Source organism: Nyctereutes procyonoides, unplaced genomic scaffold (genome assembly GCF_905146905.1).
Source record: "Nyctereutes procyonoides isolate TBG_1078 unplaced genomic scaffold, NYPRO_anot_genome, whole genome shotgun sequence".
NCBI classification, from domain to species: domain Eukaryota; kingdom Metazoa; phylum Chordata; class Mammalia; order Carnivora; family Canidae; genus Nyctereutes; species Nyctereutes procyonoides.
The window spans coordinates 45,973,324-46,045,014 of NW_026575125.1; the positions used below are offsets into that span (position 1 = coordinate 45,973,324).

General features: G+C 42.0%; 1 protein-coding gene and 2 pseudogenes across 1 annotated transcript; 1 reads left to right on the forward strand and 2 right to left on the reverse strand.

Annotated features, from left to right (window-relative positions):
* The first annotated feature begins 724 nt into the window (after positions 1–724).
* Positions 725–34,353, forward strand: GNL3L (G protein nucleolar 3 like). The gene is made up of 16 exons (XM_055338625.1): positions 725–847; positions 3,067–3,132; positions 10,134–10,174; positions 11,537–11,644; positions 12,439–12,555; positions 13,331–13,414; positions 13,582–13,717; positions 14,618–14,721; positions 16,423–16,567; positions 19,151–19,238; positions 19,772–19,946; positions 20,039–20,181; positions 20,692–20,828; positions 29,258–29,385; positions 32,197–32,416; positions 34,010–34,353. Exons 2-16 carry the CDS (start codon positions 3,114–3,116, stop codon positions 34,090–34,092), a joined length of 1,728 nt encoding a protein of 575 aa, XP_055194600.1. The 5' UTR covers positions 725–847; positions 3,067–3,113; the 3' UTR covers positions 34,093–34,353.
* A 16,750-nt stretch (positions 34,354–51,103) lies between these two features.
* LOC129517923 (mitochondrial fission regulator 1-like) lies at positions 51,104–53,717 on the reverse strand (annotated as a pseudogene).
* A 7,104-nt stretch (positions 53,718–60,821) lies between these two features.
* On the reverse strand, positions 60,822–66,338 carry LOC129517924 (creatine kinase B-type-like; annotated as a pseudogene).
* Between the last annotated feature and the right edge of the window lie 5,353 nt (positions 66,339–71,691).

Consider the following 71,691-nt stretch of genomic DNA (forward strand, 5'->3'; position numbering starts at 1 on the left):
TAATATCAGAAAGAAGACATTTTCAGACTAGCATTTACTGTTTTTAAGGGGAGATCTCACTCTCCGGCTATGTTATGAGCTCAAGATGGTTTCAAAAGAAAACCTTATTTGTCCTCACTTCAGAGATATATACTCATTCCCTTTTTTCATTCGCCGCTCTGGGGCCAAAGGGAAGGAGGGAGAAGGAGGGGAAGAGGACTAACGGGTGGGAGAGGTTTCCAGTTGTTGGGCTCCCGGGCCTGACAATGGATTTGAACTTCCGCAGAAAGAGCTGGGAGTGCCTGCTTCAGGGTTAGTCAGGGGCCCTACAAGCCAGTAAGTTTGTTAGGAACAGCTAACCAAGTCCCTAAAAGTCACCTAAAAGGTGGGGAGCACTCGGCAAGACGTGTGACCCAGGCGGCCATTTTCTCACACCCTGCCTGTCGCCATCTTCCTTTGTAGACAAACGGACTGATCCCCACCCTTGTCTGATGCGGTCATGGTGATTGCTTGGTCTGTAAGATTCGGGAACACGCATATTTGGCCCCAGGTAGAGGCCAGCGACAAGATCTTGGCTTACAAGTAGGTTATATAGCCACAGTAGAACACGCCGCTCCCAACCTACCGGCTCTCGGCTTCCCTTCCCCTCACCCCGCAGAGAGGAGGCGGGACCAGGGCGCTTGCGGAGTAGGGATGGCGGGCGCGAGCCGTCAATCCGAAGCCCCGCCCCTGCGGGGGACGCAAGGAGGGCGGACCAGCGCTGCCAGGCTGGGATCCGGAAGTCGGAGCGTTAGCGGCGCGAGCGCAGCCTGCAGACCTACCCTGTCTTGGTGCTATTCTCTCCTGTCTGATCCCGCCGGAAGTGGAGGTAAGAGACAACTCTCCTCCTTTCTCATTGTGAGCGCTCATCCAGCCAGCTGCGCGGTAAAAAATCGTGTATTTGAGGCGAAGACTAGGAGTTTCCTCCACCCTGGAATGGAGAGATAGAGAATCGGCTATCATCCAGGGTAGAAGGGCTCCCATGAGGGATCGCTCTGCACGTGTGGATGTGCTCAAATGCGCTCTTGCTGGGTAAAGGAGCAGGGCCCCATCCCATCTAGGCAGGTGTAGACCCCTGGTCACACCACGTAGAACGTCACAGACCCCACTTGTGTGGAGAAGCATCGAGTGCCCTCTTGCCTTCAGGATAGCGAGGCTCCATTCTGCATTCCTCCGGTGTAGACAGGCGTCTCCGCGTGGCGACATCGATCCCATGGTTCTAGAGACAAACAGCCCTCCCCGCCCCCGCCCATCCCCGGGCTGAGCGGCGTGGATCTTTACAGGCGCTAAGGCACACAGATCCACCTCGCCACAACTCTTCGCTTTGGACAGAGGCTCTGATGTATTACCTCCTCTGCAGACATACACTCCTGCCTGCCCTGGCGGGATCGCCAGTACAGAGGAGCTTAAATACGTTTAATATACATTGACAGAAGAGCTGGAGACTTCCCCGCCTCGCCCCCATGTAACTAATTGTGGAAGCCCCGCCCCCGCTACCGCAGAGATATTAGATCACCCCCTTCCAAGTGGTTGGCACCAGCCTTAGCCCATAGAGAACTATGCAGATTTTCCTCTCCTTGCCAAGAGTGAGTCCCCATTGTGGAAATTCAGACCTGACTCCTCACCCTACCCCGTAAGGAGGCTCTGGTTTACTGAATATGTAAAGGCCTTGCCGCAAAAATGCGTGGCAGCAAAGAGAAACAGACCTTAACCCCAGGAATGCTGTCAGATCTGTCCCTAATGAGGCCCCCGTTGGTAGAGGGGCTCAGATTTGTTCTCCTTTTGAAGTAAACAGATCATCCCTCCCATCCTCCTCCCTCAAAGATTTCGAATCACCAAATGTAGCAAAAGAGACCCCCCCAAGGGAGCAGAGGGGTGCAGCTCCCCCTCCTGGCAGTGATGTCACTGATCACCCTACATTTTGTGCATGTGGGCCCTCCCCTTTCCCAAGGTAGAGGAGCTCAAATCTCTTGCTCTCCAACCAGGATTATCGCCCCCTTGCAAAGTGTAAGGGCTGATCCACTGAATTTATAGCTCTGTTCCTACTCCTACCACCATGCAAAGAACCAGAAGTCTTATTCACTTCAGTGTTAGCACAGTGCTGACTTCAACCCATATAAAAGGTAAACGGATTGTTCTCCATCCCACCTCCATGGAAGGGTCCTGAATAACCCACTACAGGCAAGGTGCAGACCCCATTCATGCAAAACTGCATAATCCCCCCCTTTGTTAGTGTGGCAACTAATATCACCTTGTAGTGGAGACAGGCATATCATCTTCCCCTCACCCTAGCCCTCCCCAGGGTAAAGAGACCCAAGATTCCTCTCCCGCCTCCAACTTAGAGATGTACAGACCTGCATTTCTTCCATGCAGCAGAGATGCATGCAGCCAATGGGCTGGTTTTCCCAGTTCCTCTACACCCCAGAGTAGAGCAACAGAAGGCATCTCCTTACTCCCATTCACCAAGGAACGGACCCCAACCACACATGCAGGAATACATCCCCTCCACACAAAATTTTGCACTCATTCCTAGCCTCAGTTTAACAAACACAGATTAAAAGCACTCTGAGGTCCCTTTTCCCTAGGGTAGACCCCTGGTATCTGTCTTTCCCCCTGCTTCCAGGGTAGATCAGACATAGAACTCCCTACTTGGGAAAAGAGGTACTATTAATATGTAGAAACAGGCCATCCTTGTATGCCTTCTCCCCTCAGCATAGAGAGGTTTAGTGCTAGGGTATATAACACTACAGGGTAGAGGATTGAGGACCATGGACTCAATCTGATACATTGAGGCACTGACTGCACCCAGGAAGAGAGATTTAGACCTAGCTTCCTTTTGGGTAGTGTGATGCTGCTTTCCCTGTGTAGATAGCTGCACCAGGCCCCAACTCCGTTATAGCCTCTTCTCCTAGTTCCTCCAGTTGTTAGGGCTTCCTTATCAAGTTCTTTCACATTTCATTTTGCCTTTAGGGGGCTCAGAAGGGGGCTTGTGGCCCCCCTTCTGTGGTTCCTGCCTCTGTTTTCACATTGGTTCTTCCATTCTGACAGGAAGAAAGCCTGTGGATTTGAACCTACCTGCTTTCAAGCTAGTCATCATGATGAAACATAGACACAGTGAGTTCCTTTTACCACCCTCTCTTAATGCTAAGGTTTTTTTAAAAGATTTTATATATTTATTACACAGTGAATGAGATAAAGAGAGCACAAGCAGGTGGAGCAGCAGGCAGAGAAGGAGGGAGAAGCAGATTCTTCGCTAAGCAGAGAGCCGGATGTGGGGCTTGATCACAGGACCCTGGGATCATGACCTGAGCCAAAAGCAGGTGCTTAACCGACTGAGTCATCCAGGTGCCCCCCAATGCTAAGCTTTATATTTGTAGTATTTCATGGCAACTTCTTTTTTTTAAGATTTTATTTATTTATTCATGAGAGACACAGAGAGGGAGAGAGGCAGAGACATAGGCAGAGGGAGAAGCAGGCTCCCGCGGGGAGCCCAATATGGGACTTGATCTGGGACTCCAGGATCATACCCTGGGCCAAAGGCAGACCTCAACCGCTGAGCCACTCATGCATCCCGGCAACTTGTTTTTTTTTTAATATTTTATTTATTTATTCATAGAGACACAGAGATAGAGAGAGAGGCAGAGACACAGGCAGAGGAAGAAGCAGGCTCCATGCAGAGAGCCCGACATGGGACTTGATCCAGGGTCTCCAGGATCACGCCCTGGGCTGCAGGCGGCGCTAAACCACTGCGCCACCGGGGCTGCCCTCGGCAAGAATTTTAATTCCAGTATAGTTAACATGCAATGTTATATTAGTTTCAAGTGTACAATATAGTGATTCAGCACTTTCATACATCCCAGTGCTCATTATGACAAGTGCACTCCTTAATCCCTATCACCTATTTCTCTCATCCTCCTCACCTACCTCCCCTCTGGTAACCATCAGTTTGTTCTCAGTAGTTGAGAGTCTGTTTCTTGGTTTGTCTTTCTCTTTTTAACTTTGTTCATTTTTTTTGTTTCTTAAAATTCCATATATGAGTGAAATCATGTGGTATTTGTCTTTCTTTGACTTATTTTGCTTAGCATTATATGCTCTAGCTCCATCCATATCATTGCAAATGGCAATATTTCATTCTTTTTTATGGCTGAGTAATATTCTGTATATATATATATATATATATATATATACCACATCTTAATCATTCATCAGTTGGTGGACACTTGGGCTGTTTCTGTAATTTGGTTATTGTAGATAATGCTGCTATAAACATTGAGGTATGTGCATCCTTTTGAATTAGTGTTTTTGTATTTTTTGGGTAAATATCCAGTAGTATGATCATTGGTTCATAGTGTAGTTCTATTTTTAAAAATTGCTTAATATGGCATGGGGGGGATGGGAAAAGTAGGTGAAGGGGAGTGAGAGATATAAGCTTTCAGTTATGGAATGGATAAATGGATTAAAAGATAAAATATAGGGAATATAGTCAATGGTATTCTAGTAGCATTGTGTGGTGACAGATGGTGGCTACACTTGTGAGCAGAGCATAATGCATAGACTTAGACTTGTCTTGTGGAATCACTATGTTATACACCTGAAACTAGTGTAACATTGTCAGCTATATTATTTACTCTGTCTTCTACTAGTATCATTATTGTCTTCCCAACTTCCTTGAAGGTGATGTTCCCCTTATCCCCCATTCCCATTTTACATTTGAGGAAACTGAGACTCAGCAAGGTTAAGTGACCTGATCTGAGGTGAATAGCAGTAAATAACAGACATTGGGGACAAACTGCTGTTCTTTCTGCCTTTGAAATACTTTTCTTCTCTTCTCCCTCATTCTTCAACTGGATAAATTGCTTGTTTTTCAGATTTCAACTTACACATCACTTCCTGTAGGACTCTCTCCCATTAAACTTCTCCCTTGATTTTCACAGTCTGTACCCATAGGAACTGGGGCTATTGACACCCTATGATTGGGTCTGCCTCCTCTACTGCACTGTTAACTTCTCACCCACATCTGGTTTATCTTTTTGTCCCATGGGCCTAGCATGACCAGACATAGCTATTTGGTATTTACTGTGTGCCAGTCACTAGAGTATCTCAGTAATGCTAACTCAATTCCTCCTTCTCCCACTATACTTACAGTCTAGAGAGAGAAGACAAATGTGATACATTGACTCTCCCATATAAGAGGGAAAGCAAGGGCATTGGGCAGGTCTGGTTCTGTGTTTCCTGCGTTTATCTTGCTGTAGTCCACGTAGAAAATGACAATATAGGCTGAACAAGACTTGTGCAACCCAGTGACTTCATACTCTGTGTGAATGGTGGCCCTGCCTATGTGGGCTTGGTGAAAAAAATGTAATACATTTACTTTATTTATATAATCATTGAAAAAATGTCAACGAGAATCAGAGTTTGGTTATGTGAATACCAAAAGCAAATAATCATTTTTTTCAAGTAACCAAAGAAAAGTGAACAAAATTAATTATACTCTACTTAAGAACATCAAATACCAGATGATAATAAAATTGAGGGTGATGAAAAGACAATAATTAGCTAGTTAACTGAAGTAGAGTATATACATACAAAAGAACCCTGGCAGTTTAAAATAAATGGTGAGCTATTATATGAAAAGATTATATAGAAAGACATATGGAAAAACTATTAGATGGAAAGATCTTAAGGATTTGTTAAGTGAAAAAAGCAAGTTGTCAACAGGAGGACATACTGTGTTGTCTTTAATGGGAGAGTGGGGGAAATAAGATTATATATATTTGCATTTGCACTAATAAGTGGCTTCTTATTGTAGTAAGTGAGTGCAGTGGCTAGGGTCAAGTGTGAAAGACCTCTCAAAATACACCTTTTTATTTTGGAACCATATGACTGTTACCTGTTAAAGAACAATTGGATTCATCTACATGAGTGGGAAAAATGGTGACTATTTTTTTAAAGATTTTATTTATTTATTCATTAGAGACACACACAGAGAGAGAGGCAGAGACACAGGCAGAGGGAGAAGCAGGCTCCATTCAGGGAGCCTGATGTGGGAGTTGATCCCAGGACTCCAGGATCACGCCCTGGGCCGAAGGCAGGCGCTAAACCGCTGGGCCACCAAAGGATCCCCAACAATGGTGACTATTAAATAGAAACGTTACGGCAGCCCTGGTGGCTCAGCGGTTTAGCGCCGCCTACAGTTCAGGGCGTGATCCTGGAGACCCAAGATCGAGTCCCACGTCAGGCTCCCTGCATGGAGCCTGCTTCTCCCTCTGCCTGTGTCTCTGCCTCTCTCTCTCTCCTCTCTGTGTATTCTCATGAATAAATAAATAAAATCTTTTTTTAAAAAAAGAAACTTTACATGTGCTCATAAAACACAGGACTGGTAAATTGCAACTAAGTAATGATCAGATTAGCTGGAAGAACCGCAGTGGCTGGTGGGGGGAGGTGCCTCATGGTGCAGCTACCTGAGCTCTCAGCAATACCATGGACCCAGATGGTAATGATAATGGTTAAATCTGGGGAGGTTACTGAGGAGTCCTACAAGGAGTGTTTTCTCCTTCACCAAGTGATGTATTTTCTTTTATTGTGTGCCTGTATCCAGCATAGGCCCTCAGTTTCCAGGGAAGTTAGGTGGACAGAAATTGTTGAGTAAATTGGCCAGTCAGTCCTGGTTCATTCCCAACCTCACTTTCTTTTCATTGCAATATGAGTACTTGGAAGAAAAGTAGACGTGAGGTCTCCTGTTTGTTGTTGTTGTTACAGGGAAATTTGATCGATTCACATTCATTATGGTAACTAATATGTTTGGTCTAATTTCTGCCATCATATTTTATATTTTTTGTTTGTTTCTTCTTAGTCTCTTATTTATCTACTTTTCAAGTTCAAAAAAATGCTCCACCAGTGATTATAAAGTTATTAGTTGCATTCATGTTTATATCAAACATAATTAAACTTGAATTTCTCTGTCACTTTACCAAAGTTAAATAATAACTATTTTTATCCTATCTTTCCAAAGTAAGATCATGCTTTCATGATTTTGCTTTTCCAACCCTTATTGCTTGATTCCAGGATTTGTTGAAAGAATTTGGTATTTTGGTTCTGAGCTATTTGCTTATGATGCTATCTGGTTTTTAAAAATCTTTTCTAAATATGTGTTACAGTTCTTAGCTACATTAGTAACATTTAAAAAGATTTAATGGTACGGGTTTTTTTTTTGTTTTTTATTCAGTGGTAAGTTTTAATAGATTTCCTACCCATAATTATGTGTTTCCTTTATCTTGAGATCTTTATTCTGAGTTTATTTTTATTTTTGTTGGTATACTTCCTCAAGTACAATGGATCCTTGAACAATATGGAGGTTAGGGGCCCTGACCCCTGTGCAGTCAAGAATCTACATATAACTTCTGATTCCCCCCCAAAACTAATATCCTACTATTGACTGGAAGACTTACTAGTAACACAGTCTATTAACACATATTTTGTTAGATTGGTTATGTACCGTATTCTTCCAATGAAGGAAGCTAGAGGAAAGATTATTAAAATCATAAGGAAGAGAAAACACATTTACAGTACTGCACTGCATTTATATAAAAAAATCTGTATGTAAGTGAATCTGTGGAGTTCAAACTCAAATTGTTCAAGGGTCATGTATAGTTTTACCGGAACACAGGTGCTGATCTTTGCACATCTGAAAATGCCTTTTACCTTTGTGTAAGAGTGATCTGTTGGTTAAGTATTGGAATTTAGTGTGGTACACAGTTCCTTGTTTCAGAACTTTGTAATGGTTCCAGGTGCCTGGTGGCACAGTTGATTAAGCCTTTGGCTCTTGGTTTCAGCTCCAGTCACGATCTCAGGGTTGTGAGATTGAGCCCTGTGTCGGGCTCTGAGCTCAGTGTGGAGTGTGCTTCAAATTCTCTCTCCTTCCTCTTACCCTCCTGCTCCTGTGTGCATGTTCTCTCTCTCTCTCTCTCTCTCTCTCTCTCTCTCTCTCTCTCAAATAAGTAAATACATCTTTTCAAAAATAGAACTTTGCAATAGTTATTCTGTCTTAAATGTTAAGATTGATTTGAGAAGGCTGTCTGCTTCTCTTGTCTTTGTTGGAAATTCCTGTTTGGAAGTTTATAAGATTTTCTTTTTATCCTTGGAGTTCAGAATTTTGATCAGGTATGCCTATGGTATGTCTTTTTTAGTTAATCTTGGTGCTCCATGAGCCTTTATAATCTGAAACATCAAGCCTGTTTTGAATTTAAGGAACTTTCATCTATTATTTAAAAAAATAATTGCTTTTCCATTTGCACCATTTTCTCTTTCAGGAATTCCTGTTATTTAGATATTAAGGCCTCCTTGGTCCATTCTCCATTTTCTAGTTTTACTCATAATTTCTATTTCTTTAGATTTTTGTTTTAATCAAGCTCTTCTCTTGATCTTCCAGCTTATTAGTTTGGTTGTTAATGATGTCTATGCTGTTTTTCACTACATCTATTGAATTTTTATTCATTATCAAGTTTTGGGAATTTTTTTCTCACACCGTTCCTTTGAGGTATTTTCTTGAATCTCCTTAAGTATTTGCAATAGTGGGCAGCCCGGGTGGCTCAGTGGTTTAGCCCCGCCTTCAGCCCAGGATGTGATCTTGGAGACCCGGGATCAAGTCCCACGTTGGGCTCCCTGCATGGAGCCTGCTTCTCCCTCTGCCTGTGCCTCTGTCTCTCTCTCTCTCTCTGTGTCTCATGAATAAATAATAAAAAATCTTTAGGGCAGCCCAGGTGGCTCAGTAGTTTAGCGCTGCCTTAAGCCCAGGGTGGGATCCTGGAGACCCGGAATCGAGTCCCACATTGGGCTCCCAGCATGGAGCCTGCTTCTCCCTCTGCTTGTGTCTCTGCCTCTCTCTCTGTGTCTCATGAATAAATAAATAAAATCTTTAAAAAAAAATCTTTAAAAAAAGTATTTGCAATAGTATTTATTTATTTTTTTTTAATTTAAATTCAGTTTGCCAACATATAGTATAACACCCAGTGTCACCCATGTCATCACATCACATGCCCTCCTTAATGCCCAGTTATCCCATCCCTCCATTCACCTCCCCTTCTGTGATACTTTGTTTCCCAGAGTCAGGAGTCTTTCATGGTTTGTGATAGTATTTAAATTCTGTTTCCTATATTGACTGCTTCAGTGTGAACCACCTTATATAATTGGGGAGCCTGTTCTCTGGTAATCTCAAGCTGCTCCGATATTTGTTTGTATATATCCTGACATCTTCCAGAACCTCCCCCTCTAAGAATTACTTTAGCTTCCTTGCAGGTGGCAAGAATTAAGGCAGCCATTCTTCCCCAAGAGGCTAGTTGTGAAGGGGATGACAGATGGGACTTCTCATGAAGGGGGTGAGGCGTCCTAAGTTCTTGGGCTTTGTTTATATGTGATTGAAGAAGATGAGCTCTCTCTTCCTTATATCCAAGGGAATCCACACTTTGGCTAACTAGGGCAAGTCCCCTTGGAGGTAATGGCCTTAGCAGGATCAACAGGAAGGAACAGTTATCTCCCCATGTGCTGAGGGCATCTGCCTTAGCTTAGCCTCCTGGGACTCCTCAGATCAACTTTCCATGCTGTCAGCCTCTAACTTGGAGTGGCAATTATTGAGTTGCCCCCAGCCAGAAGTTAGGGGAGAGAGAGGAATCACGAGCTAACACTCAGGTAACTCTTCACAGGATTCCCATAAGCATTGTTTCAGTCTGCATTGAAATAATGCCTCAAACATTTTATCCAGTACTTCCTCTGACCCTGGTGCTGTCATCTCCATGCCTTTTTTCTTTTTTAAAATTTCATTTATTTATTCATGAGAGACACACAGAGAGAAAGAGAGGCAGAGACACAGGCAGAGGGAGAAGCAGGCTCCATGCAGGGAGCCAGACGTGGGACTTGATCCTGAGTCTCCAGGATCACGCCCTGGGCTGAAGTCAGTGCTAAACTGCTGAGCCATCCGGGCTACCTCCTCCATGTGTTTTTTCTAGGCCTGGACAGACATGGTATCTGAGTCCACCTTAGGTTCCCAGTGTGGCCTGGCTTTGATCAAGGTATCGACAGATATTGGGTAGGTAGATAATGGCTTTTTTTTTTTTTTTTAGAAAATAAAAAACCAGGTAAAGGTTCCAAAGGCTGCAAGAAGGTAAGTTGGCTCCACCCTCAGGTAAGGTAACTCATTGTTGGGGATAAGGTCAGGAATGGGTTCCCTGCCCTAGAAGAGGCCTACAAACTGCAGTAGATGTTGGGTCATTCCAGACAGAGCACTGAATTGGAATCAAAGGATACAGCTTTCCCTCCCTCTCTGGTTGGCTGCAGTAGAGAATCAGTAGCATGTATTAAGTTTCCACCACAAGCCATGTGCTGCTTTGTGCTTGAGTTACCTTGGTGAAAGGATTGCCATCGTCCCATTTTTAAGATGAAGAAACTGAGCCACAGTGAGGAGCTTCCTAGGTCCAAGGTAGCATGGCTGGAACTTGAGTCTATCTGATTCCCAAGTCCCTATTGCTCTTGTTGAGGAGGGAGGCCAAGATATCACCTTTAGCTTCAGCTCCTGGTCCTGCTAGGTGAGGTGGAGGGAGATAAGATGGGCCAGAGTAGTGGTTCTCAAATTTTAATGTGGTTAAATTTCTCAAACTTTAACCAGCCCTCCAGGTAATTACCCAGAATTACCTGGAGGGCTGGTTAAAACCCAGACTGCTGGGCAGCCTGGGTGGCTCAGTGGTTTAGCCACCACCTTCAGCCCAGGGCGTGATCCTGGAGTCCTGGGATCGAGTCCCACATTGGGCTCCCTGCATGGAGCCTGCTTCTCTCTCTGCCTGTGTCTCTGCCTCTCTCTCTCTCTCTCTCTCTCTCTCTGTGTCTCTCATGAATAAATAAATAAGCAAAATCTTTAAAAACAAAACAAACAAACAAAAAAACCAGACTGCTGGGCCTCACCCTCAAGTTTCTCCTTTAAAAAAAAAAAGATTTTATTTATTTATTCATGAGAGACACAGAGAGAGAGAGAGAGAGACAGACACAGGCAGAGGGGGAAGCAGGCTCCATGCAGGGAACCTGACCTGGGACTCGATCCCGGGTCTCCAGGATCACACCCTGGGCCGAAGGCGGTACTAAACCGCTAAGCCACCCGGGATGCCCACCCTCGAGTTTCTGATTCAATAGGTCTGTTGTGGTGTCCCATAATTTATATTTCTAACCAGTTCCCAGGTGATGGTGTTCATGGTCCAAGAGCCACACTTAGCTACTTTAGCATTTCCCTTTGGCCTTTACTTGGGAAACTTTTCCATTTGTCCCCACCTTTCCCGGGGTGCTTCGATCAGTGCCTGCCTAGGAGAGGGAGGGTCTTTCTCTAGCCAGATGGGCAGACCTCTGGGGACAGAGCCCTTCTTTTTGCTTACTCCTCTCTTTTCCCTACAACTACACTTTTGAGCAGCTGTAACCCTCCAGGAAGGGTGATTTCCATGAGTTGATTAGCTCTGATTGTTTCCTTTTGTGTGGTGACCAGCCTGCAAAGCAGAATGGAAAGAAAGCAGCTTCCAAAGTGGTCTCTGCTCCCCAGTTTGTTCACTCCAATGATCATGCCAATCGGGAGGCTGAATTAAAGAAGAAGAGGGTAAGCCCTTGACCTTGGGGGAGAGAGAGGGCCTGGCCTGATGCCAGGTCCACAGAAGTGGTGACTGGAAGGGCAAAGACCAGAGTTGTTGGGGTTGTTGAGGCTGTTTGCAGAAGAGGGAAGAGAAGGTGGTCACTGTGATATTTGATTTAGTGTCTCCGTTTGCTCATCTCCCCCTCACCTCCTGGTCCACTGCTGCCCTTCTGTGTTCCCCCTGCTCCTTTGAAATGACTCCTGTTAGCCTCACCAGTTCATTCTGTGACATCACAACTCATGGATAGTTTCCTTCTGTCATCTCATCCGAATTGTCAGGATTTGAAACCATGCTTTCTTTGAAGCACTCTCACTTTGACTTTCTTGTCATCTCACTCTCGTGGATGTCCTTGTTCCTCTTTCCTAGTCTCTTTTGCTGTTCCTTCCTTTTCCTGGTCTTTAGATGATGGAGCATCTAAAGAGGACCTTACCTGCTTTCTCCCTTGATCTTAATTGATTCCCTTTGCCTAGAACACATTCTCTCTCAGCTTCACATGGCTGTCTTTTTATTTATTTTATACTGTTTTTCTCTGCCACACCTTCCTTTCCTTCATCTCTTGTTTCCTTTCTCTCAAACTGCTTATCTCCTGCTATCATATCTACTTTCTCCTTGTATCCCTGCTCCTCCTACCCCTGCCACGTCAACACTGTTTCTTCCCTCTGTCATCCACTCCCTGTTATTCCCTGTTACTCTGTCTCCCATCCCTTTCTTAGGTTACAGACCTAGTCAGCTATAGTCCTGCTGTGTGTTCACTTGTTAGGTTGAGGAGATAAGGGAGAAGCAGCAGGCTGCCCGGGAGCAAGAGAAACACAGACGCAGGACCATTGAGACCTACTGTCAGGATGTCCTGCAACGCCAGGAGAAATTTGAGCATAAGGTAAGAGAATAGCCTTTGCTTCAGGGTCAGATGGGTTTGGGTTTGCTCAGAAGCATCTATTGCCATTGCCCTGTAAAAGGGAAAGAGGAAAGATGTGAGACTGTTGGAGTGGACATAGGAAATCAATGCAAAGAAGATGGGAAACAGTGGGGAAAGAGGGATGGAGGGAGGTATGAGAGGGAAGCACAGGGCCATTATGAGCCCTATCTGTGACTGGACAACCCTGAATAGGTCCTCTCCTAAGCTGGACCCCAAAGATGTGGTTGGGAGTAGGGAAAGAGAGATCAGGAGATGGGGCGGGGAGAGGGAATAAGTGTAAGGGAAGGGTCAACAGAAGAGTGTATGTGAGAGGGATGCCATCTTCCTTCTTGGACTTCTTACTGCCCTTCTGATGTACATTCTCATCTCACAGAATATGCCCTTTCTAGTTCAAAGTTCCTTTTCTAACATAAAGTGCATGTTTTGCCTCCCCCATCTCATGTTCCCACATGGGTTGTTTTTTTTCACTTATACCTCCCTCTCATATTCCTTCCTTGTACACACAGGTGCACACTCAGGTCCCTAGCTAGTGCTTGAACACATACTTAAACATAGCATACACATGCATCATATGATTGCTTCCATTCTTCCAGTTCCCAGCTTTATTGGCTGGTCAGTTACTCTTTGGTGGGCTGGGATTCCTGTGGCTCCCCCAGCCTCTCATGGTTTCCAAAGTCCTGGCTTTCACTCTCTCTTTCCTCCCTGAACCATTTCTTCTCTCTTTTTTTTCCTTTAGGAGGAAGTTTTACAGGAATTAAATATGTTTCCTCAGTTGGATGATGAGGCTACAAGGAAGGCTTATTACAAGGAGTTCCGTAAGGTATGAGGGCCCATTTCTTAAGACTCTTTAGAGAGGGTACCAATCCCATCCCATCTCCTCTCCATTTCTGTTTTTCCTGACTGAGATGGAGACCTTTTCTTTTATGGGCCTGTATGATTCACACCCAGTCCTTTGCCTGCCTTCATCCCCTGTCCTTTGCCCTGCAGGTGGTAGAATATTCTGATGTGATTTTGGAAGTTCTGGATGCCAGGGACCCACTGGGCTGCCGCTGCTTCCAAATGGAGGAAGATGTCCTGCAGGCAGAAGGCAACAAGAAACTGGTCCTGGTCTTGAACAAGATTGGTGGGTGTTGGGCAGAATTGGTAAGGCAGGGCAGGGGCCAGACCCTCTTGAAAGACTAGCTCAGACCAGATGCTGGGACTCAGCAACTCAGTGGTTGTGTAAGGTGAGGAATTCATGTTCAGTTTTTAAAGCCAGGAATCTAAGAGGTGAAATCACTTTTTTAAAGACACACACACACAGTTTGGCAGAAGTTGGGGATGGAGTCCAAGCCTGTCTTTCTTTCAGTCCCTTGTTCTTGCCATTTTGAGCCTTATTGGTCAACCCTGGAGAGTTTCTGTGACTCCAAGCTGGAACCCACAGACCAGGGCAGAAGAGCACATGAGCCCAGGAGTCACTGAGGTCTTGGTCTTATTCCATTTGTACTGTCAGTTTTCTCTGGGATCTTGGACAAGTCGTATCACCTGAGAGTTTCCATTTCTTTAGCTGTAAAATGGGCTGTGATTGTCCCAATCTCACTGGGTTGTTGTGAGAATTAATGATAAAGTGCTTGGTATATGCATGGTTAGTACTTCACAAATGGTAGCCATATTCTTGTCAGAGTTATTCTTGACATTTGGCCCAACCTAGAATGATCCACAGAGAGGATGGGAAATGCAATCTTTAGGAAGCCTGGCTTGGAAGGAAGCCATCTGGGACCAAACAGCTAATTTGCCCATTTTCCTCAAGGGACAGAGTTCCCCTCAGGGAGGGCCAACTGGCCCCCTCCCTAGACTGGACTTTTCTTTCTAATTCTAACCTGGGAGCTGGACAGGTACTGATAGGGCCAGGGACAGCTGGACAGGTACTGACATCTGTTGGCAGGAGGTGGGCCTAGCCTTGGATGTGGGTGGATGTATCTTTGGCGTGAGCCATCGAAGTGATGTTCTCCTTACTAGTCCTATGTGTTTCTATTTTCCCCAGATCTGGTCCCCAAAGAGATTGTGGAGAAGTGGCTGGATTACCTTCGGAATGAGCTGCCAACAGTGGCTTTCAAGGCCAGCACTCAGCATCAGGTCAAAAACCTGGTAAGCTGGGGCCAGGGGCATCTAGCTAGCCTCTTTCAGGGTAGCCTGGGGCCAGGGTTGGAGGATCATGACTTGGACTGGGATCCCCAGCCCTTTGGTAATTGAACTGGGCCTTCAACTTTGAGCTTTTTGCCTTACTAGATGACCTTTTAATATTTGTTTTACTTTATTCCTCCCTACATTTTAGCTTTTTGGGAAGGTTTTTTTTTTTTCTAGATATGAAGATAATACATACTGTCCATAGAAAATTTGGAAAATACAGTTAGCTATGTGTTAGCTTTTAAAACCAGACACCTTAATTTTTCTCTTTAACACAAATCACTCTACTTTCTAATTATGTAATTAACATAGAAATACAGTTTCTTTGTAAAATGTTAAAAGTATTACAGAAACACTGGTTGCTTCTGAAGACAGAAACTGGCTGCTGGGGGACATTTTTCAACTTTGCACCAGGTGTAGAACTTAGTATTTATGAAAAAATAAAGTAGAAAAAAAATAAAAACAGTTACAGACAGTTTAAATACCCTTTTGCCAATACCCTTAATTCTAGTTTCCTTTATCCATACCCAGGTGTAACTACCATTGTTAGCTTGGTGTGTATCCTTTCAGATGTTTTTCTGTGCTGTATATATATGTAGTGTCCTATGTGTCATCCTGGGGCATGTTTCTTTTGGCAATTTTCTTTAGAGATGCACTTTTTTGATGCTAAATAAACTTAGTTTGGAATTTTTAATCATTATAATCAGTACTTTAACATATACCCTTGCACATGTTATCATGGCTGGTAGGCGAGTATTTATATAGGTTGGGTACTGAGAGGTGGAGTGGCTATGTATTTTACATTTTCCTAGACACTGACAAATTGCCTTTCAGTGGCTGTACCAATTTATCTTCCTCCTGCTAGGGTAGATGAATGTGCGAGAGGGCTGTTTTCCCTACATCCTTTCCAACATCTGATATCATTAAACATTTTAATCTTGACTCATTTGGGAGAAACCTGACCTCTCATTTATAATTTTTGGCCTTCTTGGTGACAGAAATATGGTGAGCATCCCTTCTAACAGCTCTCTTTCATTTGTATTCCACTTTTAAGGATATATTTCCTCAAACTATTTCTTACTGATGGATATTTAGCTTAATTCGTATTTTGCAATGCCATGGTGGGTGAGGAAAGAGGAAGAGATGGAATGGCATTGTGGGCAGAGGAGGTGGCATCAGGAGTAAGGAGATGGAGGCTGGAATGGCCTTGTCTTGTGTGAGGAGTTAAGGGAAGGTAGCCTATGGGCCAGACACTATCTTCCTACCAAAGGCAGGGAGGGCAGTGTCTCCATTTTGTGGATGAGGGCACTGAGACGCAGAGAAGGGAAGCAGAACTTGATGCACACACACACCGGTGAGAGGCAGAGCTGCTGGCTAGATGCTAGGGTGCCATCCTTACCCTGCTGAGGGAGGCCACAGATAAGTATGTCTAGAGAGAGTTAGGGACAGAGAAGATTGAAGACACGACCATGGAAAAACAGGCCTTGTGCAAGCAGGGAAATGGCAGGTATTCAGGGCCTGTGTGAGAAGCCCTCTGTTTCAGCCTTGGGGTCTCAGCGATCACAGGGAGGTGGTCCTGAAGGTTTCACTGAAAGTTGGAAATCTGGAGTCAGACTACATTTCCCACCTGATGCCTCTTGTATAATACCCCTTGTTTTCCAGAATCGTTGCACTGTGCCAGTGGATCAGGCCTCTGAGTCACTGCTGAAAAGCAAAGCCTGCTTTGGAGCTGAAAACCTCATGAGGGTTTTGGGGAACTATTGCCGCCTTGGTGAAGTGCGCACCCATATCCGTGTGGGTGTTGTGGGTAAGGCCTGTGGGGAGGCCATGGGGCCTAGGCTCCTTCCTTGGGCAGAGCTTTCACTGGGAAAAGGATTCTGGGAGCTTTGTGTTACCCTGGTAGGGAAGAGAGGGTTATGAATGGTTAGAGAATGGTTTTATGATTTGTAATGTGTATTGGTGGAGGACATAGGAAGGCATACTGAGAATCACCACCATGCATGGAGTATTAGAAACGTGGACCAAATACACACGGTTATGCTTGGACATTGTGTCTTCTCATCCTACCAGAGCTGTGGGATGGGGGGAGGAGTGAATATATATCCCTTTTACAGATAAGAACACTGAGGCCCAGAGAAGGCAAAGGGACTTGTGGGGGTCAGCTCTGTGTGAGACAAGGTAGAGCGGGAAATATCAGAAAGGGAGACAGAACATGAGAGACTCCTAACTCTGGGAAACGAACTAGGGGTGGTAGAAAGGGAGGTGGGCGGGGGGTGGGGGTGACTGGGTGATGGCCACTGAGGGGGGCACTTGATGGGATGAGCACTGGGTGTTATTCTATATGTTGGCAAATTGAACACCAATAAAAAATAAATTTATATATATATATAAAAGGTAGAGCTGATACTCAAACCTGGACCTGTCTGGAACCTAGGGTAGTGAGGGAAGGGTGATGGGGAAGAGGATAGGGAAATTGAGAGAAGAAGAGATAGACTGTCAGAGAGAGGAAGCGAGGCCAAAAGAAAAAGATATTCGAGAGAACTGGACACTGAGAAAATGGTATAGATAGACAGACCTGAATAGACCTAGAAAAAGAACTGGGTGGGCACCTGGATGGCTCAGTCGGTTAAGCATCTGCCTTCGGCTCTGGTCATGATCCTGCAGTCCTGGGATCAAGTCCCAAGTAGACTCTCTGCTTAGCGGGGAGTCTGCTTCTCCCTCTCCCTCTGCTTGCTGCTCCCCCTGCTTGTGTTCTCTTTTTCTCTCATGCTTGCTCTCTCTCTTTCTCTCAAATAAATAAATATCTTAAAAAAAGATAACTGGGAAATGATGGGATTGGTGGGGAGTGGAAAGGAAAGATAAGTTTAAATGACAGAGGCAGGTAGAGAGGGAGATACCAATCACAAAAAGATACCAGAAGGACTATAGAGACAGGCAGTGTGCATAGAGACACAAGGGCTAGATACTTCGTGCATATAGAGAGGCAGACATGCATACCAAAGAAAGAATGAGAGAGATAGGCAGATGCAGAGATAGAGAGCTTCAGAGGACAGGGCGCATGGAAGGAGCCAGGAGTAAAGAGGTAGACATGGTGTAATACACAACACACACACACACACACACACACACACACACACACACACCCCTATGAACACATTCAGATCCACCAGTACACGTATGGATCTACACTGGTGCAGACCTGTTCAGACCCAGAGGTAGCACACATGCACACCCAAATCCTTCTCATATGTTCTGCTCCCCACAAGAAGATAGAGGCACAGAGAGACACATGCAACCCAGATGCGCTGGACCCTCAGACACAGTCACATGCCCAGAGCCACAGAGGGAGACAAATGCACAAACGTGTCTGTGATGAGATAGATATTCACAGAGACATAGAGACAGAGAGAGGGTTGGGAATATGCAGACAGAGACAGAAGGCACAGTGAGACACGTACAAAGAGGCCTACAGAGACAAGCCCATGGAGAGAAGGAGCACAGAAGGAGGCCGGGAGAAGTTGGTGCTGAGGGAATTAGAGAGGCAGAGTTGGTGGGGTGGGGAGAATCAGAAAGACCATTGCCAGAATGAGAGATAAAGAGACAAACCAGCAGAGAAAGGTGCTTAGAGCTATACACAGAGAAAGAAATGTATGGTAGTGAAAAAGACTGAGCAGGAGAAAGTCACCATGGAAAAAACAGTGATATTTAGTACGAGAACAACCAAGAGATGTGTGCTTGCATACACACATATATGTGCAAGGGCACGTGGATGATGTACAGAGACTTCCACACACCAGGAGTGCACACATACAGGTACGTCCATGAGAGAGCAGTCTATGCATAAATTCTGGCACACAGAGAAGGAGAATAGTGAGAATGAGAGACCTGGTGAGAGAGTAGCACACAAAGATGTCCGCACGCCTGGAGGTGCTCACAGATGCCTCAACAGAGAAACATATACCACAGGCAGACAGCTGCTCAGAGAGAATGACATCTGGAGAGGGCTCTCCCAACCCCCTACCAGGTGAATTTGACACCAGGACAGATGGTTCTCTGTTTCACAGACATTTCTTGATGTCAACCTTCTGTTGGATCATGTTACAGAGGCTTTGCATTGAGCACCTTTCCCTGGCTGGTGGGAGGTGGGAGGTGAGTGTCATATCTAGTGAGAGGGTCATGTGTACTCAGTATGCTCACAAATGGAGGAAAGGGGTAGCTAGGCCATATTGGGGCTTGCTCAGGACCTGGGATGGGAAGGCAGGAGGCCAGATTCTGTTTTTGGCTGTGCCATAGCTTGGTCATTGTCCCAGCATGGATCACCCATGTGTAAGCTGGCCAAAATGTTCCTGAGGGCTCTTCCTGCTCTGAGCCATCTGCTACTCCTTTGTAGGTCTTCCTAATGTTGGGAAGAGCAGCTTGATCAATAGTCTGAAGCGCAGCCGAGCGTGTAGTGTGGGAGCTGTTCCTGGCGTCACCAAGTAAGTTACCTGCCTGCTCCACCAGTCCACTGCTCCTTGACCCTACCATTTCTCTATCTTTCATGACTTTGGCCCCTGCCCCTTTCCTTATCTTGGCCCAGCCTCTTATTCTTACCTTGGCATGGGACTCTCACTAACAGTCCCCATTTACCTGGTACATCCTAGGTGTGGGCCAGGGACACAGCTGGGTACTTCCCCCCTCAGCTCCTTGAAGATTCTTAGCAGTCATGCAATATTGGGGTATAGGTATAGATAAGCAACTGCACTTCCTAGATGAAGCAGTGGAGGCTCAGTAAGTCAGAAACTTGCCCACAGTCTGGCAGCTCAGTCCCCAGTGGTAGGGACTAGACTAGAATGAGTCCCAGGTCTGTAGACCCAAGAGCCCCCAGCCCCACATCTCTCTATCTTCATCTATATGTATGCTCTCTGCTCCTCACCCCTTTCTCAGCTGTGTCTGGGGATTAAGGGATACCAGATACATCCCAGCTCATCAGTGTCCTACATTCTCTTTTATCTCCTCTTTCCTGTCCTAGGTTCATGCAGGAGGTCTATCTGGATAAGTTCATCAGGCTGCTGGATGCCCCAGGCATTGTCCCAGGACCAAACTCAGAGGTTGGCACCATCCTGCGCAACTGCGTCCAAGTGCAGAATTTGGCAGACCCTGTGACCCCGGTAGAGACCATCTTGCAACGCTGTAACCTGGAGGAGGTACAGAAGGCACTTGCTCCTGCCCTGCCCCACCCCACTCCAAGGGCCCTTCATTTTTTCCTCATGATTTCTTTTCTTCCTCTCTTCACCAGATTTCCAATTATTATGGCATCTCCGGGTTCCAGACCACTGAGCACTTTCTGACTGCAGTGGCTCACCGCTTGGGGAAGAAGAAGAAAGGAGGCGTATACAGTCACGAGCAGGCAGCCAAAGCTGTTTTAGCTGACTGGGTGAGGTGAGGAGAGGGCTAAGAAGTAAGGTAAGGGGGATCCCTGGGTGGCGCAGCGGTTTGGCGCCTGCCTTTGGCCCAGGGCGCGATCCTGGAGACCCAGGATCAAATCCCACATCGGGCTCCCGGTGCATGGAGCCTGCTTCTCCCTCTGCCTATGTCTCTGCCTCTCTCTCTCTCTCTGTGTGTGTGTAACTATCATAAATAAATAAAAATTTTAAAAAAAGAACGTAAGGGTAGACCTGCTGAGAGGCTCCATAAGGGGGTACATCTGTGCTTATTGCAGCAGTGGGGCAGCCTGACATCCTGTTTCCTGGGGGAAAGTGAAGGCACCAGGTCATGTCCTGGTCAGGAATTTCTGGCCAGTGACGATCCAGCAACCTAACCTCTTGTTGTTCAGAAGCTTCTGTGGATTTTCTTGTTCCTCGTTGTTTCTGACTTGTTTCTAACTCATTCTCTCTTTGGTCATTTGTTCTCTTAATGACCTTACCAATTTCCTCCTATCTCCCAATGCAGCGGGAAGATCAGCTTCTACACACTTCCACCTGCCACCCACACTCTGCCTGCCCATCTCAGTGCTGAGATCATTAAGGAGATGACTGAAGTTTTTGACATTGAAGATACTGAGCAGGCCAACGAAGACACCATGGAATGTAAGTAGGGGTGTAAGTACTTTGTCTTACCCTGGATGGGAGCCCCCAGACCCAACACCAGATCCCATGTTTGACCTTCCCCTGCCCTGGCCCTACTCTGGCTTTGGGCAAATTGTTTAACCAATCTAAATTTAGTGTTTCCTCCCACAAGGTGGAGAATTCTAATCTGGGCCATGGGGGTGGTTGTGGGCTCTTGGTAGATAGGGAAAAAAGTCAGCAAAGTTCTGTGTATACAGTGAGGTGCTCAGGAAATGTGTGGGTCTTTTCCCCATCTCCTGGGACCTAGAGCGGACTAAAATACTTCTTTTCAAAACCCCTTCCCTCATGTTGCCCTAGGCTTTGCCTCAGCTACTGTATGTCTATTCCTAGATTTTTGTCCTCTCTCCCATTGGTGGGGAGACATCTGAGTCATAGAAGGCTGGTATTTCCTGAATGGTGCACGATCAGTGGCAGACAGAGGTGGCATTCAAAGCAACTCTTTTGCCCCATAGTCTTAAGACTATCCCAGCTCAGAGTAGCTAAGGGTTCAAAGAAGGGATTGCCTGGATTCAAGTTCAAGTATTATTTCTTGTTAGCTCCATGATGCGACAGTTAATTTCGCCATGTCTCAGTGACATCAACTGTAAAATGGGGACAGTAGCACTTACCCAATAAGATGGTCACAAACACATATTTAATTCATAAAAACACTCAGAGCAGTGCTTGGCTTATACTACATGCTTGGTGAATATTAGTTGTTATTAAGATGATCATTTGCTGGGGTACAGAGCTGTGGCTTTGAGAAACTTCTATAGGAAATATGATCTCTTCAGATACTACCATTTGCAACCTTGGCTTATGGCTCCTGCCTCCTTTCTACTCCAACTTGGAAAGGTGCCCAGTGCTCTTTGGACCTGTTTGTAGACCCTTGGATGGTGGAAAAAGGCCTGGCTGGCCTGGCTTCTGGTTTCTCCATTTCTCTCTTTTTTTTTAATAAATTAATTTTTATTGGTGTTCAATTTACCAACATACAGAATAACACCCAGTGCTCATCCCGTCAAGTGTCCCCCTCCGTGCCCGTCACCCATTCACCCCCACCCCCCGCCCTCCTCCCCTTCCACCACCCCTAGTTCATTTCCCAGAGTTAGAAGTCTTTATGTTCTGTGTCCCTTTCTGATATCTCCCACACATTTCTTCTCCCTTCCCTTATATTCCCCTTCACTATTATTCATATTCCCCAAATGAGTGAGAACATACACTGTTTGTCCTTCTCCGATTGACTTACTTCACTCAGCATAATACCCTCCAGTTCCATCCACGTTGAAGCAAATGGTGGGTATTTGTTGTTTCTAATGGCTGAGTAATATTCCATTGTATACATAAACCACATCTTCTTTATCCATTCATCTTTCGATGGGCACCGAGGCTCCTTCCACAGTTTGGCTATTGTGGACATGGCTGCTAGAAACATCGGGGTGCAGGTGCCCCGGCGTTTCATTGCATCTGAATCTTCGGGGTAAATCCCTAACAGTGCAATTGCTGGGTCGTAGGGCAGGTCTATTTTTAATTCTTTGAGGAACCTCCACACAGTTTTCCAGAGTGGCTGCACCAGTTCACATTCCCACCAACAGTGTAAGAGGGTTCCCTTTTCTCCGCATCCTCTCCAACATTTGTTGTTTCCTGCCTTATTAATTTTCCCCATTCTCACTGGTGTGAGGTGGTATCTCATTGTGGTTTTGATTTGTATTTCCCTGATGGCAAGTGATGCAGAGCATTTTCTCATGTGCATGTTGGCCATGTCTATGTCTTCCTCTGTGAGATTTCTCTTCATGTCTTTTGCCCATTTCATGATTGGATTGTTTGTTTCTTTGGTGTTGAGTTTAATAAGTTCTTTATAGATTTTGGAAACTAGCCCTTTATCTGATATGTTATTTGCAAATATCTTCTCCCATTCTGTAGGTTGTCTTTGAGTTTTGTTGACTGTATCCTTTGCTGTGCAAAAGCTTCTTATCTTGATGAAGTCCCAATAGTTCATTTTTGCTTTTGTTTCTTTTGTTCTCGTGGATGTATCTTGCAAGAAGTTACTGTGGCCAAGTTCAAAAAGGGTGTTGCCTGTGTTCTCCTCTAGGATTTTGATGGAGTCTTGTCTCACATTTAAATCTTTCATCCATTTTGAGTTTATCTTTGTGTATGGTGCAAGAGAGTGGTCTAGTTTCATTCTTCTGCATGTGGATGACCAATTTTCCCAGCACCATTTATTGAAGAGACTGTCTTTCTTCCAGTGGATCGTCTTTCCTCCTTTGTCGAATATTAGTTGACCATAAAGTTCAGGGTCCATTTCTGGATTCTCTATTCTGTTCCATTGGTCTATGTGTCTGTTTTTGTGCCAGTACCACACTGTCTTGATGACCACAGCTTTGTAGTACAACCTGAAATCTGGCATTGTGATGCCCCCAGCTATGGTTTTCTTTTTTAAAATTCCCCTGGCTATTCGGGGTCTTTTCTGATTCCACACAAATCTTAAAATAATTTGTTTTAAGTCTCTGAAAAAAGTCCATGGTATTTTGATAGGGATTGCATTGAACGTGTAAATTGCCCTGGGTAGCATTGACATTTTCACAATATTAATTCTGCCAATCCATGAGCATGGAATATTTTTCCATCTCTTTGTGTCTTCCTCAATTTCTTTCAGAAGTGTTCTATAGTTTTTAGGGTATAGATCCTTTACCTCTTTGGTTAGGTTTATTCCTAGGTATCTTATGCTTTTGGGTGCAATTGTAAATGGGATTGACTCCTTAATTTCTCTTTCTTCAGTCTCATTGTTAGTGTATAGGAATGCCATTGATTTCTGGGCATTGATTTTGTATCCTGCCACGCTACCAAATTGCTGTATGAGTTCTAGCAATCTTGGGGTAGAGGCTTTTGGGTTTTCTATGTAGAGTATCATGTCATCGGCGAAGACGGATTGTTTGACTTCTTCTTTGCCAATTTGAATGCCTTTAATGTCTTTTTGTTGTCTGATTGCTGAGGCTAGGACTTCCAGTACTATGTTGAATAGCAGTGGTGAGAGTGGACATCCCTGTCTTGTTCCTGATCTTAGGGGAAAGGCTCCCAGTGCTTCCCCATTGAGAATGATATTTGCTGTGGGCTTTTCGTAGATGGCTTTTAAGATGTCGAGGAAAGATCCCTCTATCCCTACACTCTGAAGAGTTTTGATCAGGAATGGATGCTGTATTTTGTCAAATGCTTTCTCTGCATCTAATGAGAGGATCATATGGTTCTTGGTTTTTCTCTTGCTGATATGATGAATCACATTGATTGTTTTACGAGTGTTGAACCAGCCTTGTGTCCCGGGGATAAATCCTACTTGGTCATGGTGAATAATTTTCTTAATGTGTTGTTGGATCCTATTGGCTAGTATCCTGTTGAGAATTTTTGCATCCATGTTCATCAGGGATATTGGTCTGTAATTCTCCTTTTTGGTGGGGTCTTTGTCTGGTTTTGGAATTAAGGTGATGCTGGCCTCAGAATGAATTTGGAAGTACTCCATCTCTTTCTGTCTTTCCAAACAGCTTTAGTAGAATAGGTATGATTTCTTCTTTAAACGTTTGATAGAATTCCCCTGGGAAGCCATCTGGCCCTGGACTCTTGTGTCTTGGGAGGTTTTTGATGACTGCTTCAATTTCCTCCCTGGTTATTGGCCTGTTCAGGTTTTCTATTTCTTCCTGTTCCAGTTTTGGTAGTTTGTGGCTTTCCAGGAATGCGTCCATTTCTTCTAGATTGCCTAATTTATTGGCGTAGAGCTGTTCATAATATGTTTTTAAAATCGTTTGTATTTCCTTGGTGTTGGTAGTGATCTCTCCTTTCTCATTCATGATTTTATTAATTTGAGTCTTCTCTGTCTTCTTTTTAATAAGGTTGGCTAATGGTTTATCTATCTTATTAATTCTTTCAAAGAACCAACTCCTGGTTCTATTGATCTGTTCCACAGTTCTTCTGGTGTCAATTTCATTGAGTTCTGCTCGAATTTTAATTAACTCTCTTCTTCTGCTGGGCGTCGGGTCGATTTGCTGCTTCTTCTCTAGCTCCTTTATGTGTAAGGTTAGCTTTTGTATTTGAGTTCTTTCCAGTTTTTGGATGGATGCTTGTATTGCGATGTATTTCCCCCTCAGGACTGCTTTTGCTGCATCCCAAAGATTTTTAACGGTTGTATCTTCATTCTCATTAGTTTCCATGAATCTTTTTAATTTTTCCTTAATTTCCTGGTTGACCCTTTTATCTTTTAGCAGGATGGTCCTTAACCTCCACGTGTTTGATGTCCTTCCAAACTTCTTGTGATTTAGTTCTAATTTCAAGGCATTATGGTCTGAGAATATGCAGGGGACAATCCCAATCTTTTGGTATCGGTTCAGACCCGATTTGTGACCCAGCATGTGGTCTATTCTGGAGAAAGTTCCATGTGCACTTGAGAAGAATGTGTATTCAGTTGAGTGTGGATGTAAAGTTCTGTAGATATCTGTGAAATCTATCTGGTCCAGTGTATCATTTAAAGCTCTCGTTTCTTTGGAGATGTTGTTCTTAGAAGACCTATCGAGGGTAGAAAGAGCTAGATTGAAGTCACCAGTATAAGTGTATTATTATCTAAGTATTTCTTCACTTTGGTTAATAATTGGTTTAAGTATTTGGCAGCTCCCACATTCGGGGCATATATATCGAGGACTGTTAAGTCCTCTTGTTGGATAGATCCTTTAAGTATGAGATAGTGTCCCTCTTCATCTCTCACTACAGTCTTCGGGGTAAATTTTAGTTTATCTGATATAAGGATGGCTACCCCTGCTTTCTTTTGAGAACCATTTGAATGGTAAATGGTTCTCCAACCTTTTATTTTCAGGTTGTAGGTGTCCTTCTGTCTAAAATGAGTCTCTTGTAGACAGCAAATAGATGGGCCCTGCTCTTTTATCCAGTCTGAAACCCTGCGCCTTTTGATGGGGTCATTACGCCCGTTCACGTTCAGAGTTACTTTTTTTAAATTTTTTATTTATTTATGATAGTCACACAGAGAGGGAGAGAGGCAGAGACACAGACAGAGGGAGAAGCAGGCTCCATGCACTGGGAGCCCGACGTGGGATTCGATCCCAGGTCTCCAGGATCCCACCCTGGGCCAAAGGCAGGCGCTAAACCACTGCGCCACCCAGGGATCCCCAGAGTTACTATTGACAGATATGAGTTTAGTGTCATCATGATATCTATTTAGTCCTTGTTTTTGTGGATTGTTCCACTGAACTTCTTAAAGGGGAATTTTAAGAGTCCCCCTTAAAATTTCTTGCAGAGCTGGTTTGGAGGTCACATATTCTTTCAGTTCCTGCCTGTCTTGGAAGCTCTTTATCTCTCCTTCCATTTTGAATGAGAGCCTTCCTGGATAAAGTATTCTTGGTTGCATGTTCTTCTTATTTCGGACCCTGAATATATCCTGCCAGCCCTTTCTGGCCTGCCAGGTCTCTGTGGAGAGGTCTTCTGTTACCCTAATATTCCTCCCCATGAAAGTCAGGGACTTCTTGTCTCTTGCTGCTTTAAGGATCTTCTCCTTATCTTTGGAATTTGCAAGCTTCACTATTAAATGTCGAGGTGTTGAACGGTTTTTATTGATTTTAGGGGGGATCTATTTCCTGGATCTGAATGCCTGTTTCCCTTCCCAGACTGGGAAAGTTTTCAGCTAGGATTTGTTCAAATACATATTCTGGCCCTCTGTCCCTTTCAGCGCCCTCGGGCATCCCAATTAAACGTAGGTTTTTCTTCCTTAGGCTCTCATTTATTTCCCTTAATCTGTCTTCATGGTCTTTTAATTGTCTGTCTGTTTTTTCCTCAGTTTCCCTCTTTGCCATTAACTTGTCTTCTATGTCACTCACTCGTTCTTCCACCTCGTTAACCCTCGTCGTTAGGACTTCTAGTTTGGATTGCATCTCATTCAATTGATTTTTAATTTCTGCCTGATTGGATCTAAATTCTGCAGTCATGAAGTCTCGTGAGGCCTTAATGCTTTTTTCTTGAGCCACCAGTAGCTGTATAATAGTGCTTCTGAATTGGCTTTATGACATTGAATTGTAATCCAGATTTTGTAACTCTGTGGGAGAGAGGACTGTTTCTGATTCTTTCTTTTGAGGTGAGGTTTTCCTTCTAGTCATTTTGCTCAGTGCAGAGTGGCCAAAAACAAGTTGTACTGGGAAAAGGAGAGAAAGAGAGAGAAGGAAAGAAAAGAGAAAAAGAAAAAAGAAATAGAAGAAAAAAGTGAAAAAAAGAGAAGAAAATGAGAAAGAAAAAGAAAGAAAGGTGAAAAAAAGGGGGGTGGGGGAAGCAATCAGAAATCAAAAATAAAAGAAAAAAGTAAAAAGAAAAAAAACAAAAAACACGGGGGAGTATCTTCTGAATCTGTAGACTTTAAGTCCCTTGACTTCCCCTGGAACTGTTCTGTCTAGCTGGTCTTCTGGGGGAGGGGCCTGCTGTGCTGATTTTCAGGTGTTAGCACTTGGGGGAGCTGCTCTGCCCCCTGCCTGCTGCAGGGCTCAGTGGGGGTTGTTTACCCCGTGAGGCCCCAGGAGGAACAGCCACAGTGGTTACGGCAGCTCTGGAAGCCTGGATTCAGCCCCCGCAGTAACTTCGGGGCTCTCAGTCTGCAGGGCCTGGAGGCTCCGGGCCGGGGCCGCTGATCTGCTCAGCTCAGGGCAGGAGCGTCCTTGCTGTCCTGGGCCCTCCCGGCCTCTGCCTGTCCTGGGGGGAGGCCGGATCCTGGGCTGTGTCCTGGCGCCCTGTGCTCCGGGGCCTGCGCTGTTTGATTCGCGCTCCCGGTCGCGCAGCCGCCACTCGCGGAGCCGCTCTAGCCCCTCCGAGCTGCGCCCACCCGCGCAGCCCCCTCCGCATGGAGCCTCTTCCTCCACCCGAGCCGCCGCCGCCGAGCTGCTCCCCCCCTGCAGCCCCCTCCGCGGAGCCGCCACCCGAGCCCCTCCGAGCAGCTCCCGGGTCAACGTGTGCGCGCTGCAGCCCTTAGGGAGCTCGGCGCACTCTCCCGGGGCGCAGGTGTCTGTTAGTTTCCCAGGGAGCCCGGGGGCATCCCCGCCCTCCTGGGGTCCTGCTCTAACTCCCTGCGGGCGCCTTTCCCCCGGGAAGGTTGGTGCAGCTCCTGCTTCTCCGGGGGGGGGACGGGGCTCTCCTGTCCTGTGGGCACTCGCCCGGGCCTCAGCCCGGCTCCTCGCGGGGCCCCTCCCCCTCGGATGCCTTTTGTTTCTTTATTTCTTTTTCCCCGTCTTCCTACCTTGATAGAAGCGCGAACTCTTCTCACTGTAGCATTCCAGCTGGTCTCTCTTTAAATCTCAGGCCGAATTCGTAGATTTTCAGGATGATTTGAAGGTTATCTAGGTAATTTGGTGGGGACAGGTGATTTGGGGACCGTACTCTTCCGCCATCTTGCCCCTCCTCTGTCTGGTTTCTCCATTTCTCTTGAGGCCTTTTCTTCTCTGGGCTTTTTTGTGTCCTTAGATTAGCGATGAGAACAAGAGGACTTGTCTACTTCAGAGTTTATTCCCCACATGGCTGCTAGCAAGTCATTTCTCTTTCTGAAACTTTACTTCCCTCTTCTACCAAGTAGATGGTTGGGAGGAATTAGAGCTCATGTTCCTATGATGATGCTTGATCATGGCTGCATGTGAGGGCAAGGGGGACTCCATAATGAGAATGTACTTTGGCAAAAGATTGAGGTCTGGGAAATTGAGGAGAGGGAAAAGTTAATGGCGAGAGTTTTCTAGAGGAGTTGGCCCTAGTGTTGTATCTTGAAGAGTGAGTAGGAATTAGAAGGAGATTAAGACAAAGTTTGGAAGTAGGTGGGTCGGGGAAATTGAGGAGAGTGAGAGGTTAATGGTGAGAAATTTCTAGAGGAATTGGCCCTAGTGTTGTATCTTGAAGAGTGAGTAGGAATTAGAAGGGGATGAAGACAAAGTTTGGAAGTAAGTGGGAGGATACTATGGGCCCAAGGCAGTGGGTACATGAATGGTTTGCAGTGGAGGCCATCTCCAGGCAAGGGGCCAGGAGGCAGGTGGGGAGGCCTGGTCCTGGAAGGAAACCCAGTGGCTGCCATTTACTGAGCAGTGTCTTAGGCCAGTGCGTTTCAAGTGTCCTCTCCTGTGAGGGCAGCCCCAAGTCATAGGCTTGTGGTGTTCTCATTTTCCAGATGAGGAAGCTAAGGCTCCTAGACCAGCTCCCAGCAGGTGAATGCCCTACTGCAAAACCCATGCCTTTAATCTTTTGTCATGTGGCCTCCCATCAGAAATGAAAAAGCCCTTCTCTCCCAACTCCCTTGGGCAGCTCCACATATCCTTTCCACTGAGGCCTGATATTGGGGCGGGGGGTGCTGGCAGCAGGGAGGAGCTAGAGCCCTGACAGTGGTGTTGGTTGTGTTAAAGGCTTGGCCACTGGAGAATCAGATGAACTGTTGGGTGACATGGACCCGCTCGAAATGGAGATCAAGTGGCTCCATTCTCCGATGGTGAAAATAGCAGATGCCATGGAAAATAAAACCACCGTGTATAAGGTACCTGCTCCCTTTCTTCATGGTAACCCTCTCCTCTTCCCAGGGCTCTAGGGAGTGGTCGGTCCCTTCTGCCTTGCTCCCACAAGGTCTGCCTATAATGTTGGGGAGATGTAGGTCATTCACTCATTCCCTGTGGGCTCCTGGGCATCAGGTAATGTGCATCTTTTACTAGGCAATGGCAAGTCCAAGGAGGATGCTTGCTCTCTCAGGCAGTTTTTCCAGCCTGGCTCCAACCTAGAGAACAGGTATCCCCATTCAGCCACTCAGTTTTTCAAGTTGCAAACCTGGGTACCCCTGACTCCTCCCTCCAACTAGTATCCAGTAGCCCATACAGTTAGTCAGCAAGTACTATGGCTTCTCCCTCCTAAGTCTCTTGAGAAGCTATCAGCTTCTTTTGATCCCTACCATTTCTATAACAACTGGTCTAAGCTTCTAACCCTTTCTCACCTGGATATATGTCCCATGGTTTCTAACAGCCCAGTCTGACCATGTCACCTCCTCTGTCATGGCTCCATGGTTCCCTATACCTGTATGATTAAGTCATAATGCCATGCTGTGATTTCTGGAGGCTTTTTCAGCTTCTTCTGCCAGTTACCCTATCTCTGCCCTCTGGGAGGTTACAGTTTGGTGAGGAGCTTAGCCATTGCTTATGCCGAGGCCCAAAAAAGTAGTGTTTAGGGGAAACGTTAGTGGTGTGGGGTGGTTGGAATGAGAGTGGATGCAAGGAAAGATTCTGGAATCAGATCATACATAACATGCTTGAATTTGACTTTAAACCATGGGTATTAGGAAGACCCTGAAAGTTGGTTATTTTTTTCTGTCAAAAAGTCTTTTTTCCCCCTATTTTGTTTATTTAAAATATTCTTTCCCTTTTATTTATTTTTTGACTAGGTAATGTGTGTACGTGGTATAAAATTTAGGTACTAAAGGGTATGCAGTGAAAAATAAGTTTCTCTCCTGCAACTATCTCCCAGCTACCTGTCCCCTCCTTGGAGGCAGTCACTATTAGCAGATTTGAATGTCCTTTTCTAGCTATTCCATCTTTATGTATATACATATGTATATATATGCAGATGCAGAGATCTATTTTAATTCAAATAACAGCATGCTATTTGATTGTTCTGCATTTTGTTCATTTCACCTACAAATTCATTTTATAGATTGTTTCACCTGATTACTTAAAGAGCCATTCTTTGTTTCTGATGGCTACATACTATCTGGAAGGGTTTCTTTTTTTTAATTTTTATTTATTTATGATAGTCACAGAGAGAGAGAGAGAGAGAGAGAGAGGCAGAGACATAGGCAGAGGGAGAAGCAGGCTCCATGCACCGGGAACCCGACGTGGGATTCGATCCTGGGTCTCCAGGATCGCGCCCTGGGCCAAAGGAAGGCGCTAAACCGCTGTGCCACCCAGGGATCCCCTGGAAGGGTTTCTTAAGCAAGGAAATGACATGGTCAGGTTTGTGTATTAGAACTGTCTCACCCAGGCAGCCATAGTGAAAATCAGGTTAGAAAGAAAGGGACCAGGGTAGAGGCAGGGGGTCTAGGAAGGAAAACTCAGCTGTATTCTATAAGAGTTGATGAGGTAATGACAAGAATCATGCCATTCTCATTCTCACATAGTTTTAAAGGTTCCCTTGGTGCTTACAGGAAAACCAGTGTAAAGTTGTCTGTTTAAGGCCATCCTCTGGTGATATTTCCAAATGAGCCCATAAGCCCCAGAATATACCATTTTTCCTTAGGGACCTACAGTACTTCCCTGCTCTATGTTAGAGGTTCCAGACTCAGGTTCAGGGAACCTGAGCAGGACCATTTCATTGTACAACTCTCAGAGATACCATTGTACAACTGTGCCATATTGTGAATGGTGCCCCCTGCTGTAACCCCAGAGTTGTATAGGTTGGTAGCTTTGCCTTTTCCCCACTGTAGTGTAGTGAGTTGTCATACATACATATAAGCCTCACTGCTAGGGTTCTTATTTATTCTGTTTACCAGCTATGTAACCTTAGGTGCTTTGTTTGTTATAGCATTGTTGCAAGGATTAAATGAGTTAATGTGTGTGTGTGTGTGTGTGTGTATACATATTTATGTATACACACACATACATTTGTGTGTGCTTAGAATGGTACCTGGCACATGGTGAGCTTTCTATCAATATTAGCTTTTATTACCCATATGGACCCATGTCTGTGCCAGCCAGGCAGGTACCCTTTCGGGTGCTCAGGTATGTTCTGTGCTTTTCCATTGTTCACAGTGAGGAATGACCTTCTCACCAGTAGAAGCATGTTGACCACTGCCTTCCCCATGGCCTCTGCCACTTTTGCTGTGTCTTTCTGGTGGGCACTTAACATACCCTGACTTGGCCTGTGTTGTGGGTTGGTTGTATCCTCTTTAGACCGGTTGCTTCTCAAAGATGGGACTGCATCTGACTCATTTCTTCAACATTTCCCCACATAGAGCTGGGCACAGAATAGATGTCAGAAAATATTTATTAAATTGAGTAAGACTGAAGGGTTACTTGAGGAAAGAATCATAATACCAATTGTCATTGATCGAGTAACTGCTTTTTTATTTTATTCTTATCAAAGCCATGCAAGCTATCCATTGTGTATCTTATTTGACAAATGAGCCAACTGCAGCTGAGAGATTAACTAAGCACCTTCTAGTTTGTGATAGAGCCAGACTTGGGAGCTTAGTTCTATGTGGCTCTAGGCTTCCTCTTCTTAACCAAACCTGTTCCTGTCTCCTCTGCAGAAGTCTTTGGTGGTACTCTGGGGCCCCAGACCTTACTGTTGTCCCCTCTCTCTCTAGATTGGAGAACTTACTGGGTATTGCACCAATCCAAACCGACATCAGATGGGGTGGGCTAAACGCAATGTGGACCACTGCCCCAGGAACAATAGCGTGGTGGACGTCTGCCCTGTGGACCGCCGCCCAGTGCTGCAGAAGATCATGGAGACAGACCCCCTGCAGCAGGGCCAGGCTCTTGCATCTGCCCTGAAGAATAAGAAGAAGATGCAGAAGCGTACTGGTGGGGGCATCTGACCATACCCCTCTTTCCCAGGCTCCAAAAAAGCGCCCCCTTGGGCCTTGATTAGGCGCTCCTGAATGAGCATTTCCATGTGTCCAGTGCCAGGCTAACCCTGGTTAAGGAGCAGGGATGGGTTAGGAGGCTCACTTACTAGCATAGTGGTTTTCAAACTTTAGCTTTTCTAAAATAGTTTTCTAAAACTATTGTTAGAATTACCTGGAAGGCTTGTTAAGACACAGATTTCTGGGACTCAACCCTGGAGTTTCTGATTGAATATGTTGGCCATGGGGCCGGAGTATTTGTGTTGCTAACTGGTTCCTGGTTGATGCTGATTCTGCTCCTCCAGGAACCACACTTGAAGAACTATTGGCCTAGTCTCTGTGCCACGTAGCCACCATTTATTTCTTAGCTGTTTTCCATGTGTTAGGAAGCCTACAGGTCATATATAATGTTTATTTTATCCATAAACAATGTACTCAAAATTCAAAAGGTAGAAAAGGATATACAGTGAAATGTTTGTCTCCTTCCAGTCTCCCAGTCATCTAGGATTCCTCACAGAGGTGACCAGTTAAATTCTTCTATCTCAATTCCTGAGATAAGTACAGAGGCACATATCTATATATTTTTGTTCTCTTTTTCTATGCAAACACTAGTTACCTGAACATAGCTTTGCCACATCATGTTTCCATTTAATGTCAGTTCACAAAAGAACTTCTTCCTTCATTTTAATGGTGGTCTGTTGTGTAATTGGCTAATTTAGGTCTTAATGCTATACCAATCTTCACTGACTCATTGCAAGTCTTACCCCCATTGGTAAGTGAGGAAACTGAGGCCCAGAGACATTAAAGGGCACACTCAGGGTAAAACAACTAGTATTTAATGGAGCCAGAATGTAAACCTAGGATTGATTGACCCCATAAGTCCAATTCTTTGCTCTTGGCCTGGTTTCACAGTGTGTGCTGGGAATCTGGAAATGAATTACCCTTGAATTCCTCCTGGTCTTATTACAAGGAAATGAGGAAGAAATAAGAAAATAGACATTGGCAACACAGAGTATTCATAGACAAAGAAAGCAGAGTAAGGAAACTTAACTCAGCCTGGTGAACCTAACCCAGATGGTGATCAGAGAAGGCTTCCTGGAGTAGATGATGTCTGAGGGGAATCCTGAAGAACAACAGGGTATGGCTGGAGGATGAGAGGTGAGCATTCAGCCTTAAAGCCTCTCCATCCATGCTGCCACTTTGCTGTGAGAGCTTTGAGGGTAATGTTAGAGTGTTAAGCTCAACACAGTGAAAGAAAATTGCTGTTTTGATACTAGGAAGGGATAAACATACTTGGAGCCCAGTGAGTCTTACACTCTGAGATAGAAACTATATTAGAGTGATCATTTCACAGGTAGACAAATGGGTCTACCTCTGAGATTGCACACTGGCTCCCAAGACCCCCTCCCCGCAGTTGTTTTGTTTACTGTTGGAGGTAAGTGAGCCAGTTTGGGAGTTTGATGTAGACCAAGGTAGACAATAGTCCAGGTCCTGCAGGCCTCCTGTTGGCAAGCCAGCCTCCAAGTGACTGCCTGTATTTCTCCATCTGCAGATAAACTCGCCAGCAAGTTATCTGATTCCATGATGTCTGTCCTCGACCTCTCTGGCAACACTGATGACAGTGCTAGTGACTGATCCGACTTATCTCACCCCCCTCCCTTGTCCCTCCAAGCACCAGTTCCAGTGGGATGGAGGAATACAGATGAAATGGTGTGTTTCTCCATGAAGTACCTGCATATTCAAAGAACTCACCCACCATGCCTCTTCTCACTGTCGCCTCCATTCTTCAAGAAAAAGAGTTCCAAGTTGCTGAAACTAGCAAGCCCCATAGCCTTTATTTAACCTCTATTCTGTTTTACAAGAGAAATAAAATTACCAGATCCCTGATGCTAACAATTTAGCCCTCATCCTGTAGGTTGGTCTAGAGGAATAACTCACAAAACCCTCTTGAACAGCTACATGGGAAACTAGAGGCAAGGCTGCTGGTAGACCTGGGGGTCCCTGAATGGGTGACGATTTCTTTATCAGTCGGCAATAGATCTCAGCAGCAAGACATTCCTGTGATGGGCTGTAGACTATTCATCTTCCATCAAGTTTGTAGATCCTCACCTGGGTGTCAGTAACAATAGGGGGAACAGTGATGAGTCTTGTCTCTGGAAGGGTCTGGGGATAGGATAGAGGGAAGAAGAGAACCATAAGCCTGGTTAGTTGCTGAAGTGTGGTAAGCTCCACATTGTTTGCATGAAGGGAAAACAAGATGCCTGTTGGTAGGGTGGCTAGATGTGTTAGGGGCAAACCACTCCTTGGGGCATTTCCAGGCAGACTAGGTTGGGGGAATCCCTTGAACTGAGGCCCCAACCTTCCATGACCACTTCTCATCTAGCACCAGCATTTGAATTCTGTGATTCAAGAGGGTTCTGGTACCATTTATTCACAGCCTGTATCTTCAAGGGGGCTGCTATATTGGGGGTCCTTTGGCTGAAATGATAATTATACCCCATTAAAATACATTTAGCCACCTATAGGGGGCCTACCCCATCAAAGAGTGTCAGGAGGCCCTCAGGAGGGGATTGGAGTAGATGGCCCCAGGAACGCAATCATCTTACTTCACCAGGGTTTGGGTTGTGCACATGATCTCTTTCCCAGCAATCTACCTGAAACTGAACATATTGGAAGGGAGTGGCTTTTAGATCCCTTCAGTCTTTTCTCCCAACCCCAAACTTCCATGTCATCTTTAAACCCATAGCCACATCTCAGTCACCTCCTAATTTACCTATTCAAATCCTTAAGAGCAGAACGACATGATGGACTGGAGCAGGCTGCAGACTGATTGGCAGGAAAGTACAGCCCACTCCATTCTAGCCAAAGAACATAATTAAGTACTACTTGAGCACAAATTACACCAAACCCTGGAAACCTGTTAGCTCCTTTAACCCTCCATACAGATCTGCCAGTAAGGGATTAGTCTCTCCATAGGAAAGATCAACAGGCTCAAGGAAGCTGTTAGGACATACTTAAGACATACTAAGTGTTGATGCCAGGATTGGAACCCAGAGGTGATAAAAAGCTGTGTGTGGGTTCTTTCCTCTGCATTATACTATCTCCTTAACATTAATTAAGCACCTACTGGGCCTAAGGGGTGCCAGCCTCTATTATCAAGCCCTTTGAATGCATTCTTTTGTCAGTTTAAAAAAACGGTCTTGCTAAAAATCCCACTTCAAGTCCTTTTGGATGGGGTTCAATTTATTACACACTATCTCATTATCAAACTCTCCTGGTAGGTAAATAATGTTACAATGAAAAATGGGATATAGATAGCTAAAGCTAAGGCCATTTTACAACTTCTATGGCATTTCATATTTGGACATTTTTATTTTTTATTTATTTTTATTTTTAAATTTTTAAAATTTATTCATGAGAGACACACAGAGAGAGAGGCAGAGGCACAGGCAGAGGGAGAAGAAGGCTCCATGCAGAGAGCCCGATGCAGTACTCGATCCCGGGACTCCAGGATCACTCCCTGGGGTGAAGGCAGGCTAAACCGCTGAGCCACCCAGGGATTCCCCATAGTTGAGCATTTTAAAAAAGATTTTATTTATTTATTAATGAGAGTCACAGGCAGAGACATAGGCAGGGGGAGAAGCAGGTTCCCTGTGGGGACCCTTCTGTGGGACTCGATCCTGGGATCATGACCTGAGCCAAAGGCAGACATTCAACCACTGAGCCACCCACATGCCCCTCATAGTTGAACATTTAAAATGTTTTCTAGTGCTCCTAAGAGATACTGGTAACCTCTAGACATAAGAGGTATCTTGAGTAAGAAAGAGCATGGGAGTGGTGCCTGGCTGGCTCAGTAGAGTATGCAACTTGTCTCTTGGTGAGTTCAGGCCCTGTGCCAGGCATAGAGCTTACTTAAAAAAAAAAGCATGGGAACATGATTTGGCTTAAACAAGAACTAAAGCAGTCATGTCAGGATAAGAATGTGGGACCCCAAATTCTCTACAACATATCACAACTTTTTATTATTTTTTATTTTTTTTAAGGATTTATTTTAGAGATCTGGGGTGGGAGGGACAGAGAGAGGGAGATAATTTTAAGCAGCTTCCCCAATGATAGGTGCCTGATGTGGGGCTACATCTCATGACCCCAAGATCATAACCTGAGCTGAAACCAAGAGTCAGCCACCTGGGTGCCACATCACAACTTTTTAAAAAAAGTGTTTCTTGAGTCTTTCCCCTAATTTTTAAAAAAGATTTTTATTTATTTGACAAAGAGAGAAAGAGCACAAGCAGGGGGAGCGGCAGGCAGAGGGAGAGGGAGAAGCAGGCTCCCAGTTGAGCAGGGAGCCTGACGTGGGGCTCAATCCCAGGACCCTGGGATCATGACCTGAGCTGAAGGCAGATGCTTAACCAACTGAGCCACCCAGGTGCCCCTTTCCCTCATTTTAATTTTTTTCCTTTCCCTCATTTAAAAAAAAAGTTTTTTTTTTAAATTTTTTTTGAGAAAGAGAATATGAGTGTGGGGAGGGGAGGGACCGAGGGAGAGGGAGGCAGAATCTTAAGCAGACTTTGGTTTGAGCATGGAGCCTGACACAGTCATGAGACCTCATGACCCTGAGATCATGACGTGAAGTAAAACCAAGAGTTGGACACTAAAAGTACTGCACCACCCAGGTGCCCCAGCCTCATTTAAAATGTTTTTTTTATTTAAATTCAATTTAGTTAACATATACTGAATAATTAGTTTCAGAGGCAGAGTTCAGTGATTCATTAGTTGCATATAACACCCAGCACTCATTACACCACATGCCCTCCTTAATGCCCATCACCCAGTTACCCCATCCCCCTACCCATCTCCTCTCCAGCAACCCTCAGTTTGTTTCCTAAAGTGCAGCATCTCTCATGGTTTCCCTCCCTCTCTGTTTTCATCTTATTTTATTTTTTCCTTCCCTTCCCCTATGTTCATCTGTTTTGTTAATTAAATTCCACATATGATATGAGTGAAACCATATGGTATTTGTCTTTCTTTGACTGACTTATTTCCCTTAGCATAATACCCTGTAGTTCCATCCACATCATTGCAAATGGCAAGATTTCATTCTGATGGCTGAGTAATATTCCATTGTATATATATACATATGTATATGAATTGATAAAGAAGATGTGTTGATGGACATCTGGGTTCTTTCCATATTTTGGCTATCGTGGACATTGTTGCTATAACATTTGGGGTGCATGTGCTCCTTCAGATCACTACGTTTGTATCTTTTGGATAAATACCTAATAGTGCAATTGCTGGGCTGTAGGGTAGCTCTATTTTTAACTTTTTGAGGAACCTCCATACTGTTTTCCAGAGTGGCTGTACCAGTTTGCATTCCCACCAAAAGTGTATGAGGCTTTCTCTGTCTGTATCCTTGCCAACATCTGTAATTTCCTAACTTGTTAATTTTAGCCATTCTGACCGGTGTGAGGTGCTATCTTATGGTAGTTTTGATTTGTATTTCCTTGATGCCGAGTGATGTTGAACGTTTGTTCTTGTGATGTTGGCCATTTATATGTCTTTGGAGAAATGTCTTTTCATATCTAATGCCCATTTCTTGACTGGATTTTTTGTTTTTTGGCTGTTAAGTTTGATAAGTTCCTTATAGATTTTCGATACTAGCCCTTTAACTGGTATGACATTTGTAAATATCCTCTCCCATTCCAGAGGTTGCCTTTTAGTTTTGTTAACTGTTTCCTTTGCTGTGCAAAAGCTTTTTATCTTGCCAAGGTCCCAATAGTTCATTTTTACTTTTGTTTCCATGGCCTTTGGAGACGTGTCTAGCCAGAAGTTGTGTCGTCCGAGGTCAAAGAGGTTGTTGCCTCAGTTTCCCTCTAGGATTTTGATGGATTCCTGTCTCACATTTAATATTTGAGCCTATTTTTTTATACAGTATAAGAAAGTGGTCCAGTGTCATTCTTCTGAGTGTGGCTGTCCAATTTTCCCAACACCATTTGTTGAAGAGACTTTTTTTCCCATTGTATATTCTTTCCTGCTTTGTTGAAGATTACTTGACCATAGAGTTCTGGGTTTTCTGTTCTGTTCCATTGATCAATGTGCCTGTTTTTGTGTCAGGACCATACTGTCATGATGATTATAGCTTTGTAATACAGCTTGAAATCTGGAATTGTGATGCCTCCAGCTTTGATTTTCTTTTCAACATTCCTTTGGCTATTCAGGGTCTTTTCTGGTTCCATACAAATTTTAGGATTGTTTGTTCCAACTCTGAAAAATGCTGAAAGTATTTTTGATAGGGATTGCATTGAATGTGTAGATTGCTCTGGGTAGCATAGACATTTTACAATATTTGTTCTTCCAATCCGTGAGCACAGATGTTTTTCCATTTCTCTGTGTCTTCCTCAATTTCTTTCAGAAGTGTTCTATAGTTTTAAGATTATAGATCCTTTACCTTTTCAGTGAGGTTTATTTCTAGGTATCTTATGGTTTTGGGTACAATTTTAAATGGTATTGACTCCTTGATTTCTCTTTCTTTTGCCTCCTTATTTATGTATAGAAATGCAGCTGACTTCTGTGCATTGATTTTGTATCCTGCCACTTTGCTGAATTCTTGTATGAGTGCTAGCAGTTTTGGGGGGAGTCTTTTGGATTTTCTACATAGAGTATCATGTCGTCTGTGAAGAGTGAAAGTTTGACCTCTTCTTTTCTTATGTGGATGTCTTTTCTTTCTTTTTGTTGTCTGATTGCTGAGGCTAAGACTTCCAGTACTATGTTGAACAACAGTGATGGGAGTGGACATCCCTGTCGTGTTCCTGACCTTGTGGGGAAACCTCTCAGTTTTACCCCATTAAGGATGATTATTTGCCATGGGTCTTTCATATATGACTTTTATGATATTGAGTTCTATTCCCTCTATCACTAAATGGTGGAGAGTTTTTTATGAAGAAAGGATGCTGTATTTTTCTTTTTCTGCCTCTATTGAAGAGATCATATGGTTCTTGTCCTTTCTTTTATTAATGTGGTGTATCACATTGATTGCTTTGTGGATGTTGAACCACCTTTATAGTCCAGGAGTAAATCCCACTTGGTTGTGGCAAATAATATACTGTTGGATCCTATTAGCTAGTATCTTGGTGATAATTTTTACATCCATATTCATCAGGTTTATTGGTCTGTAATTCTCCTTTTCAGTGAAGTCTTTGGTTTTGGGATCAAGGTAATGCTGGCCTCATAGGAAGAGTTTGGAAGTTTTCCTTCTATTCCGATTTTTGTAATGGTTTCAGAAGAATAGATATTAATTCTTTTTTAAATGTTTGGTAGAATTCTACTGCAAAGCCATGTGTTCCAAGACTCTTGTTTGTTGGGAGATTTTTGATTACTGCTTCAATTTTTTCATGGTTATGTATCTGTTCAGCTTTTCTATTTCTCCCTGTTTAAGTTTTGGTAGTTTATATGTTTCTAGGAATGTATCCATTTCTTCCAGATTGCTTGATTTATTGGCATATAGTTGCTCATAATATTCTTTTATAATTGTTTATGTTTCTTCTGTGTCGGTTGTGATTTCTCCTCTTTCTTTCATGATTTTATTTATTTGGGTCCATTCTGTTTTATTTTTGATAAGTCTGGCCAGCAGTTTATCAATCTTATTAATTCGTTCAAAGAACTAGCTCCTAATTTCATAGATCAGTTCTACTGGATTTTTGGATTTATATATAATTTATTTCTGCTCTAATATTTATTATTTTTCTTCTCCTGGTAAATAAAGCCTAGATTTAGGCTTAATTTGCTGTTCTTTTTCTAGCTCCTTTAGGTTTAAGATTAGGTTGTGTCTTTCAGACTTTTCTTGTTTCTTCAGGAAAGCATGTATTACTATATACTTCTCTGTCCTTTGAAGAGGACATCCTTTGCTGCATCCCAAAGGTTCTGAACAGTTGTATTTTCATTTTCCTTTGTTCCCATTTATTTTTTAAAATTTCTTCTTTAATTTCCTGATTGACACATTCATTCTTTAGTAGGATGCTCTTTAACCTCCATGTATTTGTGGTCCTTCCAAACTTATTCTTGTGGTTGACTTCAAGTTTTAAATCATTGTGATCTGAAAATATACATGGAATAATCTCAGTCTTTTTGTATCAGTTGAGACCTTATTTGTGACTCAGTATGTAATCTATTCTGAAGAATGTTCCATGTGCACTCAGAAAGAATATGTATTCTGCTGCTTTAGGGTGAAATGCTCTGAATATATCTGTTAAGTCCATCTTATCCAGTGTATCATTCAAAGCCCTTGTTTCCTTGTTAATCTTCTGCTTAGGGTAGCCCTTGGTGGCTCAGCGGTTTAGCGCCATCTTCAGTCCAGGGCGTGATCCTGGAGACCCCGAATCGAGTCGCATGTCGGGCTCCCTGCATGGAGCCTGCTTCTCCCTCTGCCTGTGTCTCTGCCTCTCTCTCTCTGTCTCTCATGAATAAATAAATAAAATCTTTAAAAAAAATCTTCTGCTTAGATGAACTGTCCATTGCTATGAGACGGGTCTTAATTATTATTATACTATTACTATATTATTATCAATGAGTTTTAAAAAATTTTGTTGTCTTATATACTTGGCCGCTCCCATGTTAGGGGCATTAAATATTTACAACTGTTAGATCTTCTTATTGGATAGATCCTTTTATTATAATACAGCATCATTATTCATCTCTTATTACAGTCTTTGGTTTAGAATGTAGTTTTTCTGATATAAAGAAGGCTACTCTGGCTTTATTTTGATGTCCATTGGCATGATAAATGTTTCTCTACCCCCTCACTTTCAATCTGCAAATGTCTTTGGGTCTAAAATGAACCTCTTGAAAGCAGCATATTGTCTTGGTATGTGTCTTGGTTTTTTTAATCCATTCTGATACCCTATGTCTTTTGATTGGAGCATTTAGTTCATTTACATTCAGACTAATTGCTGAAAGATATGAAGTTAGTGCCACTGTATTACCTGTAAAGTTACTGTTCCTTTAGATTGTCTCTCTTCCTTTCTGGTCTTTGTTAAATTTGGGCTCTCTTTCCACTCAAAGTATCCCCTTTAACATTTCTTGCAGGGTTGGTTTAGTGTTCACAAATTCCTTTAGTTTTTCTTTGTCCTGAAATCTTTCTCTCTCCTTCTATTCTGAATAATAATTTGCTGGATCAAGTATTCTTGGGTGCATATTTTTCCCATTTATCATGTCAAAATATCATGGCCAATCCTTTCTTGCCTGCCAGGTCTTTGTGGGCTGGTCTGTTGCCAGCCTTATGTTTCTTTTCTTTTCTTTTAAAGATTTTATTTATTTGAGAAAGAGAGAAAGAGCAGAAGCAGGGAGAGCAGCAGAGGGAGAAGCAGACTCCCTCCTGAGCAGGGAGCCTGATTCGAGGCTCTATCCCAGGACCCCAGGATCATGACTTGAGCCAATGGCAGATGCTTAACCAACTGAGTCACCCATGCACCCCCAGCCTTATGCTTCTAGCCTTGTAGGTTAAGGACCTCTTGTCCCCGAGCTGCTTTCAGGATTTTCTCTTGATCTTTGATATTTGCAAACTTACTATAATGTGGCAAGTTGTTGACCTATTTTTATTGATTTTAAGGGGGATTCTCTGTGCCTCCTGGACTTGAATGCTTGTTTCCTTCCCCAGAGTAGGGAAGTTCTTAGCTATAATTTCTTCAAATCTGCCCTTTTCTCCTATTCCTCATCTTCTGGGACCCCTATTATCCATATATTATTTCTCTTTATGGGATCACTGAGTTCTCTAAGTCTCCCTTTGTGATATAATAGTTTTCTTTCTGTATTTCAACTTCCTTATTTTCTATTATTTTGTCTTCTATATCTCTGAATCTTCTGCTTTGTTCAGCCTCATTTCATGGGCTCCACTTGGGACTGCATCTCAGTAATAGCATTTTTAATTTTAGCCTGACTAGATTTTGGTTCTTTTATCACTATAGTAAGGGGTTCTCTAAGTATCTTTTATGCCTTTTTTCAAGCCCAGCTAGTATCTTTATAATTTTTATTTTAAGTTCTAGTTCAGATATCTTAATTATTTTCTTAATTCCCTGACAGTGAGAACTACCTTCTGTTCTTTCTTTTGGGGTGAATTTCTCCATCTTGTCATTTTGTGCAGAAAAGAAAGGAAGAAAGAAAAAGAAGAAAGTCAAAAATTACAACAACAAGAACTTCAGGAAGTATTTCTGGTGTATGTTTTTTACAGTCTACTATTGGGTTTTGGCTGCTCTTTCCCACTGGTCTGTCCTTTCTAGAGCTCCTCTGTGTTTGTATGGGAGAGTGTTTGGACCTTTAATTAGTTATACCTTGATTTGCTTGTCAAGGTAAGCCTGTAAAAGTAAAAAGAGAAGAAAAGAACAAAAAAGAACAAAAAAGCCTGATCCAAGACAAAATGAAAAGGAACAAAAATGCAAACAAACAAACAAGAACCTATAAGCCTGATTCCAAAGAATAAGAAAGAAAGAAGGAAGAAGAAGGAAAGAAGAGAAAAAAAACCCATAATAAGCCTGATTCAAAAAATAAGAGAAGGAAACAAAGCAACAAATGAACAAAAAATTATAAGCCTGATATAAAAAAGCAAAAAAGAATAAAACAGAAAAAATAATATAAAAGATAAAAAATAAATAGAAAAATTAAAAATTAAAAATTTTAAAAATTAAGAAAAGAAAAAAAAAGAAGCAAGCCTTGTCCTATTTCCATAATAAGTTGATATTTTGGCACGTTTTTTGATCAGTAGACTTGATACATATGGGAGCCTGTGTTAATCTTCTGAGGGAGAAGTCTGCTGGGCTGGCTCACAAGCTGACTTGCCCTTGTAAAGATGCTTCAGCCAGTTACAGGGGAGTGGGGTGTAGTGTAAGGAACTCCTCGGGATGTACTATTCCTCTCTGAAGTTGGATTTTGCTGGTAGGTGGGCTTGGGGGGATCGGGAGGGGGTGGTGGTGAAGGAGGAAGAATATGGCTTCACCCTGCCCTCTTTTTCCCAGGAAAGGGAACGCTCTGCCACTGCTGTTCAGGAGGCCCTCTCAAGATAGTGAACAATCTCTTGTGTCCTGGGCTTTCATCAGTTCTATGCTCTTAACCTGTCTTTTCCCAGGTGTTGGTATGCCTGATGCTATATATCTCCAGTATTTTATCTCTAGTGTGTGCTGGGACTCAAAACCCAAGTTTTTTTTTTTAAGATTTTATTTATTCGTGAGAGACAGAGAGGCAGAGACACAGGCAGAGGGAGAAGCAGGCTCCCCACAAGGAGCCTGATGGGGGACTCAGTCCTCGGACCCTGGGATCCCACCCTGAGCCAAAGGCAGACGCTCAATAGCTGAGCCACCCAGGCATCCCCAAAACCCAAGTTTTTTTTTTAGGTGTTTATAGCCCCCTTTTTTAAATAATAAATTTATTTTTTATTGGTGTTCAATTTGCCAACATACAGAATAACACCCAGTGCTCATCCTGTCAAGTGCCCCCCTCAGTGCCCGTCACCCATACACCCCCACCCCCTGCCCTCCTCCCCTTCCACCACCCCTAGTTCGTTTCCCAGAGTTAGGAGTCTTTCATGTTCTGTCTCCCTTTCTTATATTTCCTACCCATTTCTTCTCCCTTCCCCCTTTAAAGGGCCTGGTATTGTGTGGGTCCACTCCCCTCCCTCGAAGGAGAGTCTCGTGGAGTGCCTAGCACCATTCTGTCCCTGAAAAGCAGTCACACAGTACTTATGCGGAGGCTAGAGTTTATTTAATGCTCAGCAAAAAGCTAGAACCAGGTTAGCATCTGAGCATGATGACTCTGTCCTCTACTCTGTTCTGTCTGAGAAAAACAGTCATACAGAGGCTTGAATCTATTGCAGCAGACAGGGAAACGCAGCGGCCAGGTTATTTGCAGTCTGCACGTGTCTCTTCTCTCCGTTCATTTCTGCCACACACAAGCAGCTGCTCCGTGCACACACAGAGGTTTAAGCCTCTTGTGGCTCACAGCAAAAAGTTTTAAAAGGTTTTCTGCCCTGTGTGCAAACCTCTGACCCTGCTGTTGAGTGCTGCTTACTGGTTCCCGGCTGACTTTTGTCCTTGCAGAGGAAAAATATGGTCTTCCAAATGCACTCCAGAAAAGGGAGCGATCTCTCCCAATGCGACCGAGGGGATCTCCTTGACGCAAGTTATTTTACAATCCCCGTCTGATGCACTCTCTTCCACTTTCTTCCGCTCCCTGACTTTTTTGCTAAAAAAAACAACTCCCTCAGCTTCGTGGTCAGTCTTTTATTTCCTCCAGGTCATGGCTCCAAACCTTGCATCTGCCATGTTCTCTTGCTCCAATAGTGAAGATTTTTAATCCTCAGATTGTATTCCTAGTTGTTCAAAATGGTTGGATATTGATCTTGTTGTGTTTGAAAGAGGCAAGCTCAGGGTCCCCACCATCTTAATTCCAGCCTCATTAAAAATTTTTAAAATTTATTTTATTTTTTAAAAAAGATTGATTTACATTTCCTGACTAGTGAGTTGAACATATTTTCATGTGCTTATTTGTCATTCATATATGTTCTTTGGCAAAGTGTTCAAATTTCTTACACATTTTTTTGGTTCAGTTTTTCTTCCACATTTTGTATTGGGTTCTTTTATTGTCGAGTTTTGATCATTCTATATATTTACATTAGATACAAGTTCTTTGTCAGGTATATGCTTTGTAACATTTTGACCCAGTTTGTGGTTTGCCTTTTCATTCTATAAAAGTGTCTTTATTTTCCATTCCCCAAACCTCTTTTAATAGATTTTTAAAAAAATTTTTAATAATTGTGGTAAAATACATATAACATAAAATTTACCATCTTAACCAGTTTTTCCCAAGGAAATAAAAGTTTGCTGCATTTCAAAGTAGTAACTTCTTATGTTAGAGCACTGGCCAAAATTCAATACTGATACAAATATAAACTTTTCAAGAGGTCAAGATATGTGTGTCAGGCAATTTTTCTGAATTTCTTTTAAAGGCAGAATTGTTAAGCCATATGAAATAATTAGAAATAATGTATATTAATAACATATGTAAAGCCACAGTTCAACTTTAAGCTGAATAGCCAAACCATGTAAAACATCTCAGCTAATATTTAGAACATTGTACGTATTTTCAATAACTTAAGTGAATGTCTATTGCACTTCTCATCTCCCAATCCCCCCAGGAAATATAACTTTTCTTTTCTTTTTACTAGATTTAATAAATCCAAATATTTACTCAGAAGATTCTGGCATTAACTGTAGCTGAGTTTAACAGAAATATGTAAAACCACAAAGATTTATCAAGTATTCACAAATGATTACTTACAGCTATTATTTTTTTAACTTAAATTCAATTAATATGTAACATAATTATTGGCTCAAAGGTAGACGTCGGTGATTCATCAGTCTTATATAATGTTCAGTGCTCATTATATCATGTGTCCTCCTTAATGTAAATGTCTTTCTTGGTTACATACAAATCTTAAGATTATTTGTTCCAACTCTGTGAAGAATGTCCATGGTATTTTGATAGGGATTGCACTGAATGTGTATATTGCTCTATGTGTAGCATAGACATTTTCATAATATTTATTCTTCCAATCCATGAGCATGGAATGTTTTTCCATTTCTTTGTGTCTTCCTCAATTTCTTTCATGAGTGTTCTATAGTTTTCTGAATACAGACTCTTTGCCTCTTTGGATAGGTTTATTCTCAGGTATTTTATGGTTTTGAGTGCAATTGTAAACGGGATTGACTCCTTAGTTTCTCTTTCTTCTGCCTCATTGTTCATGTATAGAAATGCAACTGACTTCTGTGCATTGATTTTATATCCTTCCAAGTTGCTGAATTCCTGTATGAGTTCTAGTAATTTTGGGGTGGAGTCTTTTGGGTTTTCCATATAGAGTATCATATCTGCAAAGAGGGAGAATTTGACTTCTTTGCTAATTTCAATGCCTTTTATTTCTATCTGTTGTGTGATTGCTGAGGCTAGGACTTCTTTTTTTAAAGATTTTATTTATTTATTCATGAAAGACAGTGAGAGAGGGAGAGAGAGAAAGAGAGAGAGAGAGAGAGGCAAAGACATAGGCAGAGGGAGAAGCAGGCTCTATGCAGGGTTCCTGATGTGGGACTCAGTCCTGGGACTCCAGGATCATGCCCTGGGCCGAAGGCAGGTGCTAAACCGCTGAGCCACCCAGGGATCCCTGGGACTTCTAGTACTACGTTGAACAGATGTGTCACCACTGTGATAGTGGACATCCTTGTTGTGTTCCTGACCTTAGGGGAAAAGCTGTCAGAATGATATTCTCTGTGGGTTTTTCATAGATGATGTTTATGATATTGAGGTGTGTTCCCTCTATCCCTACACTGTGAAGTTTTAATCAAGAAAGAATGCTGTGGGGATCCCTGGGTGGCTCAGTGGTTTGGCACCTGCCTTTAGCCCAGGGTGTGATCCTGGAGTCTCAAGATTGAGTCCCACATTAGGCTCCCTGCATGGAGCCTGCTTTTCCCTCTGCCTGTGTCTCTGCCTCTGTGTGTGTGTGTGTGTGTGTGTGTGTGTGTCTCAGAAATAAATAAATAACATCTTATTTTTTTTTAATTTTTTAAATTTATTTATTTATGATAGTCACAGAGAGAGAGAGAGAGAGAGAGAGAGAGAGAGAGAGAGGCAGAGACACAGGCAGAGGGAGAAGCAGGCTCCATGCACCGGGAGCCCGATATGGGATTCGATCCCGGGTCTCCAGGATCGCGCCCTGAGCCAAAGGCAGGCGCCAAACCGCTGCGCCACCCAGGGATCCCATAAATAACATCTTAAAAAAAAAAGAAAGAATGTTGTTTTGTCAAATGCTTTTTCTGTATCAATTAAGAGAATCGTATGGTTCTTGTCCTTTCTTTTATTCATATGTTGTATTTTATTGATTGATTTACAGATGTTGAACACCCCCCCCCTTGCAGTCCAGGAATAAATCCCACTTGGTGGTGGTAAATAATCCTTTTAATATACTGTTGGATCCTATTGGCTAATGTCTTGGTGAGAATTTTCATATCCATGTTCATCAGGGATATCGGCGTGAAATTTTTCTTTTTGGTAAAATCTTTGTCTTTTGGGATCAAGGTAACAGTGGCCTCATAGAAAGAGTTTGGAAGTTTTCCTTCCATTTCTATTTTTTTTTAAAGATTTTATTCATTTATTCATGAGAGACAGAGAGAGAGAGAGAGGGAGGGAGAGAGAGAGAGAGAGAGAGAGAGAGAGAGAGAGAGAGAGGCAGAGACACAGGCACAGGGAGAAGCAGGCTTCATGCAGGGAGCCTGATACAGGACTTGATCCCGGGACTCCAGGGTCACGCCCTGGGCAGAAGGCAGGCACCAAACCACTGAGCCACTCAGGGATTCCCCCCATATCTATTTTTTGAAACAGATTCAGAAGAATAGGTATTAATTCATCTATAATGTTTGTAGAGTTTCACTGGAAAGCCATTTGGCCCTGAAGTCCTGTTTATTGGGAGGTTTTTTTATATTGCTTCAATTTCCTTGCTTGTAATGGGTCTCTCCAGGTTTTCTATTTCTTCCTGTTTCAGTTTTGGTAGTTATGTCTCTAAGAATGCATCCATTTCTTCCAGATTGCCTAATATGTTGGCATGTAGTTGTTCATAATATGTTCTTATAATTGTATTTCTTCGATGTTGATTGTGATCTCTCCTCTTTCATTTATGATTTTATTTACGTCCTTTCTCTTTTCTTTTTGATAAGTCTGGCCAGGGGTTTATCAATCTTAACAATTCCTTCAAAGAACCAGCTCCTGGTTTTGTTGATCTGTTCCACTGTTCTTTTGGTTTCTATTTCACTGATTTCTGCTCTATTCATTATTATTTCTCTTCTCCTGGTGAGTTTAGGCTTTATTTGCTGTTCTCTCTCCAGCTCCTTTAGGTGTAAGGTTAGGTTGTATATTTGAGACCTTTCTTGTTTTTTGAGAAAAGCTTGTATTGCTATATACCTCTCTCTTAGGACTGCCTTTGCTTCATCTGAAAGGTTTTGAACAGTTGTATTTTCATTTTCATTTGTTTCCATGAATTTTAAAAATTCTTTAATTTCCTGATTGACCCATTCATTCTTTAGTAGGCTGCTCTTTAGCCTCCATGTATTTGAGTTCTTTCCAAATTTCCTCTTGTGATTGAGTTCCAGTTTCAAAGCATTGTGGTTTGAAAATATGCAGGGAATGATCCCAATCTTTTGCTACCAGTTGAGACCTGATTTGTGACCCGGTATGTGATCTATTCTGGAGACTGTTCCTTGTGCAGTTGAGAAGAATGTGTATTCTGTTGCTTTAGGATGGAATGTTCTGAATATATCTGTGAAATCCATCTAGTCCAGTGTGACATTCAAAGCCTTTGTTTCCTTGTTGATCTTCTGCTTAGTTGAATTGTCCATTGCTGTGAGTCAGGCTTCCCCTACTATGATTGTATTATTATCAATATGTTTCTTTAATTTTGTTATTAATTGGCTTATATTAATAGCTGCTCCCATGTTAGAGGCATAAATATTTACAATTGTTAGATCTTCTTGTTGGATAAACCCTTTAATTATTATATAATGTCATTATTCATCTCTTATTATGCCGGTTCTTTCTGGCCTGCCAGGTATCTGTGGATAGGTCTGCTGCCACTCTAATGTTTCTATGCTTGTAGTTTATAGACCTCTTGTCAGCAGCCTTCAGGATTTTCTTTGTTTCTGGGATTTGAAAGTTTCACTATTATATGTCAGGGTGTTGACCTATCTTTATGGATTTTGAGGGGTTTCTCTGACTCCTGGACTTGGATGCCTGTTTCCTTCCTCAGATTAGAAACTTTCTTCATTATAATTTCCTCCAATATACTTTCTGCCCTTCTCATTCCTTTTCTTCTGGGCTCCACTTATTCTAATATTGTTTTGCTTTATGGTATCACTTATCTTGCGAATTCTGCCCTTGTGATCCAATAGTTGTTTATCTCTTTTTCAGTTTCTTTATTTTCCATCATTTTGTCTTCTATATTACTAATTATCTCTCTTGACTCATTTATCCTAGCACTTAGAGCCTCCATTTTGTATTGCATGTCATTAATAGCCTTTTTGATTTCGACCTGATTAGATGTTAGTTCTTTTATTTCTCCAGAAAGGGACTCTATAGTTTCTTCTATGCTTTTTTCAAGCCTGGCTAGTACCTTTATAATCATTATTCTGAACTCTAGTTCCAACACCTTACTTTTGTTCCTGATTCGGTCCCTGGCAGTCAGTACTGCCTCTTGTTCTCTTTTTTGAGGTGAGTTTTTCCATCTTGTTATTCTGTCCAGAGAAGAATAGATGAATGAGAAAAGAAAATACTAAAATGGCAACAACAACTCTAGAGAAATATACACTAAACAAATCAGAAGAGACCTGAAACTGAAAAAAAAGAGACAATACAATCAGACAGGTGAACAGAATAGAGCAATACACTGGATCCTGTGTATATTTTGGTCCATCTGTTAGAAAACTAGATCCCAAAATTGTAAGGAAAGGAAAACTTATATTTGTATAAAAAATTAAATACATTGAAAGAATAGAATATAACTGTAAAAGTGAAAATTAAAGACAAAATATAAGGAATATAAATGGACAGGTGAACAGAGCAATACACTATATCCTGAGTGTATTTTGGTAGGTTTGTTAGAAGAGACTACATCTCAAAATTATAAAGAAAGAAAAACATACAAGTATACAAAAATAAAATTAAATACATTGAAAAGATAGAATGTAAGGATGAAAATTTTAGACTAATAAAACAGAAAAAAGCAAAAAAGGAAGGAAAAAAGTGAATATGATCAGATACGTGAAGAGAACAGAGCTATACTAGATTCTGGGTGTATTTTGGTCTGTTAGAAGAAACTACATCACAAAACTGTAAAGAAAGAAAAACATATATATATATAATTATATACAATGAATGGATAGAATGTAACTGTAAAAATGAAAATTAAAAAAGATTAAAAATATTGATAAAATAGGAAATTTGTTGAAAAAGGAAGGAGAAAAAAATAAAATTGAAAGACTAAAGAATTATGGGGAAAAGAAGCCATGAATTCTATATGCTATATTCCCCTAGCACAGGAGTTTTGTAGTTTCAATGATCGGTAAACTTGTTCTTGGCTGGATGTTCTTGCTGATCTTCTGGGGGAGGGGCCTATTGTGTTGATTCTCAAGTGTCTTTGCCCTGGGGGGAATTGCACTGCCCAGGCCAGGGGGCCAGGCTAACTAATCTGCTCCTAATTGCTCTATGTGGCTTTTATTCACTGAAGGCTTTCTTTCTGCACAGCTTTAGAGGATGAGAGTGAAAATGGTGGTCTCCCAGTCTCAGCCCTGGAGCTGAAAGCTACAGCCCCATTCCTCTGTATGCCTTCAGGATAAAGCAGTCAGTCACTCCTGTCTCCTAGTCTCCATCTGCACTCAGTGCTTACCCAGCCTGTGACTGAGCATTTCTATCTCAGGCATGTGACCCCGTTTAGTCTCCAAACCCTTCAGACTCGTACAGAGTGCTCTGCACTGCTCCTCCTGGGGGAGGAAGGGGTTCTTGCAGGTTTTGCTATTTGTTGGGCCCCTGCTGGGAGAGCAGTCCTGCTGACTATGCCAGGGTTCGAGGTTTATGGCAACCCTGAGCTGAGAGCCCACTCCAGGGCGGGCTGATTGCAGCTGGTTTCCCCACTCTGATACCTGGGAACTCTGTTGCACTCAGGTACCCCTGGTTTTCCCGTGACCCTGAGGATCCGGAGAACACATCACTTACAGCTATTCTTTCAAAGCCTTTGATGGAAAAGACTGTTGTCCACTTTCTAACAGCACCTAAGGCTTGCTTGCATAATGAAATTCAACAAAACAGTATTCTGACCAATGATAAACAACTTATAGGAGATTATCTTGCCTATTCAATGTTTCATTATAAGGCTACTACATTTGACCAATATTAAAAAATTTTAAAACTCCGTTATGCTGACATTTCCAGAAATATTATCAAGTCATCCTTATGATGACACTTATTAATAAAGCAAAAGAAGATGGTACATTCTGGTTTTCACTTTTTAGAGATTTAATTAAATAATTTGATATCTTACCATTTGAAAACTACAACTACATTTTCTTTATCAGTACTGGATGACACCGAGGTGGAAGCAGCTTTCACATCCTTGACTTCCTTTTAAAGGAAAGCATCATGGAATTTTTCAGCAGTAAACATTATATATAGTTCCTATTTAAACCTCATCTCCAAGAAAATGTGAGAGAGAATGTAAGGCAAAAGTCCTTCTTGTTCAAGGTAAGAAAACTCCAGTCTCAAATATTTTACTCCAACAATTGGGGTTATACCAGCTGTTCCATCATTGAATAGTAATGATGTACCCTCAACTGCCATCATTACTAAATTTTACATAGACTGTTTTATATCTGAATATATGCATGTAAAACATTTGCACAGATAAATTAGTGTTAAGAATTGAAAACTCACATCTTGAAATATCCTTTCTTCTGAAATCCATCTAATTGTTTTCAAGACTTGAAAGCTAAATATACTGGCTACCCATTGAAAACATGTTATGTCAGAATATACATGTTTTGAAGAACTTCAGAACTGATCATCTCGGGATTCCTGGGTGGCTCATCAGGTTTAGCACCTGCCTTTGGCCCAAGGCATGATCCTGGAGTCCTGGAATCGAGTCCCACATCGGGCTCCATGCATGGAGCCTGTTTCTCCCTCTGCCTGTGTCTCTGCCTCTTTCTCTCTGTGTGTCTCTCATGAATAAATAAATAAAAATCTTAAAAAAAAGAACTCATAAAAGCAAACACAAACTTAAGAGTGCTTTTGTTGTTGCTTAATCCTCTAAATTTAAAAGGAGACCAATGAATACTACAATCAGATATTTACTACATAGTGTTGATGTCTACTAGCAAACAACTGAACAAGGATAGTTTTTCTCAGCTCATTGTCTATTAGAAGTTGAAACATTTTCAGTTAAAACCTTCATTTTTGGGCAGCCCAGGTGGCTCAGCGGTTTAGCGCCGCCTTCGGCCAAGGGCGTGATCCTGGAGACTCGGGATCAAGTCCCATGTTGGGCTCCCTGCATGGAGCCTGCTTCTCCCTCTGCCTGTGTCTCTCATGAATAAATAATTAAATTTAAAAAATAAATAAAACCTTCATTTTCTCTATAGACTTCAGCATGTGTGGCCCAAACAAAACTGTTTCTAAGGTGGCCTCTGAATCAGATTTTGGAATTCCTTTTTCAAGTTCACCTTGGCTATCCCTTTGATGCTGATAAGCAAGTTTCTTTCTCAGAGTCTCTGCTGTGAGGGCAGCAGTGTCAGTTAACATCCACCAGTTTGGGCTTTATATCTTGTTTTGACCTTTTCTATTGACCTAAGTTTTACACTGTTCATATATTTAAGGATCTCTAGCATACTTGGCATATCAGGTTTCTTTGGACTGTTCTTTTTTTTTAAATTTTATTTATTTGACACAGAAAGAGAGAGCACAAGCAAGGAAGTGGTAGGCAGAGGGAGAGGGAGAAGCAGACTCCCTGCTGAGCAGGGAGCCAAAGATGGGGCTTGATACCAGGACTCTGGGATCTGACCTGAGCCAAAGACAGATGCTTAACTGATACATTTTGGTGGAGCCCTATGGAAGAAGGGGCAGGGGAAGTGGCAGAGGGGAAGGCGGTGGGACAGAGAGTGATATGGTAACAGATATGGTAGAATCTAAATCACCTGAAATGAGCTTCTGCCGTTTGTGCAGGGTCACAATTTTGGCATTCTGAGCTGAGAGCTGTAGGCTCATTTTCAAGGGCTCAGATCGTCTGCAGTGGTTCCTCATTTGCCAGTGTTGTAGTTGAGGCTCTTCTGGAGACAGGTTTAGTGAGGAAAATTGCCTGCTTGGGGGCTTCTCAAAGAAAGAAAGGTCATCCTGAAGGGGTTGCCTTGACCTGACCTCTGTCCTTTGTCTTGTTGAATACACTCCTTCTTTGGCTACCCATCCAACATTAGCCAAAGACATCACCACATCCTATTCTGGGTGGCTGGGGCTCCATTCTGCTGTAGGGCTGGTAAGCTGAAACCGCTATCTTGGACACTGGATCAGAGACATATTAGTACCAATTTTCCTTACAATATTTTGAGATGAACCATATAGCTTCCCAGACCAAATAACAATTGCATGCTTACTCCAACCTGTTGAAAAAACATCCTAATTAGGCACTTAATCCAGCCAAGCATTTAGATGGCAAAGTCTCTCCAAATTTGCATTTCTAGTACTTCAGGCATACATTGTAGCACATGGGCCATGAAGCACACTCAGCTGTGTGGCGGACAGGTGTCTTCTTCAGCTTTTCAGGCTTTCAGCTTAGCTGCTCCTGGGTGTTACTTGATGGTAACCATTCTTTTTTAAAAAAGATTTTATTTATTTATTTGAGAGAGGGAGATAGAGATAGAGCATGAGTGGGGAGGAGTTGGAGAAGCAAGCTCTCCTCTGACCAGGAATCTCAATGTGTGGCTTGATCCCAAGACCTTGGAATCATGACCTGAGCTGAAGGCAGATGGTTAACCTACTGAGCCCCCCAGGCGCCCCCCATGGTAACCATTTTTTTAAAAAATTGTTTTAAATTTATTTATTTATTTATTTATTTATTTATTTATTTATTTAGAGAGGAGTGAGAGGGGCAGAAGGAGAGGGAGAGAGAGAATCCCAAGTAGACTCTGCATAAGCATGGAGCCTGTTGTGGAGCTCGATCTCACCACCCTGAGATCATGACATTAGCTGAAATCAAGAGTCAGGCACTTAATTGATCTACCCAGGTGCTCCCCATGGTAACCATTTTTCTAAAAAGGTTTTAATTATTGAAAGAGTGAGAGAAAGGAGAAGAGGCAGAGAGAGAGGGAGAGAAAGAATCCCAAGTAAACTCTTAGGCTGAATATGGAGCCTGATGTGCGGCTTGATCTTGCCACCCTGAGATCATGACCTGAGTTGAAATCAAGAGTCAGATGCTTAACTGACTGAGCCACGCAGGTGCCCCTCCATCATAACCATTTTTAAGTGTAGAATTCAGTGGCATTCAATACATTCACATTGTTGTGTAACCATCACCACAATCCATCTTCAGAACTCATTTCATCTTGCATAACTGAAACTATACCCTCTAAAATACCAATTCCTTTCTTCCTCTAGCTTCTGACAACTACCATTCTAATGAATTTGACTACTTTTGGTATCTCCTATAAGTGGAATCATACAGTATTTGTCCTTTTTTCATTGGTTTATTTTACTTAACATCATGTCTTTAAGGCTTATTCATATTGTAGCTTATGTCGGAATTTCCTTCCTTTTAATGGTTGAATAATATTCCATTATAGTACACACCATATTTTGTTTATCCATTCATCTGTTGATGAACACTTGGATTGCTTCCATCTTTTAGCTATTGTGAATAATGCTGCTTTGTGCACAAATGTACAAATACCTCTGAGTCCCTACTTTCAATTTTTTGGATATATTTTCAAATTAGTATTTTCATTTTCTTTGGGTAAATATCCAGTAATAGAAGTACTAGATCATATGGTAATTCTATTTTAAAGTTTTTTGGGGAAATGCCATATTGTTTTCTGTAGCAGCTGCACCATTTTACATTCCTACCAATAGTGCATTAGGGTTCCAGGTTCTTCACATCCTTGCCGACACTTGTTATTTTCTTTCTTTTTCACAGAGGTTTATTCTTTTCTCTTTTGTTCAAAATAACAAACTATATATCCTATCCTCCCTTTTGCTTCTGTCCTAAATTCACTATAATATTCAGTCTAATCCTAGGCACCCTGATTAGTGCCCTAATTTCCATAGTTAATTTAAAAAAAACGTTTTTTTAATCTGAACACACAGATTGTGCTTAATGCTTTGCAACCATTCCATTGATCTTAGTCTTTCTTCTCTGTGTTGTTGCAGTTGTTTTAAGTTTTTATTTTAATTTAGTATAGTTAATGCACAGTGTAATAGTTTCAGGTGTGAATTTAGTGACTCAACAATTCCATACATCACCCTGTGCTCATCACAAGTGCCCTCCTTACTCTCCTCACCTATTTCACCCACTCCTACACTTCCCTTCCAGTAACCATCAGTTTGGTCTCTATAGTTGAGAGTCTGTGTCTTGGTTTCTCTCTCTCTCTCTTTTTCCCTCTGCTTGTTTTATTTCTTAAATTGCACTTATTAGTGATATCATATGGCATTTGTCTTTCTCGAATGACTTCTTTCCCTTAGCAGTATTTATACTCTATAGCTTCATCCATGTCATGGCATCTTTTTTTTGATAGTAGTTATCCTAATAAGTATGAAGGGATATCTAATTATGGTTTCAACTTGCACTTCCCTGATAATTAGTGATGTTGAGCATCTATTCATGTGTTTACTGGTCATTTGTATATTTTCTTTGAGTAATGTCTTCTTTGCTTATTTTTAAATTGGATTGTTTGCTTTTTTTGTTGTTGAGTGCTAGAGGTTCTTTATATATTGTACATACTAAACCCTAATCAGATATATGATTTGCAAATATTTTGTCTCATTCCATGGATTGCCTTTTCATTGTATTGATTGTGTCCTTTAATGGCTCAGTTTTTAATTTTGACGTAGTCTATTTTTTTTCTTTTGTTGCCTATGCTTTTGGTGTTATATCCAATAAATCACTGCCAAACCCAATGTCATAATCTTATATTTTCTTCTAAGAGTTTTATAGTTCTAATTCTTACATCTGACCTATTTTGAATTAATTTTTGTATATGGCATAAGGTAAGAGTCTTATTTCATTCTTTGCATGTGAATATCTAGTTTTCCCAACATTATTTGTTGATCTAAACAGTATCTTCTGAGGAAAAAATTTTAATTTTTTTAAAAGATTTTATTTGTTTATTTGAGAGAGAGAGCACAAGCAGGGAGAGCAGCAGAGAGAGAGGGAGAAGCTCGCTCCCCTGCAGAGCAGAGAGCCCTATATGGCTGAGCTGAAGACTGAGCCACCCAGGTGCCCAAAGAAAATTTTAATTTTGATGAAGTTTATCATTTTGTTCTTTTTTGGATCATGCTTTTCACATCATATCTAAAGAATATTTTTTAAATGTTTTATTTTTAAGTAATATCTACACCAAACATGGGGCTTGAACTTACAACCTGAGATCAAGAGAGGCATATTCTACCCACTGAGCCAGCCAGGTGCCCCTAAAGAATCTTTGCCTAACATAAGATTAAAAAGATTTTCTCTTATGTTTACTTTTATGAGTTTTATAGTTTTAGGTTTTACATTTAGGTCTATGGTCCATTTTGGGTTAATTTTGCATACAGTATAAGATATGATCCACAATCTTTTTTTTTCCATGTATAGTTACCCAATTATTCTAGCAGTTTGTGTTGAGAAGGCTATCCTTTCTCCATTGCATTACATTTGTGCTTTTGTCAAAAGTCAGTTGTCTATATATGTGTGGGTTTATTCCTGGAGCTTCTGCTCCACTGTTGTATTTGTCTATCTTTATGCAAAATGACACTGTTTTGATTTCAGTAGCTTTATGCTAATTTTTGAAATCAGATAGTCTTAGTTCTTCAACTTTGTTCTTTTTCAGAGTTGTTTGGCTTTTGGGGGGTCTTTTGCATTTCCATATGAATTTTAGGATCAGCTTGCCTGTTTTTTTTTCTTTCTTTTTAAAATTTTATTTATTTATTTATTCATGAGAGGCACAGAGAGAGAAAGGCAGAGATACAGGCAGAGGGAGAAGCAAGCTCCATGCAGGGAGCTTGATGCAGGACTTGATCTCAGGACTCAGGGATCATGCCCTGAGCCAAAGGCAGACACTTAACCACTGAGCCACTCAGGCGTCCCAGCTTGTCTGTTTCTACAAAAGAACCTGTTGGGATTGCATAAAATATGTAGATCACTGTTAAGGGAGAATTGACATCTTAGCAATATTGAGTCTTTGGCTAATGAACAAGATATATTTCTCCTTTAATTTAGGTCTTCAATTTTTCTCAATATTTTGTGATTTTCAATGTACACGTCTTTCACATTTATTCCCCAGAATTCTTCCTAAATATTTCATATATTTTTTGGCTGTTTATAAAATTCTTTTATTGTAGTTGAAATACAATGTTTTATGAGTTTCAGGTGTACAACATAGTGATTCAAGCTCTACATGTTATGTTATATTCACAAGTATAGCTACCATCTGTCAGCATACAATGCTATTACAATAACATTGACTATATTCCCTATGTTGTACCTTTCATCCACATAGTTTATTCATTCCATAACTGGAAGCCTGTACCTCCCACTCCCCTTCATCCATTTTGCCCATTGCCCCACTCTTCTTCCCTCTGGTAACCACCAGTTTGTTCTCTGTATTTATGTATCCGTTTCTGGATTACTTTCATTTAAAAAATTATTTTAGATTCCACATATAAGTGAAATCATATGGCATTGGGTTTTTCTCTGTCTGACTTATTTCACTTCACATAATATCCTCTAGGTCCATCCATGTTGTTGCAAATGACAAGATCTCATTCTTTTTTATGGCTGAGTAATATTCCATCATATATACATACCACATCTTCTTTATTCATTCATCTATTGATGGACACTTAGGTTGCTTCCATATTTTGGTTATTGTAAATAATGCTGCAATAAACATAGGGGTGCAGGTATCTTTTCAAATTAGCGTATTCATTTTCTTCGGGTAAATAATCAGTAGTGGAATTCTTAGATCATATGTTATTTCTATTTTTACTTTTTGAAGAGCCTACATACTGTTTTCCACAGTGGTTGCACCAATTTAAAATCTCACCAACAGTGTATGAGAGCTTCCTTTTCTCCACATTCTTGCCAACACTTGTTATTTCTTGTCTTTTTAATACTAGCCATTCTGACAGGTGTAAGATGTGATATCTCACTATGGTTTTGATTTGCATTTCCCTGATGATTAGTGATGTTGAGCATCTTTTCATGTGATTGTTGGTCATATGCACGTCTTAGGAAAACTGTTTATTCAGGTCCTCTGCTTAAGTTTTAATAAAAAAATTTTGTGCTGAGTGTATTTCATATATATGTATTTTAAAGATTTTATTTATTTATTTATTTTAGAGAGAGAAGGAGAGAGAGAGTGAGTGAGAGGAGGAACAGAGGCAGAGGGAAAGAGAGGTGGAAAGAATCTCAAGCAGACTCCACACTGAGTACAAAGCTGGCCATGGGGCTTGATCTCATGACCCCAAGATCATGACCTGAGCTGAAACCAAGAGTGGACACTTAGTCAACTGAGCCACCCAGGAGTCCCAAGTATATTTCATTTTTTTGAAGGATTATACACGGTATTTTTAAAATTTCAATTTTCAGGGGTGCCTGGATGGCTCAGTCAGTTAAGCAGCTGCCTTTGGCTCAGGGCATGATCCCAGGTTCCTGGGACTGAATCCCACATTAGGCTTCCTGCTCAGCAGGGATCCTGCTTCTCCCTCTGTCCCTCCCCTAGTTCATGCTCTCTCGCTGGCTCTCTCTCTCTCTCTTTCTCTCTCTCTCTCTCTCAAATAAACAGATAAAAATCTTAGAAAATAATAAAAAAATAAAATTAGGATTTTCAGCCATTTACTGATAGTGTATATAAATACAATAATTTCTGTATGTAGATATTAAATCTTGAAACTTTTCTAAACTTAGTTGTATAGCTATTTGTAGATTTCATTGGACTTCTACAAAAAAATCAAATCAGTTGTGAATAAAAGACAGTTTTACTTGTTCATTTTTAATCTGTACACTTCTATTTCCTTTCCTTGCCTTATTGTTGTGGGTGGAACTTCTAGTACCTTGTTGAATAAGAATGGTGAGTATAGGTGTACCAGGCTTTTTCTTGACCTTAGAAGAGAAGCATTCTGTCTTTAGTAATTAGGTTTGTTAGCTGTAGATTTTTTGTTTTGTATTTCCCTTTAGCAGCATGAGGTACCAAGTTTTTTTTCAGGTATGGAAGTTGGATTTTCTGTGTTTCTTCATCTACTGAGTTAATCACATGGTTTTTCCTTTTTCTGTTCTTTTTTTCATTTAAATTCAATTAATTACATGTAATATATTATTGTTTTCAGAAGTAGAGGTCTCCTTAATGTGCTCTCCTTAATGTCCATCACCCAGTTACCCCATCTACCCACCTACCTCCCCTCCGGTGACTCTCAGTTTGTTTCCTATAATTAAGAGTCTCTTATGCTTTGTCTCCCTCTCTGATTTTGTGTTGTTTAATTTTTTCCTTTCTTCCCTATGATCCTCTGTTTTGTATCTTAAATTCCACATATGAATGAGGTCATATGATAATCGACTTTCTCTGATTATTTCACATAGCATAATATCCTCTAGTTCCATTCATGTTGTTGCAAATGGCAGGATTTCACTTTTTTAATTCATGAGTAATATATATACATATATATATCTCACATCTCACATATATATAATATATAGTAATATATATACATATATATATCATCTTTATTTATTAATCTGTCAATGGACATTTGGGCTCTTTCCATAGTTTGACTATTGTGGATATTGCTGCTATAAACATTGGGGTGCAGATGCCCCTTTGGAACACTATATTTGTATCTTTGGGGTTAATACTCAGTAGTGCAATTACTGGGTCATAGGGTAGCTCTATTTTCAACTTTTTGAGGAATCTCCATACCGTTTTCTAGAGTGGCTGTTGGTGTTTGCATCCCCATCAACAGCGTATGAGGGTTCCCTGTTCTCTGCATCTCTGCCAACATCTGTCATTTCCTGACTTGTTAATTTTAGCCATTCTGACTGGTGTGAGGTGGTATCTCATTGTGGTTTTGATTTGTATTTCCCTGATGCCAAGTGATGTTGAGCATTTTCTCATGTGTGTGTTGGCCATTTTTATGTTTTCTTTGGAGAAATGTCTGTTCATGTCTTCTGCCCATTTCTTGATTGGATTATTTATTCTTTGGGCATTGAGTTTGATAAGTTCTTCATAGATATTGGATACTAGCCCTTTATCTGCTATGTCATTTGCAAATATCTCCTCCCATTCTGTTAGTTGTCTTTTGGATTTGTCAGCTGTTTCCTTTGCTGTGCAAAAGTTTTTTATCTTTTTTTTTGTAGTAGGCCAAAACTCTAGTTTATTTCAGCGTCAGCAACATCTTAGCCATCACAAAAACAAACTCTATCAAGGGCAACAGAAGTCTCTATAGTGAGGCTAAGGGCTCAGCCTCCAAGTGGCAAACATCAGAGGGGTGCATGGCAAGCACTGCCCAGGCAATAAGTTAGGAAGCTGCAGGGCTGGTGGTGGTGGCAGATGCGGGCTGGGGCCTCACTTCTGGACAGGCATGAGGTCATTAATGGCCTGGTCCTGCTCCAGCCGCTGCCCCATCTCGATGAGCAGCTTCACACCATCCACCATCATCTGTACCAGCTCCACCTCTGAGAAGCCCAGGTGGTCTGTTGGAGACATCAAAGACTCCACCCACACCAGCTGTGTCCACACCACTTGTGCCTTGTTTCTGAAGCTGCAGCCACTTGAGTACCTCCGGGAACTTCTCATGCTTGCCCAGGTGGGGCAGCTTGATATGCACACCTGCCTGCAGGCCTGTGCCCAGGTTGGATGGGCAGGTGAGGATGTAGCCCAGGTGAGGGTTCCACATGAATTGAAGAGTGTTTCAATCTGGGTGAGGCCGTTGCAGAACTAAGTGAACACCCCCTTCATGTTGCCCCCTTTCTGCATGGAGATGACCCGCAGGTGTCTTCCTCGACGATCCACACCAGGAAGGTCTTATAGTCATTGTGCCAGATGCTGCGGGCGTCCAGCCAGTCGTGGACAGGAGTCGAGGCCAAGAGCAGGGGCGACACGGGCTTATCGAAGAGGAAGTGGTTGTTGATGAGCTGCTGCTGCTCCCCCTCGGTCATGCTCTTGAGCGTGTAGTACTGGCCTGCCAGGTCGCTGTCCAGGATCGACGGAGCTTCCACTGCGAGCTTCTCAATGGCACGGTGCTCCCCGCAGCTGCAGTGCGGGGGGAGGCAGAAGCCATGGATGCTGCGACCTGTGCGCACCCGCGAGCTCAGCACATAGTTGGGGTCCAGGTCGTCGCCGCCCTGCAGGTTGTCAGGGTTGAGGCCGGTCTTGTGCTCGTCGCTGGGCTTGTAGGGGCTGTGCCGGTCCTCGATGATGGGGTCAAGGTCAAAGAGGTTGCTGCCTCAGTTTCCCTCTAGGATTTTGATGGATTCCTGTCTCACTTAGATCTTTCACCCATTTTGAGTCTATTTTTGTTATGGTGTGAAGAAATGGTCCAGGTTCATTCTTCTGCATGTGGCTGTCCAATTTTCCCAAAACCATTTGTTGAGGAGACTGTCTTTTTTCCATTGGATATTCTTCCCTGCTTTGTTGAAGATTAACTGACCATAGAGTTGAGGGTCCATTTCTGGGTTCTCTATTCTGTTCCATGGATCTATGTGTCTGTTTTTGTGCCAGTACCATACTGTCCTGATGATTATAACTTTGTAATACAGCTTGAAATCTGGAATTGTGATGCTTTCAGGTTTTTTTTCAACATTCCTTTGAATATTCCAGGTCTTTTCTGATTCCATACAAATTTTAGAATTGTTTGTTCCAGATCTGTGAAAAATGCGATGGTATTTTGAGAGGGATTGCATTGAATGTGTAGATTGCTTTGGGTAGCATAGACATTTTAACAGTATTTGTTCTTCCAATCCATGAGCACGGAATGTTTTTCCATTTCTCTGTGTCTTCCTCAATTTCTTTCAGAAGTGTTCTATAGTTTTAAGATTACAGATCCTTTACCTCATCAGTGAGGTTTATTCCGAGGTATTTATGGTTTTGGGTGCAATTGTAAATGGGATTGACTCCTTGATTTAATCTGTCTTTTGCCTTATTTTTGGTGTATAGAAATGCAGCTGACTTCTGTGCATTGATTTTGTATCCTGTCACTTTGCTGAATTCCTGTGAGTTCTAGCAATTTAGGGGTGGAGTCCATTGAGTTTTCTTTTGACTAGTTTTAGGTATGGTATCTTTTTCAAACTTTTACTTTTTAACTTATTTCTATATTTATATTTAAAGCGTACTTCTCATAGGCAGCATAGAGTTGGTTCTTGCTTTTAAAATTCAATATGATGATTTTCACCTTTTAGGTGGTGTTTTGGCCATTTATATTTAATGTTGTTATTGATATGTTTAGGTTTAAGTTCATCTTATAGCTATTTGTTTTTTCTTTGTCCTATGTATACTTTGTTTTACTTTCCCGCGTTTCTTCTTTTTAGATACTGATTTGTGTGATTCCATTTGTCCTTCTCCTTATTAGTTATAATTAATTATTATGTTATTTTAGTAGTTGCCATAGAGTTGATGGTAGATATCTTTAATTCATCCCAATGTACCTGTAAGGATGTCTTACCACTTCACATGTAATAAAAAACTAAAACCAATATTCTTCCATTTCTCCACCCCTGGCTTTTGCGCTATTGTCACAAATTTTACTCTTCCAGATGTTATAAACCCTTACAATATTGTTATTTTTATACTTTAAATTCTCTTTTAAAGAGATTTAAATATAATATATTCTTACTCATGCAGTTACCACTTCTGGTATTTTTCATGCCTGTAGCTCCAGATTTTTGTAAGATATCATTTTCTTTCTATCCGAAGAACTTCCTTTAATATTTCTTGTATTGTAAGTCTGTTGGACAGTGAATTCATTCAGCTTTTTTGTGTCCAAATAGTCTTTATTATGACTTTGTCTTTGAAAGATACTTTTCCCCGATATAGAATTCAGCTAAAGAGGTTTTGTCTTTCAGTAGTATAAAAATTTTATTTCCTTGTCTTCCAGTATATTGTATTGTTTCCAATGAGAAATCTCATACCATTTTAATTTTTCCTCTCTATACTTAAGGGTTTTTATCTAGTTATGTTTAGATTTTGTCTTATTTTTGAGCAATTTGGTTACAATGCATTTTTTTATCTTATGTTTTTGTGATTTGAGTTCATTGAGCTTCTTGGATCTGTAGGTTATGGTTTTTATCTCATTTGCAAAGTTTTGGCCATTGCTTCTTCAAATACTTTTTCTCTTTTCCTGATCTCCAGGGACTCCAATTATCAATGTTAGGTTGCTTGAAGTTGTTCCACAGCTCACTGATGTTTTTCTCTTTCATTTTTTGGATTATTGTTTTCTCTATGTGTTTCAATTTGGATGGTCTCTGTCTCTTCAAGTTCACTACTCTTTTCTTTTCTATTGTCTAGTATGCTTTTTACTCTTCTAGTGTATTGATTCAAATCAGACGTTGTTTTCAACTGTAGAAGTTCAATTTTGATATTTTAAAAGTATCATTCTTCTATTTACTTTTGTGAGCATATGGAATACAGTTAATAAACATTTAATACTCTTCTCTGCTAATTCAGAATCTGTGCCAGGGTCAGTCAGTTTTATTTGAATGCTATCATTATGGATTTTGTTTTCTGTCTTTTCATATGCCTGGTAATCTTTTATTAACTACCGGATTCACATTGTAAATATAACTTTTTTGATTGTTGGTTTTTTTTAAAATTTAAACTTCTTGAGCTTTGTTCTTTGATGCAGTTAAGTTATTCAGATAGTTTGGTACTGTTCATGCTTTTAGGATTTGGTAGAAAGATCCAGAGCAGTGCTCAGTCTAGGGATTATTATTTTCTACTACCGAGATAAGACTTTTATGGGGTACCCTGCCAATGTTCTGTGAATTATAAGCTTTTGTAGTTTGGCTGATATTAGTGACCAGTGTCCCAAGCCCTGTGTAAACACTAGTTACTGTTCTCTTTAATCTTTTCTGATAGTTCTTTTGAAAGCCTTGGGTAGTTTCCTCACATGCATAATGATAGTCTACTAAATTCTCAAGGGGAGGCTTTACTAATTGTTGACATTCTTCTTTGTGCAGTCCTGTTATCATGGGTACTCTTTATATACAAATTCATGACGTCTTGGTCTTAGACTTTCAGTTCATCTCCTAAACGCAGGAAGTCTGCTGAACTCTGTCTTGGCTCCCTTTCCTTGTGCTTTGGAATGGAAATTATTTCAAGGCAGTTAGCTAAGGCAATCTTAATGCTCACCCAGTTTGTTTCCCATCTCTCAGGGATCACTATCCTTGGTTGCTTACTGTCTAGTTCTTTAAAACTTATTTCATGTATTTTCTTGAATTTTAGTTGCTTCCAGTTAGAAGGAAAATACTATCCCTATTACCCTATCTTAATTGGAAATGGATGTTGAGGAGTTCATATATTGTAGATCAAGACTGGTATCAAATGTGTGGTTTGAAACTCTTTACTCCCATTCTGCAAGTCTTCTTTCCTTATCCCCCATAGTGTTGTTTCAAGGCAAGAAATTCTTTTTATTAAAAAAAATTTAAATTTATTTTAAAAAATTTTTACTTAAGTACATTTTGCCAACATATAGTATAATACCCAGTGCTCATCTCATCACGTGCCCTCCTTAATGCCCATCACCCAGTTACTCTATCTCCCCACTCACCTCCCCTTCTGAAACCCTTTGTTTGTTTCCTGGAGTTAGGAGTCTCTTATGGTTTGTCTTCCTCTCTAATTTTTCCTCACTCAGTTTCTGCCCCTTGCCTTATGGTCCCTTTCACTATTTCTTATATTCCACACATGAATGAAACCATATGATCATTTTATTTCTCCAATTGACTTATTTCACTCAGCATAATACCCTCTAGTTCCATCCACATTGATATAAATGGTAAGTATTCATCCCTTCTGATGGCTGAGTAATATTCCATTGTGTGTGTGTGTGTGTGTGTGTGTGTGTATCACATATTCTTTATTTGTTCATCTTTCTAAGGACAGCCACAGTTTGCTGTTGTGGACATTGCTGCTATGAATATTGGGGTGCAGGCATTCTGTCCTTTCACAACATCTGTATCTTTGGGATAAATACCCAGTAATGCAATTCCTGGGTCATAGGGTAGCTCTATTTTTAACTTATTCAGGAACCTCCACACTATTTTCCAGAGTGACTGCTCCAGCTTGCATTCCAACCAACACTGCAAGAGGGTTTCCACATTCTCCACATCCTGGCCAACATTTGTTGTTTCCTATCTTATTAATTTTAGCCATTCTCACCAGTGTAAAGTGGTATCTCATTGTGGTTTTGATTTGTATTTCCCTGATGGCAAGTGATGTGAAGCATTTTTCACAGCCGTTGGCCATATGTAGGTCTTCTTTGGCGAAATGTCTGTTCATGTCTTTTGCCCATTTCCTCACTCGATTGTTTGTTTTTTGGGTGTTGAGATTAAGTTTTTTATAGATTTTTGGATACTAGTCCTTTATCTGATATGTCATTTGCAAATATCTTCTCCCATCTGAAGGTTGCCTTTTAGTTTTATTGACTGTTTCCTTTGCTGTGCAGAGGCTTTTTATCTTGAAGTCCCAATAGTTCATTCTTGCTTTTATTTTTCTTGCCTTTATAGACATGTCTGGCAAGAAGTTGCTGTGGCCAAGGTCAGTGTTCTCTACTAGGATTTTGATGGATTCCTGTGTCACATTTAGATCTTTCATCCATTTTGAGTTTATCTTTGTGTATGGTGTAAGTGAATGGTACAGTTTCATTCTTCTGCAGATGGCTGTCAAATTTTTCCAACACCATTTATTGAAGAGACTGTCTTTTTCCCATTGGCTATTCTTTCCTGCTTTGTTCAAGATGAGTTGACCATAGAGCTGAGGGTCCATTTCTGGGTTCTCTATTCTGTTCCAATGATCTATGTGTCTCTTTTTGTGCCAGTACCAGGCTGTCTTGAAGATTTCAGCATTGTAATACAACTTGAAGTCAGGCATTGTGATGCCCCCCGTTTAGGTTTTCTTTTTCAACATTCCTCTGGCTATTCAGGGTCTTTTGTGGTTTCATACAAATCTTAGGATTATTTGTTCCAACTCCATGAGAAAAGACCATAGTATTTTGATAGGGATTGCATTGAATGTGTAGATTGCTCTGGGTAGCATAGACATTTTCATAATATCTATTCTTCCAATCCATGAGCATATGATGTTTTCCCATCTCTTTGTGTCATCCTCAATTTCTTTCAGAAGTGTTCTGTAGTTTTTAGGGTATAGATCCTTTACCTCTTTGGTTAGGTTTATTCCTAGGTATCTTATGCTTTTGGGTGCAATTGTAAATGGGATTTATTCCTTAAATTCCCTTTTCTCAGTATCATTGTTAGTGTATAGAAATGCCAGTGATTTCTGTGCATTGATTCTGTATCCTGCCACATTGCTGCATTGCTATATAACTTCTAGCAACTTTGGGGTAGAGTCTTTGGGGGTTTTCCATATATAGTATCACGTCATCTGGGAAGAGGGAGAGTTTTTTTTTTTTTTATAAATTAATTTTTATTGGTGTTCAATTTACCAACATACAGAATAACACCCAGTGCTCATCCCGTCAAGTGTCCCCCTCAGTGCCCGTCACCCATTCACCCCCACCCCCCGCCCTCCTCCCCCTCTACCACCCCTAGTTCATTTCCCAGAGTTAGAAGTCTTTATGTTCTGTCTCCCTTTCTGATATTTCTCACACATTTCTTCTCCCTTCCCTTATATTCCCTTTCACTATTATTCATATTCCCCAAATGAATGAGAACATACACTGTTTGTCCTTCTCCGGTTACTGTGGCCAAGTTCAAAAAGGGTGTTGCCTGAGTTCTCCTCTGGGATTTTGATGGAATCTTGTCTCACATTTAGATCTTTCATCTATTTTGAGTTTATCTTTGTGTATGGTGCAAGAGAGTGGTCCAGTTTCATTCTTCTGCATGTGGATGTCCAATTTTCCCAGCACCATTTATTGAAGAGACTGTCTTTCTTCCAGTGGATCGTCTTTCCTCCTTTATCGTATATTAGTTGACCATAAAGTTCAGGGTCCACTTCTGGGTTCTCTATTCTGTTCCATTGATCTATGTGTCTGTTTTTGTGCCAGTACCACACTGTCTTGATGAACACAGCTTTGTAGTACAACCTGAAATCTGGCATTGTGATGCCCCCAGATACGGTTTTCTTTTTTAAAATTCCCCTGGCTGTTTGGGGTTTTTTCTGATTCCACACAAATCTTAAAATAATTTGTTCTAAGTCTCTGAAGAAAGTCCATGGTATTTTGATAGGGATTGCATTATACGTGTAAATTGCCCTGGGTAACATTGACATTTTCACAATATTAATTCTGCCAATCCATGAGCATGGAATATTTTTCCATCTCTTTGTGTCTTCCTCAATTTCTTTCAGAAGTGTTCTATAGTTTTTAGGGTATATTTTGAGAACCATTTGAATGGTAAATGGTTCTCTAACCTTTTATTTTCAGGTTGTAGGTGTCCTTCTGTCTAAAATGAGTCTCTTGTAGACAGCAAATAGATGGGTCCTGCTTTTTTATCCAGTCTGAAACCCTGCGCCTTTTGATGGGGTCATTAAGCCCATTCACGTTCAGAGTTACTATTGACAGATATGAGTTTAGTGTCATCATGATATCTATTTAGTCCTTGTTTTTGTGGATTGTTCCACTGAACTTCTTCTTAAAGGGGAGTTTTAAGAGTCCCCCTTAAAATTTCTTGCAGAGCTGGTTTGGAGGTCACATATTCTTTCAGTTCCTGCCTGTCTTGGAAGCTCTTTATCTCTCCTTCCATTTTGAATGAGAGCCTTGCTGGATAAAGTATTCTTGGTTGCAGGTTCTTCTCATTTAGGACCCTGAATATATCCTGCCAGCCCTTTCTGGCCTGCCAGGTCTCTGTGGAGAGGTCTGCTGTTACCCTAATATTCCTCCCCATGAAAGTCAGGGACTTCTTGTCTCTTGCTGCTTTAAGGATCTTCTCTTTATCTTTGGAATTTGCAAGCTTCACTATTAGATGTCGAGGTGTTGAACGGTTTTTATTGATTTTAGGGGGGGATCTCTCTATTTCCTGGATCTGAATGCCAGTTTCCCTTCCCAGATTGGGAAAGTTTTCAGCTAGGATTTGTTCAAATACATATTCTGGCCCTCTGTCCCTTTCGGCACCCTCGGGAATCCCAATTAAACGTAGGTTTTTCCTCCTTAGAGTGTCATTTATTTGCCTTAATCTGTCTTCATGGTTCTTTAATTGTTGATCTCTTTTTTCCTCAGTTTCCCTCCTTGCCATCAACTTGTCTTCTATGTCACTCACTCGTTCTTCCACCTCGTTAACCCTCGTCGTTAGGACTTCTAGTTTGGATTGCATCTCATTCAATTGATTTTTAATTTCTGCCTGATTGGATCTAAATTCTGCAGTCATGAAGTCTCGTGAGTCCTTAATGCTTTTTTCTAGAGCCACCAGTAGCTGTAGAATAGTGCTTCTGAATTGGCTTTCTGACATTGAAGTGTAATCCAGATTCTGTAACTCTGTGGGAGAGAGGGCTGTTTCTGATTCTTTCTTTTGAGGTGAGGTTTTCCTTCTAGTCATTTTGCTCAGTGCAGAGTGGCCAAAAACAAGTTGTATTGGAACACGGGGGAGTATCACTGGTCCGTCCAGCTGGTCTTCTGGGGGAGGGGCCTGCTGTGCTGATTCTCAGGTGTTAGCACTTGGGGGAGCTGCTCTGCCCCTGCCTGCTGCAGGGCTCAGCGGGGGTTGTTCACCCCGTGGGGCCCCAGGAGGATCAGCCGCAGTTGCTATGGCAACTCTGGAAGCCTGGATTCAGCCTCCGCAGGAACAACGGGGCTCGGGGCTCTCGGTTCTCCGTCTGCAGGGCCTGGAGGCTCCGGGGCGGGGCCGCTGATCTGCTCCGCTCGGGGCAGGAGCGTCCTCGCTGTCCTGGGCCCTCCCGGCCTCTGCCTGTCCCAGGGGGAGGCGGGATCCTGGGCTGTGTCCCGGCGCCCTGTGCTCCGGGGCCTGCGCTGGTGGATTCGCGCTCCCGCCCTGCAGCTCCCTCCCTGGAGCGGCTCCCGAGCCCTCCGAGCTGCTCCGGCTCCGGTCCGCTGTGCGGTCGCTGCAGCCCTTAGGGAGCTCGGAGCACTCTCCTGCGCTCGCAGGTGCCTGTTAGTGTCCCCGGGAGCCCGAGGGCATCCCCGCCCTCCTGGGTCCTGCTCCAGCTCCCTGCGAGCCCCTTTCCGCCCGCCCGGGAAGGTTGGTGCAGCTCCTGCTCCTCCGGGACGGGGACGGGGCTCTCCTGTCCTGGGGACACTCGCCCCGGCCTCAGCCCGGCTCCTCGCGGGGCCCCTCCCCCTCGGAGGCCTTTTGTTCCTTTATTTCTTTTTCCCCGTCTTCCTACCTTGATAGAAGCGCGAACTCTTCTCACTGTAGCGTTCCAGCTGGTCTCTCTTTACATCTCAGGCCGAATTCGTAGATATTCAGGATGATTTGAAGGTTATCTAGGTAATTTGGTGGGGACAGGTGATTTGGGGACCCTGCTCTTCCGCCATCTTGCCCCTCCCTCAAGAGGGAGAGTTTGACTTCTCCTTTGCTAATTTGAATGTCTTTTATTTCTTTTTGTTGTCTGATTGCTGATGCTAGGACTTCTATTACTATGTTGAACAACAGTGTGGAGAGTCGGAATCCCTGTAGTGTTCCTGACCTTAGGGGAAAAGCTCTCAGCATTTCCCCCATTGAAATGGTATTCACTGTGGACTTTTTGTAGAAGCTTTTATGATACTGAAGTATGTTCCCTCTATCCCTGTACTCTGAAGAGTTTTAATGGGGAAAGGATGCTGTATTTTGTTAAATGCTTTTTCTGCATCAATTGAGAGGATCATATGGTTCTTGTCTTTGATTTCTTTTTTAATTGGAGTTCAATTTGCCAACATATAGCATAAAACCCAGTGCTTGCTCATCCCAAGTGCCCCCCTCATTGCCCATCACCCAGTCACCCCAACCCCCCGCCCACTTCCCCTTCTACTACCCCTTGTTTATTTCCCAGAGTTAGGTATCTCTCATGTTTTGTCACCCTCACTGATATTTTCATTCATTTTCTCTCCTTTCCCTTTATTCCCTTTCACTAATTTTTATATCTCCCAAATGAATGAGTCCATATAATGTTTGTCCTTTTCCGAGGGACCTGGAGGGTATTATCCTGAGTGAAATAAGTCTTTGCTTTTTTTAATCCATTATCAGGTATATTGGTATGTAATTCTCCTTTTTGATGTGGTCTTTGTCTGATCTGGGGATCAAGGTAATGCTGGCCTCATAGAATAAGTTTATAAATTTTCATTCCATTTCTAATCTTTGAAACAGCTTTAGTAGAATATGTATTATTTCTTCTTTAAATATTTGGTAGAATTTTCCTGGGAAGCCTTCTGGCCCTGGAGGCTTGTTTCTTGGGAGGTTTTTGGTGACTGCTTCAATTTCCTTGCTGATTATGGGTCTGTTCAGGTTTTCTATTTCTTCCTGCTTCAGTTTTGGTAATTTTTTAAAAAAGATTTTATTTATTTATTCATGAGAGACACACACACACACACAGAGGGGCAGAGACACAGGCAGAGGGAGAAAGAGGCTCCATGCAGGGAGCCCAATGTGGGACTCGATCCTGGGACTCCAGGATCATGCCCTGGGCTGAAGGCAGGTGCTAAACTGCTGAGCCACCCAGGGATCCCCCCAGTTTTGGTAATTTATAAATTTCCAGGAATTCATCCATTTCTTCCAGATTGTCTAATTTGTTGGCCTATATTTGCTCATAATACATTCTTAAAATCATTTGTATTTCCTTGTTGTTGGTTGTGATCTCTCCTCTTTCAGTCATGATCTTATTAATTTGAATGTTTGCTTTCTTTTTTTAAAAAAAAATAAGTCTGGCTAGGGGTTTATCTATCTTACTAATTATTTCAAAGAACCAGCTGCTAGTTTTTGTTGACCTGTTCTACAGTTCTTCTGGTCTCTATCTCATTGAATTCTGCTCGAATCTTTATTATTTCTCTTCTCCTGCTTGGTTTAGGCTTTATTTATTCTTCTTTCTCCAGTTCCTTTAGATGTAAGGTTAGCTTGTGTATTTGAGATTTTTCCCATTTTTTGAGAGAGGTTTGTATTGAAATGTACTTCCCTCTTAAGACCATCTTTGCTGTATCCCAAAGATTTTGAGCAGTTGTGCTTTCATTTTTGTTAGTTTGCATTAATCTTTTTAATTTATCTGTAATTCCCTGGTTGACTCAACCATTCTTTAGTAAGATGCTCTTTAACCTCCAAGTGTTTGAGTTCCTTCCAAATTTCTT

Bases quoted from the DNA above. Each gene is read 5' to 3' on its own strand.
- GNL3L (XM_055338625.1), top strand. The intron at 10,175-11,536 runs GTAAGTTGGCTC...TGTGGTGACCAG, and splicing joins GTTCCAAAGGCTGCAAGAAG to CCTGCAAAGCAGAATGGAAA. The intron at 13,415-13,581 runs GTATGAGGGCCC...TTTGCCCTGCAG, and splicing joins ATTACAAGGAGTTCCGTAAG to GTGGTAGAATATTCTGATGT.